The sequence below is a fragment of the Benincasa hispida genome, chromosome 4 (assembly GCF_027475165.1).
Source record: "Benincasa hispida cultivar pf3 chromosome 4, pf3_genome.v1.1, whole genome shotgun sequence".
Classification (NCBI taxonomy): domain Eukaryota; kingdom Viridiplantae; phylum Streptophyta; class Magnoliopsida; order Cucurbitales; family Cucurbitaceae; genus Benincasa; species Benincasa hispida.
In genome coordinates, this window is record NC_143481.1 from 762,072 (window position 1) to 834,160 (window position 72,089).

Sequence of the window (72,089 nt, forward strand, 5' to 3'; positions counted from 1 at the left end):
GCACAATGTTGCTAACCCATTTACGAAGGCTCTCACAGCTACAGTGTTTGAGGATTGATGCTCTAAAGTCTCGTGTCCTATAGATTGTAAACAGTTTGTACGAACGCTTATGATGTATAATATATGATATTTTACTTCACTTCTTAATTTTTCTTAGTTGTTTGTTTTATTTGCTTTATCACAAACCAATAAACTTAAAATCCCTGGTTATCTGTATGTAACTTAAGCATGAATGTAATGACATACAAGTGGATCATGTCTTAAGTGATAACCAAAATCGTCTGTAGTATATAGATATAGAGGGAAACCATATCCTGGTAATGCTACGGATGTGACCTGCTGTGTGAAATGGTCACAAGTGTTGTGACTTTTCACAGATGGTCTGATCCTGATCATTCATATAAGAGACATGCGAGCAGGGGCGTCCTATACAAAGAGTTTGTATAAGACCTGACCATGAAGTGTTAACGTCTCATTATATAACACTATTCATGAAATAGACTTAACTTCACTAGGTTAACCATAGGTAACATGACCTTAATCCTTAGTGAGTTGGGAACTCCTGCTATTGAAGGCGGTCCTTTGATTTGTATGGGTACGAATGGCCAGGTCGCCGACTCAAACCTACCATTTTTGGGATTTGTCTAATTTGGGAGTTGGGAACTCAGATACAAAAGATGGAATTCTCTCCTTCCTCAAAGCAGAGGCAAGTATATAGATAGCTCCCTTAAGGGCTAATTTCAGGGCTTTAACGATGTGGCGCCACATACCTTCTCTTGGCTCGAGAGGTGTCCACACATAGTTGGACTATGTAACTACAGGGGCAAAACAGTAAGTTGACCCAACTATACTTACGAGCATCTGTGAAGGGTCATCGTACTCATGATTGGTTATATTCGATGGACACAGAAATATATATGTGGTAAAAAGAGTTCAACTGTTTGGTCTTTAGTGGAATGCCTGGCAGTTAACGGATGGCGGATGTCTTGGCTAAAGAGTTTAGTCAGCTATTCACGTACCGTTGGAGCTTCGAGCCACAGGTTCATAAGGTCCCCTGGGTTGCTTGGATAAAGTCGAGAATCAATTTTTGGGTCAGTTTGAAATGTTCAAATTGACAAGAGGGAGTTCGATTATATATGATATAATTGAACTGGTTAATTATATATGATATAATTGACTAAATGTATGAGATACATTATTTTGGAGGGAATTAGATATAAATATGATTTATGGAGGAGAAATTACTATAGTAGATATATGATATCAAACTATAGGTTAAAAATATAATATGATTATATTCACTATTTATTTAATTAGTCGATTATATGATAATTGGCTGGAAATTTCTCCTAAATCGTGCGTAAATGAGAAGATCAATTTCGGTTATTGTAACTGAGGAATAAAATGAAAATTGGTTTCATTTTGCAAAGAGTTCAAAAAAATCGCTCATGATGTGGAAACTTCATAATTGCTTAGTTGAAAGCCTATACGATAGCGCCTCATTGCCTAAACGATCACACACCCACGAACTAAACGATTGCACGCGTTCTTTAAACGATTGCTTAGCGCGCCGAGTTTTTCTAAACTATCGCTTACTCTTTACTAAACGATTACTTAATAAAACCTACACGATCGTATACCTTTCTCTAAGCGACAAGCACTTGACTATACGATAGTCACCTACTATTTCCCAATTGCTTATCATTCTAACGATCATTCTTTCATCCTTCCTCTACTAATTCCATCAAAGTCCACTCTTTAGATTCTCACTCCGAGAATACCAAAGGCTTCAAGTGGTGGTATTGTCCCCGGTTGCTGCTTGTTCGTGTATTGTCGTTCGTGTAGACAATCGTGGTGCTGTTAGGCGATTGATTACAGGGTGATAAGAAGCGTAAAGGAGTCACTTTCGCTGGATTGAGTTCGACCGAAGATAGTCTTCAACTGGTACGTTTACTCAATCTATTGTATTTTATTTTTCAAAGCATGCCTATAATTAGTGTTAAAATGCATACCTGTTTGTTAGAATGTGTGTGTGATAATTCTGTCACAATGAAATAGGAAACATCTGAATGCACTCATGGATACTCTTGTTTAAGAGTTCCTTCAATAATTAATTATTGCAATGGTCCACCAAATTGGGCTTGATCCATTTACCTTAATTTAGGTTTGTAGCATATGATACATATATATATGTTTACATGAGAATTGGTGAGCGACAACAAAAAAATTGAGGCTGCAAATCAAAAGAGAGTGCCACAAATGAATTCAGAGAAAGAAAAGGCATATGGAAAATTTGAGAGTAACGACAAAGGTTTTTTTGTCCAGTCCAATCGTGGTGGTGAGTTTATTGAAAAATACAGTGTGTGCTTTTTTTTTCTTGGGTTTTATGTGTTTCTCTTTTATTGTTAATTTCGAGATACTGAAATGTGGTATAGAGAATCAAATAGTACGTGTTGGACAATTTGGGGAGAGCTTTGTAGCATGAATTTTGATATTTTCTACAATCTCCATCATAGTAGAACCTGCAATTGCAGAAGATTGGACGTAGTCCCGAGTTTGGAGCGAACCAATATATTTTTGGTGTCGTTCTCTTTTTCCTTACTCTTTATTCTTCGGTAATTTTTGGTTGTTGATCTTTCTGGCTCTAACCTGTGGAAGTGGAAATTTTAGATATAATTTAGTTTTTGCATTTTATTTATATCTAAGTAAAATTCCCAATAAGTGGTATTGGAGCATTTTGGTTCAGAAGTCATGAGATTATCAAAGTCAAGAGGTTTCGAGTAAATCATGAAATTTAGTGGGAAGGATTTTGGGTATTGGATGATGCAAGTTAAAGATTTCTTGGCTTACAAGAAATTGCATAAGGCATTAAAGGAGAGACAGAAAAGGATTTTAGATGAAGATTGAGAGAACCTGAACGAAGAAGCATTTGCAATCAGCAGGGTGTGTTTGTCAATGAATGTTGCTAGACTTGTAGAGGACAAGACTAATGTTGTGAAGTTGATGGAAGTACTTACAAACAAGTATGAGAAACCATCTGCCGATAGTAAGGTTTATCTTCTTAAGAAGTATTTCAATATGAAAATGGTTGAGGATGCTTCTGTTAATTCATATATTAATGAGGTTACCACTTTAATTAATCAGTTAAAGTGGGTGTACGTTATTCAGTTATTAATGCCTTTACCTGATAGTTGGGAGACCATGAAAACTGTAGTGTCTAATTCAATTGCACTTTAGAATTTTCAGGGATTTGTGATTTAGCTATATCTGAAGAAATTTGTGGGAAGGACCGTGGTAAAGAATCAACTGTAGGTTTAGCTTTAGCGGTGACTAAAGGTAAAGGCAAGGTGGACTCTACAAATGATGGGTCGAGTAGCAGTAATAAAAAGTAGAATAATAGGAATAAGAAGATAGAGTGTTATTACTATCACAAGAAATGTCACTTAAAAAACCAGCCTAGGAAACTAGAAAAGGATTAGAAAAGAAAATAAGAGGTAATTTGGTTTGAAACTGAAGAAGTAACTATAAATCTGGTTGAAACTAATGAAGAATTAATTAGTGATGTCTATGACTATGTTGAGAATAACACAAAAAAAGTAGCCACTTGTCTGAATGGACAAATAATAGTACAACTTCCATACATATAGCTTTAGATATGAGTCTATTAACATCTTTCACATCAGGACATCGTGGTCTCGTGAGGATGGGAAATAGTATAGTTTCCAAGATCGCTGAGATTGAGAACATTAATCTGAAGACAGAGTTTGGAGAAAAGTTAGTACTACGAGATGTTAGGTTTGCGCCTAGGATGAAAACAAATCTCATCTCTATTGGCAAGTTGAATGATGAGGGTTATAAGTGTATGTTTGGCGATCACCATTGTAAACTCATGTTGGGATCCCAGGTAGTGGCAATTGACTACATAAATTCTACACTGCACATATGCCAATTTGTGTTGTTAAAGAATCAAAGAGACAGTGGATGCCAGTTAAAGCTGTAGATGGCATGTGTAGAGGTACAGTTGAGCCAACAATAATGATAGCCAATGTTGATCAGTCAGACCAAGGTCTATCAGTTCAGAAACAATTGGGAAGTCCGAGAGAGAAAGTTGATGGCTATCACAAATCCCCAATTGTTAGACAGTCGAATGAATTGATGAAGTTGCAGAAGTAAATAAGGGCATCAAAGTGGAAGGCCAGAGTAACTGCTAAGGTCAAGGATTCCAGCTAAACAACAGTTTTGAAGGAAGGAATCAAACCATTTGCAGAATGTGTCTTCTTCAAGAACAGGTCTTAAGGATTGAAGAAGATGCTAGTTGGTACTATTTAATTGAAATAGGAGTACATGACTGTCTTTTATATCTGAGGGACAGTTACACATAGCTTGCTCATACCTCGGGACAAAAACAGATGAGCTATAATTATCCTGCTTTGTTACTTTGTTGATTTTACAGTTTTATGTTGAACCTTCGAGTTTGCCAAAAAGATCAAAGATAATAGTTGTAGTGGGAGCTTAGTCTTGGAGTTTGCCATGATGTGATGAGTTTTTGTTGCAGTGGGAGGCTATTGGGATTGATGTCCTAAATCTAATGTATCTCATATTTTGTAATTTTGTTACCACAAATTATTTATCTAATAAAATCAAAGGTATTTTATTTGACATTTAGACAACATTAATTGAATCCAATAAACTAAGATCCAAGGTTATATGATGTCACTTGAACAGTATGTGGTTGACATACAGGTGGTTCATGTTCAAGTAATAACCTAAAATGTCAGCATTAAATGGATAAAGGTTAGGTGCCTTATCCTAGTAACACTACGGATACGACCCACTTTGTAATTGCTACATGAGATGTAAGTGTTGCAAACAATATGAACTATATTGTTCATGTAGAGACATGTGAGTGAGTGTATCTTATATAAAGGAGTTTATACATAGACTGGATCGTGAAATAATTAGTTTCTCTTTATAAACTATTACTTGAAGAAACTAATATTTCACTAGGATGACCATAGAAGACTTGACCTTAATTCTGAGTGAATTGTGAACTCCTGCTTATGATGACAATTCTTTGATCTGTTTGATTAGGGAGTTGGGAACACAGTTACACAAGATGGAATTCACTCCTTCCCACCCCATGGAAAAGTAGATAAATTGCTCCCTTAATAGCTGATTCCAAGTCTTGAACGATGAGGTCTCAACGTCTCACTGGCACGAGAGGTGTTAGTTTATAGTTGGACTATAAAATGTTGTTCATTAGAGGAATCAGTGGTGTTTAAGGAGTTAGATGTAACTATAGGGGTAAAACAGTATTTTGACCCAGTTGTAGTTATGAGTATTTGTGAAGGGTCATCACTCTGTTGATTAGTTATATCTTAGGAAGCACAGATACATCTAATTGTGCAGAGAATAGGTATCAGATACAGATACGTTACGGATACGTCAAGATACGTGGTAGATACGTGTCAAATACGTGATTTGAAGTATCTGATTTTTTTTATTTTTATTTTTAATTTTCAGATACGTGTATTTGCTTCCAGATACATGAACGAGATACGTGGGTCAATTTTTTTTTTTTCAAATTTAAGCCTAACCACTTAAAAAACCAACCCACAACCCATTTATTTTAGTGCATATATAGTAGAGATTTTAAAATCATCAAAATCATTTTTTTTTTCATTTTTAAAATCACTCAAAAACACATTTTTAATTACTCAAAATTAATTTAGTTTTCAATTTTACACTTTTAAATGCAATTTTTATATTATCAAAATTAGTTTTGAAGAATTAAACATGTTTCATAATGATTTTGAAAATGATAAAAATGATTTCAACCACTTTAAAATCACTTCCAAACATAAAAGTCCACTTAAATTGAGTAATCCAAAACAAAATAATTTAAAAATGATAAAAACATAAAAAAATTTAAAAAAAAACCCCAAAACATAATTAAATATTCATTCTTCCATTTTCTTTCACTATTTAAATCATGATTCACACACCTTTCATCCACAACTCCATTCTTTAATCTTCATATTCTACTTCTTTCCTACCGTCTACCATAGTTGCTCAACAATCACTCGACGTTACTAGATTTTTTTTTTTCAAGTTTTCACTCTCTTCTTGAATCTATTTTAATCTAACTCAAAACAATTATTATAACAATTAACTAGATATTATGTTAATTTACTCCATATTAAATATGATTTAATATAGTTATTTAATTGATTAATTAATGGTTAATTAATTGATTAAGAAATTATGGAGGTTGGAGGTTAGTATAAATATATGATATTATGATAATTAATTAAATGTATATATATTAAATAAGATTAATATATGGTCATCTAATTAATGTGTCAATTAATTAAATAAAGGTTGTTTAATTAATTAACACTAAGGGTATAAAAGGATTTTTATTATATAAAATCCTAACTTCCAACCTCCACCATCTCTCTAACTTTTCTCTACAAATTCTCTTCCCTTTTCCTCCTAAAAAGTTCATGGAGACCATTCTTCCAAGTTCTTTTGCAATCCTAGAGAATAGCAAGGTAACTTTGTTGGTAGTGTTCATTGTTTGTTGGAGATCTATTGCAGATAAAAAACTTGGGATTTTCGTGAAGATAAAGGGAATCTATAAAGGTAAGAAATTGTTCTTCCTTCTATTATATTCTCTTCAAAAGCAAGTTGAATTAAATAGGTTTATTCTCTATTTTATTATACTTGCTGCTGTATTTTATTTCATTAAACTGAAAAATCGAAATGCAAGGCGTTCACACACTTCCGCTTGGGATTCGATCTCTTTAGAAGGAAGATCGTCGTTTTGTATCTAAGTGGGAGAATGTTGGATTGTGAAGACAAAACTCCATGGAGAAGTACACATACATTGATGATATATATACACACACACACATTTGATGGGAGTCAAAATTGTAGATGTACAATTAAATTTCTAATTTTGAACAAAGTCAGACTTGAAGGACATAATTAATCGTTGCAATGGTCCACTAAATTGGGCTTGGCCCATTTACCTTAATTTAGGTTTACAGCATATGATATATATATATATATATGTTTACGTGGGAATTGGTGAGCGATGACAAAAAATTGAGGCTGCAAATCGAAAAAGGGTGCCACAAATCAATTCAAATAAAAAAAAAGGCAGACGGAAAATTTGAGAGTGACGACAGTGGTTTTTTCTATCCAGTCCGATCGCGGCAGTGAGTTTATTGAAAATACAATGTGTACTTTTCTTTCTTAGGTTTTGGGTATTTCTCTTTTATTGTTAATTTCGAGATATTGAATTATGGTGTAGGAAATCAAATAGTACGTGTTGGACTATTTAGAGAAAATTTTGTAGTGTGAATTTTGATCTTTTCTATAATCTTCATCATAGAATCTGCAATTGCAAAAGACTAGACATAATCCCGAATTGGGGGGAACCAATATATTTTTGGTGTTGCCCTTTTTCCCTACTCTTCATTATTTGGTAATTTTATGATTGTTAATATTTTTTGCTCTAACCTATGGAAGTGGAAATTTAAGATATAATTTAGTTTCCACATTTTATTTACATTTAAGTATAAATTCCCAACAATTATGAATAGGGAATGCATCATTTATGATTATCCAAACACAGATCTTGGCTCTCAAAATTGCCTTAATATTCCAGAAAGACTTCCAAATAGGGTCTTTCTTGCCCGATGAAAAGGAGGTCCAACTAAGAGAGGAATCAAGCATGAAGTCAAGGTTGTAAACACTCTTGACTGAGGAACGTCCCGACTCCAAATAATCTCATCTTTTGAATAACCAGTCCCCATAGGGTTGCTAAACTTGAAAGAGGACTCGTCAAAATTGATTGTTTGACCTGTCACTTTTTCATAAACTTGAAAGATCTCTTTTTATCTTCTACAATCATGTTGCATAGTCCTAAAGAAGAGGAGGCTATGCAAATAATAATAATAATAAATAAATCAATAATAATAAAAAAAATAGGATAGTGAATATTCTGCTTCGATAAAAGTAATAGACGACTATACTCGAGTGACCACAAAATCTAATTATTAATTAAACAGGCAACTTTTGAAATTTCAACCTCAGACTAAGGTTTAATAATAATAATAATAATAATCCCCCGAGACATATTGGTTCACATGGAGCAGGAAGCAATTCCCGAAATTATCTGCTAATTATTCATGGATTAATAATTAGAGAATTAAAAAATAATAGCAATTATTTAGCGAAGACAAAGGCCAAAGTATTATATTCGAAAACCATTCTTCCTAATTCATAATTATATCAATTTAAATTTTAAATTTTTTTGTAACGGTATCAATTTACATTATTTTCTAAATTCATTCGACCATTATGTGTGACTAATTATTTTGATCGATCAAACTCCTAAATTTTTTTCATAAACTAGTTAATTTAGATCTTTCATTACAATTATCTTTTAAAATCATTTTGGCATTTACTCTCGAACTTATATAAAATTATTCAAATATCGATTTTGCAAAATGAACAATTAGAATATATACAATAATAATTCTCAAAGGAAATTCTAGCTATGAGTCTAAATTGATTCATTTATGGAACTTTAGAGATTTTTGATAGATTATAAATTTCACAAAGGATTTTCCAAACAAAACGTAATGGAAAGTTTAGACATATAATGATATTTTTTTCTTACCAAACTAAATAACGTGGAGGAAAAAAACAAAGAGGTATTTAGGTTAAAATATCATTATATTCCCTATACTTTAAAGTTTGTTTAAATTTAGTTCATATATTTTCAATTGTCCAATTTTAGTTCTGGTACTTTCAATAAATCTTAACTTTAATTCTCAATTCTAGTCTATTATTGATTTTTTTTTAATATCTCTTTTGTAATCTATAATATTTTTATTATAAATTTTGAAAATATATTCACATAATTTATTTATTGGATAAAAATTATTATTATTATTTAATCAATTTTGCTAAAAATTAATTTTGAGACTAATTTAAAATTTTTGAAAGTATGAGAATAAAAATTGGACAATTAAAAATATAAACTCTAAAATCGAACCAATTTTAAAATATGAAAACCAGAATGATATTTTAACCGTGTATTTACAAATTAAGTTGTTAAAGGTGATTAGTTTATTGTAATATGCTCCCTCTCCCATGTTAAAACTTAAAACAGTTGACTCTCGGGCAGTCGAAGCACGTGCTTGAGTTTGACTATTTTGTTCAAAGTTAGTTAATTCCATTCCAATAACCCTAGTTTTTGTTTATTCATTTTTCTAAGTATGCCGTACATGTAAATTTATTTTGGATTAAATTACTTAGTTAATATTCAAATCCTGTATATTTCAATTTGCCTTAAAAAATTGACAGTTCTTTTTTAAAAAAGAAGAAAAATAAAGGTCCGTCTATTTAATATAATTATAATAAAATTTAATTTTGATTAATTATGACTATGAGAGGGACATATGACTTCCATAGGAGGAGGATTATAGTCGATGTAGAATTTACATGAAAAATTGAGTCACGGATAAGTTTTAACTTTTATAATCACCTACTATAAATTTAAAATCACAGAATAATTATTGAAATAAATTATTTTGAATTAAAATGTTTGAATTGAATAGATTGTTCATAACTAATTAATTGGCATAAATTTATATATCAATATCGAAATTTGAAGTTCCATTCCACGCCATAATATTATCAAAATACAAAAGATTAATTCATCAAATTAGGACTTTAGTTTTGAGTAAAAGTTGAACTTTTTTACACATAAATTATCGTCTTTCTAAATTAATAACAGAGTGTATTAGCTCATTAGATTCTCAAATATAATTTGGATTAACAATTAAGGAGTTGTGTTATGAAAAAAAAATAATTCCAATTATAATCATCTATTTAGGCTTAGACCTATATGAATTTGCTTTTGTAGTTACTAAAAAAGTTTCTTATGAATGAAAATATTCCTTACTTTTAACCAACATGGAATGTTGAATGCAACCACACATAAAGAATTGGTTTAGTTAGTTAAAATGGAGCATTGTAACTAGTATTAAACATCTATATGGGGTTTTTTTTTTCTTTAAAGTTATCGTCAATCATCTCCACACCCTAACATCTTATGTTTGTTATAATACAATAATCATAATAAATAATCCCCACTATACCTAGAAGGGAAAGAATTGAAGTAGTTGAGAGATTAAAATTACACATCTAATTGTATATGGATGAATTTTAACTAGTTTGAGGGAGTTTTTGACAAGACCCTTTCTCCCGTCTCTAGTAGAAGATTGAGAAAGAATACGTTGAAGGTTTGTTGAGTTTGGTATGGTTTGTTGAGTTTCTACAAACCATACCAAACTATATATTTTTTATTTCACCAAGTTTTTTGTTCAGTTTGGTTCGATTTTTAGAAACTGTTTGGTTTTTGCGATTTGAATGGTCACCCCTTGTTTTTAAAAGGGAATTTTGTTCTTCTTTGAGGGTTGCCGTATTTGCTTATTGTGAGGAGCATATTTATTCTTGGTGGCCTATTTGTTCATCAAGTTGTTTTGATCTTTGTTTAGTTTTTTCTATTGTGCGCATTCGATATTTGAATCATTCCAGAATGTGAACCTTATTCTGTCTTAAGTGGAGCCTAAGGCATCATTGAAGAGAAGAGATTCTCGGTCTTAGAGGAAGCCTAAGGCTTCTTTCATCGGGAAGGTTTTCTCAAGCCTTAGGGGAAGTCTAAGGTGTTATTCATTGAGAAGGGAGTTCTCAAGACTTAGGGGGACCTAAGTTCAATCAGTGAACCAAGTCCACTGAGTTGCAAGGAAGATAATCAAGCAGAGAGGAGTCTCACACACTGTCGGCAGCTGAAGTGTTCAACACCAATATTATCACTCTTAGGGGGAGCCTAAGGAGTCTCACATCTAGGAGACCGTAGGTGACCTGTTGAGTGGGGCTCTTCGTGAGTCATTGTAGTAGTCGATGTATTACAGACGTAGATGGTTTATTGCCGAACTGGGTTACCCTTCTGTGTGCATTGACTTATTTTCTTGTTATTAATATTTTGTTGTTACAGTGCTTGTCAATGCTTTCTGTTTAACATACGTATTTCAAGCGACGAGTCAACCTAACACTTTTTCAAAATAGAAGACTGAGAGAGAGTAATAGAGCAAGAAAGCGTGATCACAATTATGAGAGTATGATATTTGGCCGATCTAATTATCTTTAAAGGTAAAAAAAAAAAAAAATTGAGATTTAGGCTTTGAAATAGAACTATCGATAAAACTGAACAACCTATATGCACCTTTATGATCAAAATCATTTATATGAAATTTTCAAATAACAAGATTTGAGGCATGCAATCGAAATTTGAGACAAAATGCATATATTCCAAAGAGTAAAAATCTTTGAAGAAATTAGGTCTTTTGAAGTAGAGGTCTTTGTAACGACCCGAATTTTTAACCTATTCTAGGGTTGTTATTCCAATTTTATCCCTTTTTTAAAATCTTAAATTTATTATTTAATAAAGAAATCATATGTATGAAAAACTCATAAAAAATAAAATATTTACTTTTATTGATAAATAGTTTACTATGTCAAAAGGAAGTACTAACTATCCTAATGAAGTTGAAGTCTTTTTTTGAAAACAAAAGTCAACTAACTTAATAAAATTAAAAGAGTAATTTAAAGTTTGAATATTTTCGAACAATCAATGGTTCTCAAGCATTCCTCTCAACATACCCCCGTTCGCATTCTCGTCATCGATACCTAACAATCTGTGTGGAGTACATTGGTGACACTAGTAAGTAGCTCACACCTAATGAGCTAACAAGTAATAATACATGACAAATGTCAAGTATAAATATCCCTACTTTTAAATGCAATGCAAAAATCATAATATCAACTGAAAATTCAAAAGTACTTTCTAAAGCAAATTAAAACAACCACTACAACAAAACACCCCTTTCCCGATGCTTAAAATCCTCGAGAAATGATAAAAAATGTACCGGGAGATCCACTTTCGATCATAAAATAGTTGTTGGGAGTTTGGTCAGGATATATCTGTCAAGAGAACATCTTCCAACGTGGTGTTGGAGATAAATCTGCTCTGTTGATATACGTTGATGGTCATGCGTTAATCTGAAGAATATGCAGTACGCGTTAATCATGTATGCGATGCGTTCCTGTCACAAGTTTTCTTGCTGTCTTGCCAAGTATAACAAGATCACAAGTTTCTCGAGATGATTCGAGGTCGAACACAGGGACTTGCAACTAACAGATGATTGTAAAGTAATACGTTTGAGGCAAAGAATAAAACTAAAAAGACAGAAGCTGATTAACTATGCGCTACTCCTACTCCTAGCTAAACAGACTGAGCATTGTGACTTGCAACTAACATAGGCAAGTTTGACTATGGAGATGCGACAACTGTTAACGCGTAATGAAATCCATGGAGATGTAGAATTGTGAAGGAGATACCATCAAGTCCTTAAGATTGGTCCCAAGGATAATCCCTGCTCGCCACACTAACGCATCGTACACCTCTCGATGGTCAGCCACATGCTTATATCTCTATAACACATGGTACATTAAGCATAAGGTATTCCTATCTCTAGGAACATTGCTTACTTTACTTAGTGAGTTCCACTACTTACCCTCTCGGGCAGTTAGTTATAGCTACTATGCTCATAGACAAGCATTGTGATAGCCATGCACTAAGCAAACAGGATTGACTCACTATATTCGCGCAAAGCACACCTCTCGGTGGTTTGCTACATGTGTCATATCTCTATGTTGCATGATTGAGTATGCGATAACTCTTGCAATCTGCACTTAACTCGTTGCAGTGAAAGTAAAAGATGATAAAGTAGAAGAAGATGAAAGTGATGTTGAAGGAATTAAAGAGATACATTAATTACAAAATGCATTAATATCTTAAGCCAAAATGTAATACAATACAAAGGTAAGAAGGAAGGTAGAGGGCTAGATGTAGGCAATCTCTTGCTTCCATCAGATGTGTGTAAGGGCTGCCAGTGGTGCAATGGATGAGCGGTGGAGTAGTCTCTCTCGAGCTCTATCTCCGACGAATCTTCGATCGTTAATTGAAGGAAATTTTGGAAGTGAAGAACTCTAAAAGAATTTCTACTCATGCTCTCGTCTGTGATCAAAGAATCTACCTAAGGCAGAGTCCCGAATATCTTGAATTTGGGCTCCAAGGCTCTATTTATAACGCTCAAATGCCGACAACTTTGGTAATCCTGCTCTGAATCACTGCCATCATTGATGCGGTAGGTGAAATGTCACCATGATCTTATCTCTCTGATACTCCTAAGGTATGAGTTCATGATTGTTTCTTCTGAAGTATCAACGCATTCCACCCACTTTGTGATCAACCTTTTATCACAGCTATCACTCTGTAGTTGTGGCAGTTCATGCGACGAACTTGTCTTCATTAAGATCAACGCATGCAATCAACTTTACGATGGTTTGGGATCAACGCATGCAATCGATTCCCGCGACAGCTACAAGAATAGACATTTTAACACAAGATAATGCATGATATATGGTTAGCGGGGATTTTCAGTGCTGGTCGATGTAAGCTCATTATTCCACATGAATCCTTAGCAATATAATGCATATTCTGCTCATCAGCCTTCATAATTCTAAATAAAAGGCAAACAAAGAAAATCAACACACTTCCAAAACTACGTATTCTCAACCTGAAACCTCCACAAACACACAAAAATCACAAGTTGAATGCCAAAAGAAAGATAACTAATTTCACACCGTCCCATATAACATTCAAAATTCATAAACTTCTACAAACAAACAAAAAATTCCAAGTTGAACCCCAAGAAATGTATAACTAATTTCAACCCACCCATCACAACATTCATATTTCATAAACATCCACAAATACACAAAAACTCCAAAAAACACATAAAAAACCAGTTGTTTGGCTACCATAACTGTAGGATAGCCAATAATTCATTATCATAAAGCTATTAGTAAAACATAACTACTTTGCTACCATAACTGCAGAATAACAACATATTAGCTGATGCATTATTTTATGCGGTGATATAATGAAAGGAGTTGCGATGATGGAAAATGCGTTGTGCAACAAGCTTTCTCAGCAGAACCCAAGTATAAATCCTGCGGAGTTTCTTGATAAGTCCAAGGTCAAACTCAGGGACTATGGAACACAATATGCAGTAATAATTTTTAAGATCACCTTGCGGTAACAAATAAATTAATGGTTTATTTGTTGTTTGCGGTATAAAAAGTATACGACGGAATTGAGAAAAGATTGATTATCTGACAGGTACACTAAGTATGCAGAGGAACAGGTTGAGAAGGTCTTTAGCTAGCATTTCCCAAGAATGCGTTCAAATTGTGCGATCATGCTACACTCATGTGACAGTAAATCATTTTCCAATGAAAATGCGGTAACTCCTAATTTTAGGATGCATGCAATGAATACGATAATGTCCATAGAGCTTATTCCTAAGTCTCTACTTCTTGCCTATGCGATGATGCAAGATGCACACAAAGACAAGGTGACTGCATACAATCATAACCTATCTCTAGGATGCATGCAATGCGTTAATAGCAAACAATGCTTATTTCTAAGCTCCTATCTCTTGATTATGTGTTTCTAATCTGACTCTCTGGAGCTTAGATTCTAACCTGACTTTTCCAAGCCTAGATTCTATCCTTAGACTACCCTTCCGAGTATCTCTAATGAACAAATGACGCATACATAATACAAGATAATCGCATAGAATGAAGATCCCTAGTTATGCTAGCTAAGTGTTTCTCAACCCATTCGACAGATTTAGCTACTCATGCATAATGTACAGAGAGTGAACCGATATACTGATGTAAATTCCATTTCTATAGATAAGTTCAGAGTACAAAATGACAATGAAAGATAAGGGTAGAGAACCTAGTAGCAATTCCTTGCTTCTCAAGGCTTTTACACTGTTAATTCTATTCTGCTCAAAAGATCTTCTTACTTCCGCAGGAGTTGGCCCTGTCACTGATCTCGACGCTTCCACCACTCTTCCAAGTTCACCAGAACGATCTCTCGGTACAATCTCACTTCCCTCGCTTCTGCCTTCTAAATAAAAGAAAAACTAAGAAAAGAAAAACTAAGAACAAGGCTACTTCTATCTAAGGGAAAATTCTCTAACTAAGCGAACTTCTTCATTGAAGATGTCCTCTGGTATTTATAGAGCTTCGGGGTGAAAGACTTCTTCTCTCTTATGATTGCACTAATGGGATGAGATTAATTCTCTGTCTGATGTACTGAATATTTGTCACCGAAAAGTTAAGTGTACTTACTATAGTAGCTCGTTAACGGCTTGTCAACTTAATTCGGAATCGACCGTCATCAGTTTTCTGTCCCATCGTGATTTATTATGCTTTTCACCCAGACGTGCCCACCAAGTTGCACCAACTCTATGCGGCATCCTTCTTGAGTAGATATTTGCGAGCGCAAATGACTGCATAGCCTTGCGTTAACGCAATCTTTTGATGTGCTCAACCGTTGATTTCTTTGGATCGCATTTTCCGCCTTGCGCCAACGCATATTCTGCACAAAAATACATAAGTTAAATATTTTAATGCGATTGACGCATGCAACCGCAATATTGTGAACTTAATGCTTTTGGACGCAATCTTGTATATTTTTATCAACGCAAACCTGTATTGTTTTATAACTTAGCACTATAATAACGTGCATTTCTGCCCGTTATCAACTAAATAATGAAGTAATTGTTGGGATTGGTGTCCTAATTCTCTCGAAGTCTCATTGTTTTGTAAAGATACACATTGTTTAATGAATAAAATAAATGTTATTTAATTCTGGCATTTACTCATATCCAATAAACAAAGCTCCTTGGTTATCTTATGTGAACTTAAGCAAATATATGTGATATACAAGTGGATCATGCCTTAAGTGATAACCTAAATAGGTCTGTAGTATAAGGAATAAGGTGGGATACCTGATCCTGGTGACACTACCGATACAGCCTGCTTTGTAGAAGCTTGCAAGTGTTGTAAACTACTACATATGGTAAATCCTAGCCACTCATGTAGAGACGTGCGAGTGGGGGTGTCATATACAAAGAGTTTGTATAAGACCTGGACCACGAGATGACTAGACTCTGTATATAATGTCGTTGATAATAGAGACTTACGTCTTACCTAAACGACCATAGGTGACACGACCTCAGTCCTGAGTGTTTGGGGAACTCCTGCCTTTGAGGGCGGTCCTTTGATTAGTATGGGTGAGAGTGACTAGATTGCCAACTCAACGTGCCTACCTTTTTGGAGACTTATCTGATCTGAGAGCTGGGAACTCAATCCACAAGATGGAACTCACTTCTTTCCCGAAGCAGGGATAAGTAGAGAGATTGCTCCTTTAAGGGTTGATTCCATGGCTTGAACATAGTGGCCACAACTTCTCTTTGGAAGAGAAGACTCAGTCATAGTAGGACTATAACTTATGTTCATTAGAGGGATCAGTGGTACTTAAGGAGTTAAATATAACTACAAGGGCATAATGGTTATTGACCCAGCTGTACTTACGAGCGATTTGTGAAGGGTTGTCGCACTTCTGATTGGTTAAGATCGACACATAATATATCTGTGGTAAGAAGAGTTCAGTTGTTGGTCTTTAGTGGAGTGTCTAGCAGTTAACGGATGGTGGATCCCGTGACTAAAGAGTTTAGTCAGCTATTCACGTACCGTTGGAGCTTCGAGTTACAGGTCCATAGAGTTCCCTTGATAGCTCAATGGATTTAGTTGAGGATCAATTCTTGGTATTGATTTGAAATATTCAAATTGACAAGAGGTATTTTGATTATATATGATATAATTGGTATGATGTATGAGATACATCTAGTAGAGGATTGATGTAAATGAGATTTACATTATGTACCATGAAATAGAAAAAGAACTATGGTTTATATGTTTCATGAGATGAAATATTAAAACTATAGGTTATAAATATAGTATGATAAGTTGGTTATCATTTATATTTATAATAATATTCATTATTGGATAATTAAATCTTTTTCTTTAATAACCAATTGAGTGGGAGGTTATTGGTGGTTTATGGTAACCATGAGATAAAAGGAAAATTGTTTTCCTAATTTTAGAAATTTTTTACAAAAGGTTGAAAAATTGTTTTGAGTTTTCTCTCTCGCAAAAAGAAACTCACGGAGCTTGACAAGTAAATATCGATTTACTAAGCGACAGCTTGAGCGAAGTAAACGATCGTGTAGTATTTTGTAGGCAACAGACACTGAGCTAAACGATCACTTAGCTTTTGCTAGACGATCGCTTAGATTTAGCTAAATGATTGGGCATCGACCTATGCGATAGGTTTTTGTCTTCTCCCACTTACCCAATCGTATACACGATTGTTCATTCCTCCTTCGTCGGTCTCATTCCAAGTCCACACAGAGCCCACCCTCTGGATTCTCACACCGAGAATACCAAGGTAACCTTCTTGGTGGTGTCTTACTCAACTTGACACCATCGAGGTTCTATGGAGGACGTTCGTGTTGCTGGGGAGTTCATGACTGAGGTGATTGTGGAGTTCTAGTGTGCGGTGTTTGTGCTGCAGAGCGGTTGTGTTGTTCGAGCGTTCGAGGTTGCTGTGTTCAAGCGTTCGTGAGCAAGGAGTGTGGAGACAAGTCGACAAACGTTCGTAGCATTTTCTTTGTTTATTTGATTGTTCATGCTGTAATTTCTGTATTGATTGCATAACTGTATGTTTTCTTTACGTCTGTAATTGTAATGTTCATACATGATTGTAATTTGGAATGATCTATTTTCCGCTGCTCATGGAAATCTCGAATTCGATTTTCTTCAGTAATCATACCTAATTCAATGACCCTTCTCTCTGTGATCTATCATATCTTCAATCATTTCTTTCATTTATTCCATTTGTCTTGCATGATTTTCTCTTAATTGTTTTTTAACGTCTTCAAGTTCCTTAATCCTCGAATGAGACTGTTCGACATTGGCTTTCAATTTCCTCACCTCCCTACTTTCCATTTCTTAAACGACAAACTCAATGAGTTGCTATCTTTTCTTGACTTAAGTTTAGAGCCCCAACCTAGGCCTTTTACATGATCGAGTAATCTATCCAAAACTATCTCACAAATCTCATCCCATGTTAGTGATTGGGAATCTTCTGGTGTGGGATTGGATTGTAGTTCTAACATTTGTTTCTACACATATTAATTAAGTGTGTAAGTACGAGTGACTGAACTTAAAATGAAAAACATAATGAAAATAAAACAAAATTGATAACATGTGCATCCTCAGCTGCCTGATTCACGAACTTGCCCCTTTAGAGTATGTTTCTTTAAATAGGTCAACACGTCCTACTTCTTGACCTTAGTTTTCCTCTAACTCAGATTGAATTTGCAGGAATGACTTTGATCCATCTATGTGGTCGAATGGTAATTTCTCTCTATTCTTCCTATTCGTCTACAAAATTTCCTACAATCAAACAAAAAAAAATTAAAAAGATATTTCACAATAGTAAATGAAGTAAATGATAGACAACCTCAATTATTATAACCTTAAATTCTTCACTCTGAAAAATGGTCACACAAAAAATGTCAATCTTCTTATTTATTCTTAAGCCAGCTAGGTGGGTTGACATGTGTTTGCTGAGGGTTGCTACATTTTTTGTAATATCTGTGCAAATCTACTCTAAATTCTTTGAATGAGTTTTGCATTTGATGTTTAATAAAATTATTAAGTGTTTGATCGGATAAATCAAGTACAAACTTATAAACTTATGAACAATTGATTCTTAAGCAATTCTACAAATTCGTTTGGAACATCAGTGAAAGTACGACATCATATTGGAAATGCAGATCTGACGATGACACCAATCGCATTACTAAATCGTACAGAATGTTGACAAATCGGCTTCTTTTCCCATTCTTTGATTATGATTGGAATTCTCTCGTATTTTTGGACGTGTTTTTTCAACTCAATGTTCTACGAAGGCTCACGTTTCCTCAAAGTGGATGGAGAGCTACTATCTAAGGAATAAAAATTTAAAATAATTTAGGACATATTTCAGTCAACAGAAGAATTGTATGAATACTAACATAAAATGTCACCTACAAAAGATCTCATGTTACCTAGATATATCTCTTGCTCCCAAAATTCTTCCTCTGACTCATGTTGCCTATTAGGGGTTGACATCGTATCTATACAAATACAAAAAAGACAAATCAATATTAAATATGTGTAAATAGAGAAAGAGAATTGGGTAGATACATGTAGACATCATCGCCATCTAAATCACATTATTCGTCAGCACTTGAACTGTTATTGGGAGATAATTGCTCTTCATCATCATTTTAGCATGTCGAATAATTGGTCGTTTCACAACTATAGGGTCAACGTCGACTCTGCATAAAGTAACCTCCTCAATTAATTCATCCACTCGAACTCCACCGACAATTTCTAGTAAATCCAATTGTTCATTTTCAACATCCTCCACTTCTGGTACATCCCATATTCGCTTATTTTAGACTACTTGAACAACTTTCCAATTGCTACCATATTTTATGTCGTTAAGGTAAAAGACTTGTTATGCTTGGATAGCAAAAATGAAAAGCTCATCAACATACCAAAAACAAGATGCGTTGATTGATTTGTATCTTAAATCTACGTGTGTCCTATTACTTTTGTTGTTATCTGTGTCAAACCATTTTCACTTGAACATAAATACACATCTTCTTTTCGCATATTTAAAATCTAATACTTTTTCTAGACACGTAGAAATTCTTATCAACACTTCCATTCCCACTGATCTCCTCGACCACCAGTACTCTACTATTTTGTGTAGCTCGATGATTATCACGATCTACAATATGAAATCGTACCTCATTAACAATACATCAATTCTAAGAGCACACCTTAGACGAAGGTCCCATTGCAAGTGAAAGAAATCATTGGAGAAATCTTCTCTCTCACGTAGTTATAGAACTTGATAATTCATTATAGTTAAAAATGATTATAAAAAATGAATCACCTCTCAACTTTCAATACCATATTTGTGTTAATGTGTACCTGAGATCTGAACCAATCGAAATTTGTGTTGATGTCTTATATGTAAGTCAGAGGCGCTTTAAGCTTCATGACGAATTAACCTCAAGTGTTGCCTAGAATCAATCATTAGAAAGTTATATCAAAGAACTTATATTAGAAGTTAGAAAATTATAAAGTTTGAAACGTACTTGCGATAATCTATTATTTCTTTACAATTGTTGAGAATTTACCAATGTGCGATATGTTTTTCCTCTATTGATAGTGTCCGTAAAGTTGACGCCCTTGCTGGTTGTATCCTCTACCTAAATAATTTGAATTCACCAAATATCTCATGATCGGGACTGTTATCATCATTTCATTAATCTCTATTGAATCTCATTTCAATTCCACTTAGATATCGCCAAAAAAATTCCATGATTCATTCATTACATATGCTTCCGTTATAGACCCCTCAGGACGTGTTTTGTTCCGTACAAATTGTTTTAATGTTTGTAAACTTCTTTCAATAGGATACATCTAACTGTAACTAACCGGACCAACCACTTTGGTTTCATATGGTAGATGAACAACAAGGTGTACCATTACATCGAAGAAGGCAGACGGGAATATTTTCTCTAACTTACAAAGTATGACTATGATGTTTGCTTGTAGTCAGTTCAAATCACTTACATGTATTGTTTTTGCACATAAATCGCGAAAGAATGCACACAATTCAACAATAGCAGTGGATACATTCTTCTGTAGGTATGCTTGAATACCAATAGGGAGCAGTCTATGAAGCAAAACATAGCAGTCGTGTGTTTTCAGCCCCGATATTTTTCCATCTTTACCATTCACACATGGTGATATATTAGACACGAATCCATTAGGAAATTTCACTTATTTCAAAGACTTACAAAACGCAATCCGTTCACTATTAGTTAATGTGTCACTGCATGTCGCTTTACAAAGTTGTTATTGACCTGTATCAAATATAAGTTCTTTCTTATCTCCAAATCTTGTAGGTCTAACCGAGCACTTGTTGTATCCTTCATTTTTCCTTCAATATTTAACAATGTGCCTACCAAGTTGTCGCATATATTTTTTTCAATATGCATTACATCCAATTTATTTCGTAATAATAGTCTGGCCAATATGGAAGTTGGAAAAAAAAAAAATACTTTTCTTAGTCTAGTTTAGAATTCGTTTTCATTTCTTATCTTGCTTCGATGGATGTTTTCTAAGGACAAGAAAGTTCAACGTATTTATTTGTTGTAAGATCTCTTCTCTATTCATTATGACTGGAGGCGGTATATATTCTTTTCCATCATGTTGCCTACTTCTACGCCAATTATGATTCTTTTAAAGATAACGTCAATGTCTTATGAATGCTATTTTCCCTTTTATCCCAAAAGACGATTTATCTTCTTTGCACATGGGACATGCTTGATAACCATTTGTACTCCTCTCAAATAAGTTACCGTACGTAGGGAAGTCATTAATAGTCTACAATAAGGTCGCATATAGTTGAAAAAACCTATTAGTAACACAATCATATGTTCGCACACAAATAGTCCATAATTCATTCAAATCTTGAATTAATGGTTGCAAGTAAACATTAATTTCCTTTCCAGGAGATTTTAAACCAGGTATGAGCAAAGACATGAAGAAGTTTGTCTCCTTCGTGCATTTTCAATGTGGTAAATTATAAGGGATTAGCACCACATACTACATACTATACGAAGTACTCATATTCTTAAACAAATTAAACTCATTTAAAGTTAATCCTAAATGAACATTTTGGGGAGTTAAAGCGAAATGGGGAAATTCACGATCAACTCACTTATCTGGATGTCGTAACACATCCTCCGTTTCAACTCACTTATCTTTATGTCATCTCATGTTAAAAGCACTTTCTTTTGATGCAAACAATCACTTTAATCTCGGTATGTAAAATGATGTAATACCTTATGTGGGATTTTTTTATCCTTGAAATTATTAACTTTGTACTGAGACTCGCCACAAACTAGGCATTGTTGTAAATCTGCAAATTCTTTCCAATACAATACACAATCATATTTGCACGCATGAATAAACTCATAACATAGGCCTAAATCATGCAATTTTTGCTTAGCTTCATAAAGGAAGTAGGTACAGTGGTGCCGCTAGAAACAATGCTTTTAAACAATTCTAAGAACATGTCAAATGATTTGTTATTCCAACCGTTTTTATGCATCAACTTCACTAAAAAGTTCAAGGATGAAAATTGCAGACAACCAGAGTATAGTTCATTACATATTTCAATCATTAAATCCTCAAATAAGTTTGTGGTATCTCTTTCTTGACCATTAGAGGACATTTGATTTTCGATCCCTTCTTCATTTGTATCTTTGCTTTCAATTGGAACTTGTAGATCGTTTATAAGATTCAATATTTCATTTTCTTCAACAACATTACACTCTATGTTAGTTTCTTCATCATTATATATTGAATAAGTTGTATGTCTTTCAAAATCTCTATATAAGTTGACTGGCTCTCTGTGATATACCCATTCACAATATAAGGGGGATATTTCATATATTAATATATGTTGCTCCACACCCTCTAATGACTCCTACATTGAATTTATATAATTCTTGTATAGGCATCTTGTTCGTCCGAAATCATTAACATGAAAGTTTACCACATCTAAAAATTGGGATACTCCTTCTCTATACTCGACCGAAAATTTATTTTTAAGTTTGATCCATTCTTTATTCATCCTTAAAAATAAATTTTTTTAACCCAACTCGTAATCTAAAACAAATTATAACCTATGTTGTGTATATAATGAATGACAGTTAACCTTTAGAGGCTTGTATATGCTCATAGAAATAAGGATAGAATTATTACAGACTTATGGATTTGTTTTCAACTGCAAATTATAGAAAACAAAACACCAAGAACAAGAAACTAAAGGAAAAAATACAAAGAAATTATGAATAAAAAGGGAGAGAAGTTTCTAAAAAGTCCATTAATCTCTTCAAAAATCCACATGAAAAAATCCAAATATGCTTTTAATTTGGGGTTTTAAAAACCATCTCTTGACGGCTATCGTGAACCGTCAAGAGAGCCGTCAAGAGTTCTTACCAAACTCCCGATGAATTATTTAAATCGTCAGGAGTTCAGTGCTAGCTTCCATTTCCTGAACTCCCGACACCTATTGTCTACCTGTCGGGAGTTTAGACCAATCTCCAGACTATATCTCCCAATGATTTTTTTGGACCAAAGACAATGTGTCCACAAGGTCGCAACCTAGTTGAATCCACAACTATGATAATATCCTCTGTATAGTCATGAGTTCCGCATGGTATACATAGGTGTTAAGAAAATGCTTTAGGATTGAAACAAGTCCACTCTGTTTAAGATGATTGTGTCAAAGGTTGTTCCTATGTTTAGGGATTAGTTACTTTGTTATTCATGTTCTATAATTGTGGAGCAAGTATAGTACTTTTTGTTAGAGGGCTGTTATGTTAAGCTTTAAATATTGTTATGTTCCTCTTTGTAATGCAGATTTTTATTGTCTTTGGCTCAATAAGCTTTATTAAATAATTCATTGCTTCAACTGTGCAATAAACGAATCCTTTGTTTTTCTCATATTAAAACAACAATTGGCATCAGAGCCTCATTCTTGAGGGATCTGTGAGTGAGTGTTTTTTGTATCATAGACATTCAAGCAAGTTCCAATTTTTCTTCAATTTCTCCACCAATGTTTGATGGAGACAACTACCACGTTTGGACAGTTCATATAAAGGCATATATGGAAGCTTTGGATATTTGGGAAGCTGTGGAAGAGGATTATGAAATTCCTGACCTCCCAAACAATCTTACCATGGCACAGATTAAATTGTAGTAGGAGAAAAAGACAAGGAAATCCAAGGCAAAGACTTTGTTTGTTTTCTGTAGTCTAATCTACTATATTCACTCGGATTATGACTCTAAAATCAACATATGAGATATGGAATTATCTCAAGTCAGAGTATGAGGGAGATGCAAGAATCAAAGGAATGCGTGTGCTAAATTTGATTCGAGAATTCAAGTTGGAGAGGATGAAGGGCACAAAATCAAAGAGTATTCTGATAGGTTATTGGGCATAACAAACCGAATCAAATTACTTGGTCTACATTTAAGGACTTAAGAATTGTTGAAAAGATTCTTGTAATAGTGCCTGAAAAATTTGAGGCATCTATTTCAGCCTTGGAAAATACCAAGGATCTAACTCAAATTACTCTTGCAGAAATTCTCAATGCTTTACAAGTATAAGAGTAAAGAATAGCTATGAGGCTAGAAGGTGTTGTTGAAGGAGCCTTGCAAGCCAAACATGAGAATGCAAGGAACAACAAGAAGAATCAAAATCTTAATGGAGAATCTTCAGTCAACAACAAAGTAGGAGTTAAAAAGAGATCCTATCCTTCATGTCAACATTGCAATAGAAAGGGTCATCCTTCTTTCAAATGCTGGAGAAGATCTGACACCAAGTGCACCAAATGTAACCAAATGGGGCATGAAGCTGTAATTTGCAGGTGCAAGAATCAATAGCAAGGTAAAGAGGCTAAGATTGTTGATCAGGAGGAGGAGGAGGATCAATTATTTATGGCTACATGTTTCGTGGGTAGTGAATCAAATGAAAGCTGGCTAATTGACAGTGGTTGTACCAATCATATGACTTATGATAAGGAATTGTTTAGAGATTTGAAGCCAACTAACATCACCAAAGTAAGAATCGGCAATGGGGATTACATCTCTGTCAAAGAAAAAGGTACTGTTGCGATTACAAGTTATACAGGTACAAAGCATATACAAGATGTTTTCTTTGTTCCCGACATTAACCATAATTTGTTGAGCGTGGGTCAACTTATTGAAAAAGGCTTTAAAGTTACTTTTGAAGATAAATATTGTTTGATTAAGGATGCAGCTAATCAGGAAATTTTCAAAGTTAAAATAAAAGGAAAGAGTTTCTCACTCAATCCTTTAGAGAAGAAGCAATCTGTTTTTCTTCTCAAGGAAGATGTCACACAGATTTGGCAAAAAAGAGTTGGACACTATCATCATCAAGGTTTGTTACAACAAGAAAAGGAGCTAGCACTTAATGTTCCCAAGCTTGGTGATGGATTTTTTTCAAGTCCACTCTGTTTTAAGATGATTGTGTCAAAGGTTGTTCCTATTTTTTGGGATTAGTTACTTTGTTATTCATGCTCTATAATTGTGGAGCAAGTATAGGACTTTTTGTTAGAGGGTTGTTATGTTAAGCGTTAAATATTGTTATGTTCCTCTTTGTAATGCAAATTTCTATTGTCTTTGGCTCAACAAATTTTACTAAATAATTCATTGCTTCAACTTTGCAATAACAGAATCCTTTATTTTTCTCATATTAGAACAACAATAAGGTACTTAGTCAATTTGGACTAACATCTCATTCAACCCAATCTAAGTAAAGTTCCACCACTAAGGTGATATCAATCCCCCATCTGCATGCAAGTCCATGCTATATGGATAATCGATTTGCACACAAATAAAACACACATCGATATGTTACAAGTCATCTTATTTTATGGCAAGCATCCACTACACCATAACTCATATCAAATCTAGCATGCTTCAATGTACTAATTTCAAGATCTACCATAAATGCTCCAACATACTATGGTTTAAACATACACATCTCAAAGACCATAAGCATTTAATCCAACAACATCAAGATATTATGAATAAATGTTCAGGATTCTCTTAAGGTAGAATTCTACTTATAGAGCAACGATAAAAACATAAATTGATCGTGCAACAAATATGTTTTCCTTGGAAAACTATTTACAAGTAATGCTAAGATTAAACATACCAACAATCAAGATTCTCTTTAGATGAAGGACTACTTACTTGATTAGTTTAATCTAAAATAACCTCATAATCTTCGAGGAATATTGGCTCGAAAATTTGGAGTTAATCCTTTTAAGCACTCCAAAATAACATACTAATGGTGAAAAGAAGAAGAACTTAATTTAAAATTGTGAAATCTAAGGAGATTTAACTCTTATTTAGGAGGGAATTTTCTCTCTAATTTGCCTCCTTTGAAATGAAGTGAATGGTTTGGAATGAAGTGATTGGTATTATTTATAGAGAGGAGAAATGATCGTTATCCTAAATTATTAGGGATCTCATAATTAAAGTAATAGATAGATTAAATATCTTTTTTGAATATGAAACTTTATCTGGAATTCCACATTTTTAATTAAGTAGAAAATCCATAACTATAATAGAAGATAGATTAGATTTACTTTTTAAATATGGAATTTTATCTGATTAGAAAATCTATATATTAATTAATTAAAAAATTCATCTTTAAAGTAGAAGATAGATTATATTTACCTTTAAAATATAACATTTTATCTAATAAGGAAATCCATATATTCATTAATTAAAAAATCCATATTTAAAATAGGAGATGAGTAATACTTTATCTAATTAGGAAGGCTACATTTTAATTAATTAAAAAACCATAATTTAATTAATTTAAGAATCTATATTCTAATTTCCATAATCTAATTTAGGAATTCCATGATCTAATTAATTTAGAAATTCGTATCATAAGTAAATTAGAAATTTCATATATAATCTAATTAAATTATCTAAATTTCAATTAAATTAGAGATTCCACAATTATATTATATCCATATTCTAATTAAATTAGAAAGTTTGTATTAGAAATTTCATAATCCAATTAATTTTGAAATTTATATTCTTATTAAATTAGAAAATCCAAAATAGACCGAATGTAACGAAGGTCATTACAAACTTCCCTCCTAGACTTTCATTCTCGAAAAATGTAGTAACTAATAACTTTAAAATTCCATAATGAAACCCGATTTATAACCGAGGGCGTTATAGGTCTTAGAAATGATGGTTGAGCCATTTCTACCTCAAGTGATGGCCCGATTCGACTTGATCGTGTCAAAATAGAGTTTTGTAAACATGTGAAGAGAGAGAACGAAAGTGTGACTTTGATCAAAGACGCGAGCCAAAAGAAAGGGTCAATACCATGTTATAAAATATCCGAGACAATGAAGGGATGTTAGGGCACGTGATGGAATGAGTTTGTAATAGAACATAATCCAAAACTCATATTTGAGTTGAGCGTTTTGGGTCCGATTTGTAATATAAAACCTATTCCGTTTCGACTATTTTCCACACAACTCTCTTTTACACCGTTTTCACGCTTCATGATCTTATTTCTATTTGTCCTCAATTCCTCATACATTCCAACACTATTTTGATTACATCTCAACCTCCCAAACAGTCCATAATTAGGAGAGTTCATATTTGTTAAATGATATGTATGCGAAATATAGAAAACTAACACACTGTAAGATAAATAATTGCTTAAGAAACCATTTAATTTTTACTGTAACATATAGAACGGAATTCATATTACGAAATCCAAATTTTCGTTCTTTTTTTTTTGGAAGAAATATAGTTCATATATATTAAATAAATAGATGATATTATAAAGAAAATAGGGTTTTAGGTTTGGGGCATTAAAGAAAAGGGAGGGGCAGAGTGTTGCACATGGTTATAGCAGGAATTAGTCTAAAGATCTACCAATGATGTTGATGGGCAATGGAAAATCAAGCCAATTAGTCATCAGTGGGCTGCTGCTTCCCAAAATAATATTCCATTAATAATTTCAATTTCCTTCCCTTTTCAAGTGCACAAATTTTGGATGCTCTATTCTTCAGAAACCGCGTCCGTTTATTTCATTTGAAAGCGAGATTGGTGTTGAATTTGAAGTCGAAGTCGCAATAATAAAAAGAAAACAACCAATTTGAACCCCAACTTCCAGAAGCTTACAAACGCCTGTGAATCATTGAACTAAATCCCACAATAAATATTTTTCACTTTTTTGTTTCTTCTGCATTGGAGTCTTCATGTGATATTTTGGGTTGGGGAGAGAATCAAGCACTTTCTCCACTTTCATATGTCTTTATCAACCAATTTTCTATTATATATTTGGAACCTCATCGAAAGTCTTATATTAATTAGATAAGAGAATGCTTATAAATACATAAGTTAAGATAACTATTTTCATTGGTATGAGATCATTTGAGAATCTTAGTTCCAACGATAGAATGGTAGTATTTATTACTTCTATTTATAAATAATATATTAATTTATTTTAGGTATGCTCATATATTATATTTTGTTTTTTTTTTAAAAAAAAAAATGGTCTAGACCTGGGTTTAGAGAATATATTCCCTAATCTCAACACCAACTTCGATCCCGTTCTGCCACGATTTTGTACATGAATTATAAATTTATAATATTATATATTAATATTAATATTGTAGATTTTATTAAGATAATTATGGATTTTTTAATTATTTAAATTTAAGACTTTATTATTTTAATTCCTTAGATATAATATCTAAAATAGAATGTTCTAATTCTTGAATTTTATTTATAAAAATTATGAGAATTTAGCATTTTAATTAAATCTTTTTAAATTGAATGTATATTATCTCTTTTGTTACCAAAATGGATAATATTTTATTTAAATGAAAGTTGTATTGAATATGTTTAAGGAATTGTTAAAAATATATATTTAATTGAAATAAAAAATTGTTTGAAAAAATGATGACGGAAAAATTTTCTGCATGAGGAACTCAATCCTTGCCGGCAAAGAAATTCGCAGGGACGGGAAATGGAATAGGGGCGGGGACGGGGTTGGGGATGGGGACGGGAAGGGCTTCCCTGTCCCCACCCTGCTCCGTGGACATCTCTAGTTGAGAACCCTCATATCGAATTTAAAATAGGATTCTCTAACTCAATTGACTTAGACTCATGAGTAATAATGCAATCTTTAATTTAAACTAATACAACCCTAAATTTTGGGAGTATATGTATATATCCTTGCTTTAGTTTATATCTATTAGTATATAAAGTTAACATTAGTAGAAACAAACTTATCAGGATGAATGTATAACTTATTAAACATATTTAAAAAAAAAAAGAAATTAAGTGGCTAATTAATATTGAAACTTGATGAATAATGCATATAATCAAAGTTGTTTAAAACGTAATTTTTTGTCGGGGAAGACAAGAAAAAAAAATCATATTTTCTCTTATGTGTGTGTTTAAAGCATAGAAGCAATTAAATTTCATAAGAGAAAGGACCAAAAATGGTATCATCACCCATGTTGTGTGTTGGGCCCACATTACGCGTTTTGTATAAAATGGGTTAATATGAGATGATAATCATGGTGGGGTCCAAATGATTAGACAAATCTACCCTTTTTTGACATCTTTTAATTCATTAAATCAACCCAATCTCCCATTTTTTAGCTGTAAACCAAACTTAATCCATCTCAAAAATAAGTTCCAAATATTTTCTTCACTAAAATTCACACAAATAAATAATAAGTTGTAATTGACGTCAACTCCTTCATTCAAATTTATAGCATCGAAAACACATAAATTAAAGATCTTAAATTGAACTTTTCTTTAATGTTAGGATGAATTTAATTGAAAATGTTGTACTTAACATTCAATTGATTTGGACAAGATAAAAAAGGGAGAGTAGAGTGCAAGAAATGATAAACAAATTGCTTAAAAGAGGAGAAGTTGTTTGTTTGTTTGTTTTGTATGTATGGTGTCCCTACCGCACATGGCCCAACATTTTTATATATATAATATAACGTAAATTGAGAGTTGAAGCATATGGTGGGTTTTGGATGTATATTATATCTAAGAAAAACAAATCTTTGTCATGGGATCTACCAAGCAAATTATCATCCTCTTACAAACATAAGTCTTGGAAATTTAATTTTTCTTCCCCACATTTGCTCTTTCGTGGGATGATGTTCTCCATAACTCAATTAAATGAATACTATGTGCAAATACATGATTCAAAGTATTCAATACTTGTGAAATTTGAGACATTCACTCATCTTTTTTTAAGGTTTACTAATTGTACAACATGATCTAAATAACTTGAACATAGTTCACCTGATTAAGATATCAAATTGTTGTTGCCAAAATATGAGTAGGGTAAAGTGTATTTGATCTTCAATGACAACAACAATGAATTTATGCAATTCAAGGAAAAATGCGATATGTAAGCGAAAGATTTGCACACCAGTGGTACTTGCCACACATGCTTCATTGCTTAAGTTAGTAGAAAAAACATTCATAGTAAGTAGAGTATTTGAATATTAAAGTTGACTTACTTCCCTAGAGCTTTACCACATATTATGTCCATTGACTTACCTCTTAGGTTTTTGAATTACATTTGGTTCTTCTTCTTCCTTTTGGAGTTGGTCCCTTCATGGACATCTTTCCCTTGTGGATTTTCGAGTCGTCGAGGCTGACCACGATGACATGGGCTTTGGCCCTGGTCATGTTTCTCTTTTGGATTACACACTTTGTCTTGGGCTTTCTCTTTTGGCCAAATTTTATTGTCTTCATCATCTTTTTATCTCTTAATGTCTTTTTTGTCCTTTGATCCAAGATAGTTTATAACATAAATCATGAATGAAAAGGTCAAAAGTTTGAATCTTCACTCTTATACGTACATAATAATTAAAACGATTGATCCGTGTGGCATTGGTATAATAAGAAAAGTAGATGGTTGTAAATGGGGGAGGATAGAAGCACAAATTTGGATTTATGGGCACATGGGGGAACAGGGAGAGAATGGCCAAGGAGAATAATTATAAGGCACAAGCAGTGATTCCCAAATGGGTTATGTTTGCAGTTAGAACAACATGGTGCGAGCTCTAATACAAATTTATTCTTCACATGTGCCACCATATTTTTAGCCCATTCCCTAACCATATATTCTTTCTTTCTATCTTTTTATATCTTCCTCTTTTCTAGTTTACTCTTTTTTTTTTTTTTTTTTTTTTTTTGGAGTTTCATTTGTCCTTTATCAACTACTTTTTACTTCTTTATTTTCTAAAAGTGTAGGTGAGTGTATTACTAATACCAAAATCCGGATAAAATAGATAACATGACTTTTCCTATAATAACAATAATGAATTTATTTGAAGAAAAGATGAACCTAATCTAAAATGAAGACTACACATTGGTGCGATCTAGTGTTATTATCTTCTTAGATGAGACTTAATTTTGGTAAAAAGAAAAAAAGTTAATGGGTGCAAAAATTAACTAAATGGTGATGTATTTTGGTACATTGCACTAATTTCTAAGGTGTGAAGATTGTCACATTACACTAAAATTCTCCCATGTTATTATCCAATATGACTGCCAACGAAATATTTCACTATTAAATGAGAACAACAAAGCTCTAGATGAAATTGGATGTTGGATAGAAGAAATCAAGTCTCTTGTAAATTGCTTTGAATGTCTTACCTTTATTCATGTTCTTAGAAATTGTGATCTTCTTGTTGATTCCATTATTAAGTCTGCTGGAGAAAAGTCATATGTTGGTTTTTGGGTGGATCATTTTCCTTATTTCCTTCGTCTGGTTGAATTAGATGTACCTTCTTGCTTTACCCTTTGAGGCATTAATAAAAATATTTTTTTATTAAAAAAAAAAAGAACTATTGATTGACCTTAAGAATGGGAATCATCACAAAATTCCAAATACAAAGAACAAATAAAAAAAAAAAAAAAGTGATTTTCACACTTTTGTGTGGAATCTCCTACTTAAAAGATCATTCATCTATTCTTAATCAAGTACGAGATTCACAAGTCAAAAACCATTTCATAAATACTAACCATGAAAACAACGGAGAAAGATTCTTTATTCTTCATTCATATCAATATACTTGAATTTGAATTAATCAAACTTTATTCAATTAAATTCATTAATAAGGTAGAGTTGATTTTAAAAATTAAGTTAGATAGACTATAAAAAAAAATAATAATAATAAAATTAACATCAATCTTACTAGCACACACCCTACTTAACAAACACAATAGAAATGTAGATAATATGACATGATAATAGTATATATATTAGACTAGACAAAAATGTCGTTCATCAATAAAGCTCAAACAAGTTACACATATACCTTCAAAATTAAGCAAATAAAAATAAAATAGCATGTATTAAAAGACTGCAAAAAAAGAAAAAAAGAAAAAGAAAAAGAAAAAAAGTGGGCCTTCCCAAATGGAAACTAGAAAATAGTTATGAAGAGAGAGAAAAAGAGATGAACGAATTTTCTAAGTTTGGGTATTTGTTTTGTAGTGAGAGCAAAATCTATTGAAATTTTAAGATCATGTGAATAAAATTTGGTGAGTTTGAATTTAACACTTGACCTATAATATATTATTCAATATTCCTCACATGCATTTGCTATCAGCCAACTGCTAACTACTGGACACACACACACACACACACAAAAATAAGAAACATTATGCTATACTAGTGGGACCCTTCTTCTCTAATGACCAAAATTGCTTGACAGTTCAATATTTGGAAAATGGCTCTCAATTTGTCACCATTTTTGTCTACAAAAACCCCCCTCTTTTCCCACTCTCACTTCAATTTACAATCACAACATTCAACTTCCCTTCTTCACTATGCCCAGACCACAACAGAGATTCCGCGGTGTCCGACAGCGCCATTGGGGCTCTTGGGTCTCCGAAATTCGCCATCCCTTATTGTAAGTCCAGTTCTAAAGATCATAAGTTTCAATTTTCACTTTAACGTGCAAATAAACTGATGTATTCAATGTTCTTGTAAATGTAGGAAAACTAGAATTTGGCTTGGTACTTTCGAGACAGCGGAAGATGCTGCGCGAGCATACGACGAAGCTGCGCGCCTTATGTGTGGACCGAGAGCACGTACCAACTTCCCTTACGATGCTTCTCTCTCTCGCTCCTCGTCTTCTCGCCTTCTCTCAGCTACTTTAACGGCTAAGCTCCACCGTTGCTACATGGCGTCTTTGCAGCTAACTAAGCAATCCTCCTCTGCTGCACGTCGCCCTCAAACTGACTTCTCCATGGCATCCGGCATTGCTCCGATCGAGCGAGTGGAAGCGGACACTACATCGACCGCGAAGAAAATCAAACTGGAGAGCGTGGATTGCGGGGAGCCGTTGATGATTGAGATATTGGATGATGATCATATACAACAAATGATCGAGGAACTGCTTGATTACGGCGGAATTGAGCTTCGTTCTGCTTCTGTTATGCAACCTCAACCCATTTCACATTGACCGTTAAGTCGTCTTCTTCAACTATAAAATTTCAACTCTAATTATATGTACAAAATATCAATTAATTTAGCTAATTTAATTAACCATTAAGGGAGAAAAAAAAAAAAAAAAAAAAAAAACTTTTGATCGTTTGAGGTCATTATTTCCTCTTGGCCAATCCAGATTTGTTTCTCTCTAGTTTGGCCAATTGAGTGGCGGCGCCCCCAATTTATTTCATGTAATATTTTCCAAACTCCTCTGCATCACATTATTATTAATATACAGTCCTTATTAGTAACTTTTTTTGCTTAAGTTTTTACAAACCATATTGGATTATAATTGAGGTAATCTCATTTAACCCATTAATCATTTCTCATTCTGGTCTTAGATACTCACATCAAAGAGAAAAAAAAATAAAAATAAAAAAGTAGTTATATATTATATTATTTATAGCTATAGTTTTTTATCTTTTTCCTGAAAAATCACTTTCAATGTGCAACAAAGTCAAACTCTGCAAATAGGTACAATGTCTATAGACTTTTTAAACATTCATTCAAATTTTGAATTAACGTAAATGTATTACCATAGGTAGGCAACTTGGTAAAAGAGCCCAGTTGTTTGAATTCTCTCTTGTTGGGTTTGTTTTATAAAATTGATAATGATATAAAATACTGTAGGTTTCTTCAAACCACGTGAAGTAAATTAAACCATATAACCTCTCCACTCTTTAGGTGGTTAGTTAAATTGTGCAATCCAATATTTTTTTTCCTATTTAGAAGATTCATATTGACTCTTCCCCTTATAACTTTTCTTTTTTTTTTTTTTTTGGTATTTTCATTGCTCTTTTCATTATGTCTTAATTTAAATGATAAAGTCATTTATCTTTACTGTAATTCAATACCTTTTGAGAAAAAAAAATATATCGCAATAATATTCTCAACTCTTAGGCGTCGTTATGTGTGTGATGATAAGGTAATCCCCTATTAATTTATCAAGACTTCGGACTTTTTCTCTGTTTTTTTCTCCATAAAAGTTAAAATTCTTGCCTACTCTATAAAGGCCTGAATATTTAAAAGGTAACAAATCATTTATCTTTGAACAAAATTATTAATCAATTCTTCACTTCTAAATTTAAGTCATGATTTTACCTTTTTTTTTTTTTTTTTTTTTTTTTTTTACTTTAATCTAAAATATCATATACTAATAGTATTGAAAGTATGACTAAAGTCTCACATGGTAATAAAAAAAAAATTTATTAATAAGAGGTTTTTTTTAGTGAAATTAAGTGCAAACTTTCAAAAGTAATAGACATGTGCTTCTTTTTATTTGAGAATGAAGGTTTAAATCTTCATACATCCATTTGTGGTACTAAGAACTTACATCTTAATTGAAGAATATATCATACTACTATAAAGATATATAAAAGTTTTGAAGTATTGATATATTATAGAGATTAGAGATCAATATCGTCATTTATTATGCTTAGTTTGAAAGTTCTTCGACGCATGATTCGACGGGTTGTTTTTTAATTATCATAAAACTAGTTCAACTCACATTAACATTTTTTTAGTGTAACAAGTGAGATATGAAATTCGGACATTTAACGTCAAGATAAAATAAATACATACCAATTACCATTGAGTTGTATTCAAACTTTGACGTTCACATTAACTATCTACTATATACAAATAAACAAACAAACAAAAAAATCAATTCCTTCTCATCCATTGTTGCATAGTTTTGTCTAAAATATCGTATTATTTAAAATTTTATTATTAATATTATTTTTCGTCGGTTCAACAATATAGGATGAGAATTCAAATATAAGAGAGTAATGTTTTATTCTAGTTTAGTAAGGCTCACATTGACTTATTTAAAATATTGTTTAATGAAAAGAACTCAAGGTTGGATATTTAAAAATACTAATAAATATCATTAGAAGATGAGGGATAATTATATTCACTTTGGTTAACTATTTCTTCTTTATTAACAACCTAAATTGAGATTTAAACTTTTCATCTCAAAGAAAGAGGTAGATATCTTAATCATTAAACTGTACTTATGTTACGTCTAAATGTTAGCGTGCAAATAAAAAAAAAACAAGAATATACATTTCTTCTTCGGTGTGTTTTTACAAAATGTCTACAATTACTTAAAAAAATGACACAAAATTTTATAAGTTAGATCAAAACATAACCAAAATATTTTTGTTGGAAGCTTTGTCAAATTCTTAATTATAACTGATAAAGTTCCAACCTATTAATGTCATATCCTTGTAGTAGTAGGAAGGCTACTGTGTTGAAAATATGGATTCATTTTTGGGCAATGTTGTGAGATATTATTTTGGACCCCACTTTATTTTATTGAATAATTGGAGTAACTTATAGGACAATGAGAAAAATGGGTTGAGATTCAGATGATATTTTTCCTAATTTATGACTATTGTGTTGATATTTTTTTCCCCATTTTTTTCAATCTTAAGGACTGAAAAAAAAAAAAAAAAAATTAGCCGTTATGGATGCAAGCTAGCTCTACCCATCATCATTAGCCATTATCATCACCCCTATTAACTTTATTTTGACAAAATGATTCTTTTACGATTAAACCTTTATTAATTTGTCACATTCAAGAAATAAAGGTTATTCAAAAATAAAATTTTAAAGACCAATTTTTGCATGATATCATGCAGTATTAACATGGTTGATGTCAAGATTCGGACCGAAGAAACATACCTACCTTTCATGTGATGCCAACAATGATTTTGTTTAAAGAGAATTAACATAACTTATAAAGGAAAAAACAAGCATAATATCACTAGGGATGTTTAAATAATCCGACAACCTGAACAATCCGGACTACTCAACCCAAAATGTAAGAGTTGAGTTGAGTTAGTTTTGATCTTGGGTTAGGCTAGGTTAAACTGTTTTTATTTTTGTTAGGTTGGGTTGGATGGTGGGTTAATTTGTGAATTTTTAATATTTTTTTTAAATTGTTATGATATTTATTTTTATTTAAAGTTTACAATAAATATCCTAGATATTTTGTATTTAGCATTTGAATTTTATGAGATTTTAGTTATTAGTTGTATGTTGTATATAAATTTACATAGTTTTAATTAAAAAGAAAAATAAGTTATAACATGACAACCCAACTCAATCCAACCCAACCCGAATTTTAAGGGTTGGGTTGGGTTGGAGACATTATTTGGATCATTTGGGTTTCCAACTCAACCGAATTTTCGAGTTGGTCCTAAAAATACCCTCAACTCAACCCAACTCAATCCATGTATATCCTTACTTTCCACATACACTCTAATATTTAAGTTATAGAATGAAAGAGTGTGGAAGCTAGTGAGTTTGAAAGTAGGATTCAAATTACCTCACTCGAGTTATAATGGTATTTTTATAGTATACTTTTACTTAGGTCTCTTCCTGTCTTCTTCAGAAATCTGACTATTAGATAGTTAAATCAAATATTTCGTGGACTCGTTGAACTGGAGCATGCTAGGTACACCCTATGTCCAGATTGAGTAGTTTTTAAAGATATGTGAAATCAATTTATCATGTAGCTTTAAACAATTTATTAAGCATGATATACAAATATTAACTCCGTCAAATTAGTGTAAATACCTATTAGACATAAAGTTGAAAGTTTAGGAAATTACTATAGAAAAAACCAGCTCTTTTCCCTTAATTTTAGATTTATCCTTTTGGTTAAAAATTACCTATAATAAACATTAAAGGGAAAGAAGACAAAACAAGAAAAAAAGAACAAAAACAAAAACCTAATTTACTCATGATTTCTTATATAACGGATATTTGTTTTTTATATGTGTTTATATAGTGAATTTTGAATTGATTTTTTATCCCACTAGTTCTCATATAAGATATTTAATATATGTTTCCTTATATTTAACTTTTCACTAAGCTTTTATTCCATATTAATCTATTTTTATTTTTCAAAATCACATTAAAATAGTTCTTAAGGGACCGGGCCTCCAATTAGGCTTCAACTATTAAAATCGTTCTTTGTTATAATTAATACTATTTTATAATTCTCAACTAGTTACAGTCAACACTATTTTAATATTAGGATCCAAACAATATAATAACAACCCACTAGGATCTCTTCCAAAACAATCAACCAAATAATCGTTCTCCGATACACCACAAATAAATCACCAAATAATCACCAAACAATCAACCAACAATGGATAGCAATAAACCACAAAATTTTGGAAGACTAAAGACAAAGAGCACGCACAAATTATACGTGGAAAATCCCTTCAATGTGAAGAGTAAAAATCATGGGAACTATGAGAAGTCTGCCCTTGTCAACTTCTCTTATTATGATAAAATTGAGGGAAAAAAATCCAAATCAGTCATACAAAGGTTCACTACCTACCAATACTTTCATACATAAAAGATGAACACTTGAGAGATAAAAATAATGAAAACCACCCAGTTTTATATATTCTATTCGGCAGTAATTATAGACAAACTAGAGCTTTAAACAACGTTGTAACCATTCAAAATGAGACCTTATGTGTTCCGAACAGGCTTACCAAATTTCAGCATAATCCAACAGTTCAAACTCTTGCATTCGACAACTTTGTGGAAGTTGTCATTGAAAAATCGAACTACTGTCTTTCTCTCTGATTTTCTACTTATTTTTCACTCTTTTTTTCTTTAGGTCATCCCCATATCACATAAAAGAAAACCTAGAGCTTTCAAGATGAGCCAATCTAAAAAATTAGCCACAATTAGAATCACAAAACGCAAGTTTAAAATAAAGTCTTGCTTGTGCAACAAGTGGGTTGGACACCCACAACAATCTCCCTCTCCAGCCCAACACGAGGAAGACTCAATCACATCTATGATCACTTGAACCTCATCTTGGTAAGCTTACTATAAAGCTTAATATTTCTTCCCAGAACTACCTTAATTAACATATCTGCATAGTTCTTATCGGTGTGGATTTTCTTCATATTCAACCATTTTCTTCGTAACCAATGGTATCTAATGTCATTGTGTTTAGTACGAACATGATACATTGAATTCTTGCACAAATCCATAGTACTCTAACTATCACAAAATATTACATACTCTCCTTGCTTCAAATCCAACACTTGAAGGAACCTTTTAAGCCATAACATCTTCTTGCTTGCTTCCACTGATATAATATACTATGCCTCAGTTGTGGACACTGCTACATATTTTTATAGCTTCAATCGCCATGAAATGGCTCCTCCTGAAAATGTAAACTCATAACCTGAGGTAAACTTTTTGTTATCAAGATCACCTACCATGTCTGCATCAGTATAACCTTCAAGCATAGGTTTGCCATCTCCATAACACAAACTCAATTGGAGGTGACCTACAAGTATTTGAAGATCCACTCCACTGTTTTTCAGTAAGTCTTACCTAAATTGGATAGAAAACGACTCACTAGACTGACTATTGTGTAATATCAGGTCCAGTACACACCATAGCATACATCAAAGAAGCAACAACAAAAGAATAATTAATGGAGGACATAACTTCTTTCTCTTTCTCTGTAGTAGGGCAAGCTTTTTTACTTAGCTTAAAGTGACTTGTTAACGCTATACTAATAGACTTAACATTCTTCATATTAAATCTTTCCAACACTTGTTCAATATACTTCTTCTGGGATAACCACAATTTTCTAGCTTTTTTGTCACGAGAAATATCCATACCTAAGATTTGCTTTGCAGGATCCAAATCTTTCATGTCAAATGATTTGGACAAGTCTTTCTTCAAATTTTGAATCATATCTATATCTTGTCCAACTATCAATATATCATCTACATATAAAAGAAGAATGATAAAGTTTCCTACAGGAAACATTCTAAAATACAGACGAATCAGCTGTAGTTCGTTTATAATCATTGCTTATCATAAACGAATCAGATTTCTTGTACCTGTTGAATTTTATGTCCTAAAACTCGTAGTTTGTAAATTGATAAACATATTCTGTTTTGTTTTTCAATAAAATTGTTATTGAAATTGTAATCTTGAATCTAATAAACTAAGGTCCTGAGGCTATTTAATGTAGACTTGAACTTTATGTGATGACATAAAACATTGATCAAGTTCGAGTATATAGCCTAAAATGGTCTATAGTATAGGGATAAGGTTGGGCGCCTTGTTCTGAGGACACTATGGATGCGACCTACTTTGTAGTTAGTACAAACGATGTGATCCTAAATCGTTTATATAAAGATAGTGAGTGGGGGCATCCTATGCAATGAGTTTGTATAAGACTGGACTACGACTTAGTCACTTTTGCTTTATAACACCGTTTACTATATAAAACTGACTAATTCAGATTTGATGACCTAGGTAACTCGATCTCAATCCTGAGCTAACTATGAATTCCTGTTTATTCGAGATTATCCTTAGATCTGCATGGGTAAGAGCAGCTCAACAGCGCTGGCTCAATAAGCCTCCCATTTCAGGGTTAAGACCGGGTAAATAACTGGGGACATATGGTGCAAGACGGACTTTACTTCTACCCATTTCTAGTGGTAGTAGATAGGTTGTTCCCTTAAGTGCTGACTTCGGAATTAGAACAAGGGGCCCCACCCTCTTACTAGGCTGAGAGGGGCTCGATTTGTTGGTTGAACCACAAATCAATTGTTCTTTAGAGATTCAGTGGGACTGAAGAAACAAGAAGTGTTCTCAAGGGTAAAACGGTATTTTGACCCAGCCAAGACCACAAACAACCTGTGAAAGATTGACTTACTAGTTATGGTTATATCAGATGGACAGAAATATATCTACAGTGAGAGGAGTGCAACTACGGGACTTCAGTGGAATGACCCGTTAGTTAACAAATGTTGATTAATTAGGTTAAAGAGTTTTACCGGTTAATCTCGGATTGTTGGAGCCCATGATCTGTAGGTCCATTAGGTCCCCCTTGCTAGCTCATATGGATTAAACTTAGAACAGTATGTTGGATTAATTCGAATTGTTCGAATTAGAAAAAGGGATTAAAACCGACAAGTATATGCGATATCGCTATCGGTTTTTTGTATGACACTCTATATTCAAATGTGATTTGAATTTTGAAAATATGAATGCAGATTCATGTTCGAGAGGTCAAAATTAGTCAAGATGGTCAAAACTGTAAAAAGTCAAAGGGTTGACTTTTCGCTAGGGAAAGTCAAAGTTTGACTTTGACCAAATGAAAAAAAACCATTTTGCCCTTGACTAGAATTAGTAGAATTATCCAACATTTTTGTTGGATAATCCCACTAACTTAAGTGGCCTATGTGTAAACATTATAGAATTACACATAGCCCACTTTGGTTTAGTGCTTTGTGAGGTGTTTTTATTCTTGGTGAGCTTTTACATGTATTAGATGCATGTAATTGTTTTATAAACGGAATTTTTTTTTTAAATAAATTTTTTCTTCAGCAAGCTTAATTTTCTATTTTTTTTTTTTTTTGTTTCCAAATTCTCACCAAAACTCCCTTTTTCTCACATTAACCTTGAATCTCTCTTTCTTCTCTTTTCATTCCTTCATTCACCGGGTCCCACAACCCGGTTCTGAGTCCAGAGAATAGAAAGGAAACTCTAGTGGTGGTCCAGTAGAGTTCGGGTCGAGATTCAGCGAGAAAAAGCATTTTTCAGGAGCTACAAAGGTTGTACACTATCCCTTTTAGTTTACTATTTTTTTTTTTTTTTTTTTTTTTACATTTGCATGCTAATTTTCTTTTAATTGAAGGAAATTAAAGTGTAATTAGATCCTTATTCCGCTGCGTATGTCTCGTGTTCTATCAGTACCATTGCCTTGGTTCCTGTCTAAACCCTTAAAGACTCTTCTTCAACCTGCAAACAAGTTTATTTTTCCATTTTTCTTTAAATCCTTCAGGTTGCTCCATGTAGATCTCTTCATGCAAGTCATCATGTAAGAAAGCGTACATCAAGTTGCTCTATCTCAAGATCAAGACTTGCTGTTAATCCCAACACTATTCTGATAGGTGTCATTTTGACCACTGGAGAGAAGATCTCATCAAAGCCAATGCTCTTTTTCTAGTTGCATCCTTTAACCACTATCTGCTTTGTACCTAACTACCTTCTCAACATCCTTCTCTTACTTAAAAACTCATCTGTTTTTCAATACTTTATTGCCCTTTGGAGGCTTCATTAGTTCATAGATTCCATTCTTTTCCAGGGAATCTCCTTCTTCATTGAATCGAGCTACTGGTCTTTTTCATCATGAAACAAGACCTCTTGATAGTTCTCTAACTCTCCATCTTCGCTAACTAGAATGAACTCTGAGCTTGGATACCTTGTTAAGGTTTAAGCACTATTGTGATTTTGAGCCTGAGCATCCTCCACTTGGGGAATAGGTTGCTCCCCCTACTCATGAACTTCTCCATGAATCACTTCCTCATATACATCTTCCTCATGAATTTCTTCATCAGATGAAGACTCAACAAGATCATCATCATTAACGTAATCTGGTTCATTACCATCAGGTTGTATCTCACCAACATCATCATGTACCTCATCAACATTCTCATTTTTCGACTTAACAACAGGAGGAGCATAAGTAGATTCATTAGTAGTATTAAAACACAACTCTAAAATAGAAGTGTACCTTGTACTAAGAGGTCTGCACCCTTCTCATGCTCAAAGAATGTTACATCTTTACTTCTCACTACCTTTTTCTTTTCTGGATCGTAGAGCCTATAACCATACTCTTCATCATCATAACGAACAAAAATATATGGATTGATCTTCGAATCAAGCTTTGACATTTGTTCTTTAAGCACATGCATGTATGCCTTGCTGCCAAAGTTTCTGAGATGCACATAAGTGGGATCATGTCTCTTCCATGCTTTCATAAAATGTCTAGATCAAAAGAAATTGATGGAGATCGATTAACCAAATACACGGCACATTGAACTACTTCATCTCAAAGTTTCTTTGGAAGATCAGATATTTTAAGCGTACACGTCACATTCTCCACAATGGTTTTATTCATCCTCTCGGCAACTCCATTGTATTGTGGTGTGCCAGACTCTATTCTCTCATGTCTAATGCCATGTTGTGAATAATAATACTTGAACTCATTCGAAGTATACTCACCACCATTGTCAGATCGAAGACACTTCAATTTTCTTTCGGTCTCCCTTTCTACCATGACATGAAACTTCCTAAAAATCTCGAACAATTGACTTTTTGTCTTCAACATATACACCCAAGTTTTCGAGTAGCATCATCAATAAAAGTGACAAAATATTTATTGCCACCAATTGACTCCACCTTAATAGGCCTACAAATATCAGAATGTATTAACCTTGCCTTCTGGTGGACTTCCCAGAAAAGGAAGTTCTATATTGCTTACCTACCAAACAATGATCACAAGGGTCAAAAGAAATTGTTTTGTCAACAGGTATAAGAAATTTACATGCCAACAATTTAATCCCCTTATCACTCATATGCCCAAGCTTTTGATGCCATAAATTTGGAGAATTCTTTTCTTATATTGCATTCAACTCAGAAGAACATATGCTCAAGTTTGTTTTATAAAAAGAACAACACATCATCTTGAGCAATTATTATTAAACCCTTAGACAATTTCCACTTACCATCACAAAAGATATGTCGAAATCCTTCGTGATCAAGGATATTTGCAGACAACAAGTTAAGGAGTAAATTAGGAATATGACACACATTCTTTAATGTAAACGTGTACCCAACAGTTGTCTTCACACGAATATCACCTAACCCAACTATGCTAGTTGAGCTATCGTTTTCCATTTTCACGCTACTAGAATCACAAGATTGATAGTTTATGAAATACTCTCTTTTGAGAACACAATGGTATGAAGCACCTGAATCTACCACCCACTCTGTGTTTGAACTCTCTAAATGATAACACTCATTAGTTGCACAAATCAAGATGACAACATTGTCACTCTGAGAAATAATTGCTACAGTATTTTTATCATCTTCCTCTTTTTGTTAATCTTACTTCTTACTTTGTTTTTTCTCCTAACGATAGCAAAACTTTTTTATATGAGTAGGCTTGTTACAATAATAATATGTACTAGTCTCTTTATCTCTAGACTTAGACCTCCTTTTTGAGTTACCACGGTCTTTAAGTCCCTTTCTCTTGCTTCTTCCACGATTCTCAACAACAAAAGCATATTAATCATCAACTCTCATCTCCTTTCTTCTTATCTCTTCATTGAACATGCTTTATTTGATAACATCCAAAGACAAAAACACCTTCCGGGGTAGAGATTATTAATAGTCACAACCAAGGCTTCCCAACTGTCCGACAAAGAACTTAATAAGAACAAAGCCTGAAATTCATCATCAAAATCAATCCTCATAGTAGTCAACTTGTTAATAATATCCTGAAAGTCACTCAAATGCTCAGAAATAGACTTTCTGTCTTTCAATTTCAAACCAACAAGTTGCTTGATTAAAGAAGCTTTGTTATGTGCGGTCTTCCTTTCATAAAGACCTTCCAATTGCTTTCTCCCAACTCATTTGGGTCGGACTCTTTAGACACTTGTTGAAAATGCTAATATCAATTTGTTGCCTAATAGTCTTCAATGTTTTTCTAACTTTTTCTAACTTTTTCTTTCATTTTCTCTGGTTTTGTAGGTTTAGAAATTGTGTCATCTGCTTTTGTGGTTGTTTCAATTGGATCAAATAAATCTTTGCAATATGCAAATCCTCCATCATCGGTCTCCAGATGGAATAATTGGGTGATGACAATCTTATCATTAAACTACCTCCACCATTACTAGTAGACTCCATGATTAAATTAAAACCCACTTTGATACCAATTCTTAGGACCCAAACAATATAACAACAACCCACTAGGATCTCCTCCAAAACAATCGACCAAATAATTGTTCTCTAAAACACCACAAATAAATCACCAAATAATCATCAAGCAATCAACCAACAATAGACAACACAAAATTCTGGAAGACTAAAAGCAAAGAGCACACACGAATTATACGTGGAAAGCCTCTTTGATGTAAAGAATAAAAACCACGGGACTTGTGAGGAGTCTACCCTTGTCAACTTCTCTTTTTATGACAAAATTGAGGGAAAAAGAACTCAAATAAGTCATATAAAGGTTTACTACCCACCAATACTTTCATACAAAAAAAAAAAAGAATACTTGAGAGGTAAAAATAATGAAAATCACCCAGTTTTACAGATTATGTTCGACAGCAATTACAGACAAGCCAGAGCTCTAATCACGGATCCAACCATTCAAAACAAGACCATATGTGTCTCGAATAAGCTGAACAAATTTCAGCACAATCCAATAGTTTAAACTATGGCAATCGACAACTTTGTGAAAGTTGTCGTTGAAAAACCGAGTTGTTGTCTTTCTCTCCGATTTTCTGCTTCTTTTTCACTCTCTTTTTCCTTAAGTCATCCCCATATCACATAAAAGAAAACCTAGGACTTTCAAGATGGGTCAATCTAAAAACTGTAACCTCAATTGGGCTCACAAAACACAAGTTTAAAATAAAGTCTTGCATGTGCAACAAATAGGTTGGACACCTACAACATTTAAAACTCCATTTTACTATAGTTTTTACTATTTTACATTCATCGTTTTTTATATATATTTAGTACAATATTTACTATTTCTTTGTCAAACTAAATAGTTTACACTTCAAACACATGGTATTATAACCCAAACTAAAATAAGTTACTCCAAACACAAATTATTATAGTTTAACTATAATAACTAACTTAGTGTCGTAAAGGTGTCCTAAGAATCTAAAAAGGCAAACTTGGACACCTCATAAACTAATTTGACGTACAAAGATTTGGTAAATTGTTTGACCTAACTCAAATGATTAACGTCCCGAGGACCCTTTTACGTCATTTCATTTTCGGAAACTTTCATATTTTAAATAAAAATAATGATAGTTTAGAAAAAAACGGTGAAGCCGTGAAAGAGTAGTTGAAGTAAATAAGATTTGTGGTTGGAAGTGATCGTGACAGACAAATGAAAAAGAGACACGTCAGTAAAACAACCATAATTAACGGGCTGGTGGGATAACAACCCGCCATGGGCTTCACGGATCGCTACAATGCACGATTAAGAGTAGGTACAAAACTGGGCCCAATTATGGTAGTTTCATATCCTCAGGGCCCATCATCCCCAATGGCGCCACGTGGCATTAATGATCATTTTCAAAATTTCTCATTATTGGGATTTTATTATTTATATATTTTTCAACATGTTCTACCAAATAAGTCACTGTAATTTTCAAATTTTTTGAAGTTGTCTTTGTCTAGTTGATGGGATTCAAAAGTTTATTTTAGTTTTTCTTTTCTTTTGGGTTGATGGAGGTTTTAAACTTCCAAAGTTTGTATATTCAATAAATCGAAAGATTTAAATAGATTTGAAATCAACTTTGTCATGTAGTTTTAAACAATTCATTAAGTATGATATATATTATAGAAAGATTAAAGTCATCGAATTAATATAAGGATCTATTTCACTCGAAATTAAGAATGGTGGTAGATTACTAAAAAAAAATATAAATAAATTATCAGTAAAGATATGATAAGTAAGATAAGGATCTATTTCTTATTGATATTGCCATTTAGATATGATAAGCAAGATTTTTTTTAAAAAAAAATTAAACTACAAGTTCAATGGTTTCTTGGACATAAAGCTACATAGTATCAATATCATTAACTAGTCCATAGAAAAAATCTAACAAAATTTCTAGGTTCACTACTAAACATAAGTAATGATATAGTATTTGAAGTTCAGTTGATAATAATTTAGTCTTTATACATAATTTTGAATTTGTAACAATTTAGTCTCTACATTTTTTAATGTTTGCCTCCTTTGAAATTTGTAATAATTTAATTTCAATCATCAAAATTTTCTTCAAGTTAAGTGTCAACTTTTATAATGTAACGACTTAGTCTTATAGTTTATATTAAAAAAAAATCCCAATCAATTTATTGATCTACATATGTAAGAAATTTCATTAAATCTTAATAATTTTTTCAAGTTCAACTTGTAGATTAATAATTTTGTTAGATTTTGTTAGTTTTTTTTTTCTTACTAATATTGCTATTTAGATTCTCAAATTTTCAATTTTGTGTCCAACCATTAAACTTGAAAATGTGGTTAATATGTTTTTAAATATTTAATTTTGTGTCTGATTAATCTTTGAATTTTAAAAATTTTCTTTTCTCTAATAGGTCAAGTTCAAATATCTATATTAGACATTTTTTAAAAAAAAGTTGAGAGATTTATTAGGCATAAATTTGAAAGTTTTAGAAGCTATTAAATACTTTTAAAAGTTAAAAAAAACTAAAAAGACAAAAAATTAAAAGTTTGAAAACTAAGGTTTCGTTTGGTAACCATTTTCTTTTTTGTTTTTATTTTTTTAAAATTAAGTCTATATCATCTATATTTCTTATCATAGTTTACATCTTTCTTAAGTATAATTATTGAAATTTTAGCCAAATTCCAAAAACAAAAACAACTTTTTGAAAACTATTTTTTTTAAAAAAAAATAGCTTGGTTTTTTAAATTATTGGTGAAAAGTAGATAATAAAAGAAGAAATTTAGAGGTGAAAATAGTGTTTATAAACTTAATTTTAAAAAAATAAAAATAAAATAGTTATTAAATGAGATTTAAAGAAACATGAACTTAAAAAAAAATCGTATACTAAACTTACATTATAACAAAAAATTTTAGTAAGGTTTGGAGTGTTAATTAATGAAATCTATTTGGACATGAGTGTAGAAACTAGAGTATATATGAATAAAAAATTAAGAAAAGCAAGTAGTAAAATAAAAATAAAAATGACAAAAAATGAAAATTGGTATTTGGGTTCCCGAAAGCCGAAGCAAAGCAAAAGCCAAAATTCGCGAATCGGGAGAAAATTTGCCGGATTAGGGAACTCATAGTGTACACCCCAAGGAACTATCTATGCTCTCCCTTTTCAAAACTTTGTCAAATTAATATACAAATCACTAATCTATGCTCCCTTTCAAAAAGTTTGGGAACTAATTATACAAATCAATATTATTTATTTTAGGGTTATTTTCAAACTAATCAAAATATTTCTAAATATAACAAAATATCGGTATTTGTATTCACAATCTATCACACATAGACTATCATATTTTCTTGTTATTTATAAACATTTTCAACAACTTTCTTCTTTAAAATAATTTTCCTTTTAGTTTACTTAATTATTCATGTATCGTTTAATAACGATTTAGTTTTTAATTTAATTTATTGTTAGCTTTTTCAACTTTAACTTAAAATTCTACTTATATACTTAAACAAGATGTAAATTATAATAAGAAATTATGAGTAAACAGATTTTTGGAATAGTTAACAAACAATGTCTTAATTTTTTCATTTTCTATTTAAAAATTACATTTTTTTTTTACAATTTCGTTAAATTTTCATTTTTTTTTTTTTTTGTCTAACCATTTTAATTCTTAACCCAATTCTTGAAAGAAAAAAAAATCATGTTTGTTATTTTAGTTTTAAAAACTTTGCTTGGTTATCAAAATTGGGCTTAGAATAGCACTATTCATTTTTATTATGTATACAATCAATTGTTTTGTTTAATTTTCCACTACTCATTTTCATTATAATTTTGCATCAACAAAAAAACATGTATTAGAAATGGATCCATAAATTGTTAGGAAAAGAAAGAGAAGGATATTTCAAATGCTCTTATCTTCCCAAGCAAAAGAACCAAAGTAATATATTCTCAAAATTTTCATACATATATATTTGTACTTTTAATAGGATTCGTGTCTTTCAATTATTCTTACATGTATCATTTTAAAAGTATCTCAATATAAAAGAGAAAAACTATTATGCCTTCATTTCTACTTCATTCTTGCATGTATTTATAAATCTCATTGAAGCTTACAAAATTTTGTTACTCCATCTAAGAAATTATCATATCAAGTCAAATAAGTTAGGCAACCATTAGTTTCTGAAGGAACCCATTTTTTCTAATGAAAAGAACATAAATTTTTAAAGTCTAGAAAAAGAAAATCATAGAAATTAATATAATACAACCATTGTAATACTTATCTACAATAATTTGACGATAATAAAAACTTATTCTGTCATAAGTTCATCATTGATATGGTTATGTTGGAAGGAGAAAACAAAAAGAAATGATTAATCGCTATTAACAATAACTTTTCTATTTAATCCACTCCCATCATTATTTTTGGATATTCACTTTTAAAAATGGCTAAATTTTGCAAATGTCCACATTAGAGAAAGAATCTCAATGATTGTTCATGTCCTCTCTGTATTTGGTAATTATAAAGAGAAAAAAAAAAAACACAAGGCATGAATGAGCCCACAATTTTTTAACATCAAAAGAAAGTAACAGTGGGATTTTTTCAGCTTACACAAACTAAAGACAAAAGAAAAGAAAAAAAAAAAAGAAAAAGAAAAAGGAGATTTGCTTTTTTATTTTTGACAAATATCAATTTATATCATAGATATCGGTTTAAACCTTATCAATTTACACACTTCTCCACATTTTGTTCAACCAATATCATATGAAATTTATGATTTGAGTTAATTAAATTCTAAAAGTTTCATTAGACCTTTAATTATGATGACCTTTAGAGTTTTTTTTTTTTTTTTTTTTTTTTTTTTTACCAATATTGTCATGAGATTTCAGACAAACATTTAATATTCTTATTTGTTTTACACGATTTCAACTCATCTGACATGGATTTTTAAATACCCTCAATACTTGCGGGATTTTTATAGAAAATGAATAAAGCCTGATTAATTAATATATTAATATCAATTAGTCATTACTATTAATTTCAGTTAATTATTGATATAAATATATTATTTAAACTTATTAAATTTCAGTCATTGATATTTTATATTATCTTAACTATTTAATATAAAATTTTATTATTAGTTATTAATATTTTAATTAATTTATATTTATTTAATTGTTTTTATTAATTAAGAAAATATTTTAAATAATGTTTAATTAAGGATATTCATTTATCGATATTTTAAGTGATTAAAATTAATCATATAACAATATATTAAATAATTAAATTTAATTATAATAACATTACTTATTCTCTTACATTTGATTAAATAATTATTTAGTTTCTATATATATAATTAGTAAATGAAATACATTTATTTAACTTCTAGACATTAATCATCTTGGAAATCCAAATACATAGATTAATTATCTCATACATTTAAATTTCAAACATTTAATATTCATATCCATGATATTATATTTGCTATCCAAACGACCCCTTAAAAGTCATCTATGCATTGATTCTCAAACGTGTAAACTTCTTCAAGTATCGATTTTTACAAAATGGACAATTAAAGTAAATGCATAAATAATTCTCAAAGAAAATGATGAAGAGTTGAAATTGATACATGTACGATAGTTTAAGGGTTTAAATATTTAATTGATGTAATTATAAGTGAATGAAACGTAATAAAGAACACAAATTGATACACTTAAAAAAATTATAATTTAAAGTGATACAATTATTAATTATGATGTAAGATATAAATGGATATTTTGGTATATGTTTATTTTGTACATACCAAAACTTTCCCTCAAAAACCCTAAACACCAACAGAAAAACAACCTTGAAATAGAAAAAATAGACACACACAATAATTATAGGTCATAATTGTAGCCACTTTTGTATAGGTTTCATTGATAATATTTGCCCCCAATTTCCTCCTTATTAAATCTCATACCCTTATATTTCTCTTTCAGGCATTTTTCCAAACACCTTTCGCTCACTTTAACATATTAACTTCGGGACTAGCTATCTATCTATGGCCAGGCCTCAACAGCGTTATCGAGGCGTTCGTCAAAGACATTGGGGTTCTTGGGTTTCCGAAATTCGTCACCCTTTATTGTAAAAATCCCAACATTTTTCAATTTTTGCATCTCTTTCTTTCATACCCACTTTGCTGATTTTTCTCTCTCTCTGTGCTCTGTTTTGCTCTGTTTTCAGGAAAACCAGAATTTGGCTTGGTACTTTCGAAACGGCTGAAGATGCTGCCAGAGCTTACGATGAAGCTGCTCGCTTAATGTGCGGTCCAAGAGCAAGAACCAATTTCCCTTTCAATGGAACTGACTCCAATTCCTCTTCTTCCAAACTTCTCTCTGCTAATTTGACTGCAAAACTCCACCGTTGCTACATGGCGTCTCTTCATTTGCAGAAACCCGCCACCCATCGCTTCAATTCCGGCGCCGACGCGGCCGGGATTAAGCCCCTGACGGCGGAGGTAAAGAACCAAACGGAAACCGCTCATCAGCCGTTTGTGGCTCTGGAAGAGGATCATATTGAACAGATGATTGAGGAATTGATTCATTATGGATCTGTTGAGCTCTGTTCTGTTGTGCCACCGTCTCAGACGTTTTGATATTAATTATAAAAAAAATTAAAATTAAAAGCCCATTTTGTTCGAACTTTGGGGATTACATAAATATTGTTAGTTTTTTTTTTTTTATTTTATTTTTTTATTTTATGTAATTGTACTGGATTATTAACAATTAGGTTATCTGTATAATCCGATTATCTTAATGTACTACTGCTAGTTATATATATATTATAGTTTTATTTATTTATATTTTATTGATTCACCTCAAAGTCTTGATTGATAAGATAGTCTCGATTGTTATTTAAAAATCACCCAAATTCAAAAAAGAAAAAATAAGAGATTTTGTAAACATAATTATAATGTAGTTGACAATTATGCTATGCAAAAGAGAAGGTTAAAAAGGATCTTTTCCATTAAATTATTTGACTATGCACATTCAAGATATGAAAGTATGATAGCTAATGAAGTTTAAAATGTCGATGTGAATAAAAATGTCGAGGTCTCAATTTTATAACAATTGCGATAGAAATATGGATAAAACATCATGTTTCTAAAAAAAAATATTATGGCATGAAAATTAATAATTATCAAAGAATTTATAATTGATTTTTTTTAAAAAAAATAATCAAAACAATATGGTATGAGAATGTTCTTTTTTAAGTATAAGGAATGAGAAGATTCAAACTACAAATCTCTTAATCATTAATATATTCGTATACCAATTTAAATTATGCTCTCTTTAGCCAATATGATATGAGAATTGAAAACATTTTAAGCTGAGAATTTGTACTTGAAAATTTTGTAATAATATATTATGAAATAATAAGTAAAAGTGACATTAATATGAAACAATATCGAATATAATCGTCTTGAAAATATGTCAAAATAGCATAACATGATTGAAATGTAAAATAAAAAATAAAAGTATGAATTTTTACTTCATTAAAAAAAAAGCTATATTGAAGGTTTAAGATTCATGTGTAGCATCTCAAATTAACATCATATTTTTTTAACATATTATCAAAGAAAAAAATTTGGATACTTTTTTTGATGTACATAATGTGTATCTCAAATATTATCCAAGTAAATACTATCATATGAAATTTTTGTTTTTTAAAAATTTTTTTTAATTCTATTTTTATGTGATTAATAAACGAGGAATATAAATAAGCTGGTAGATGACTCTTATAAAAAATAAAAAATAATTTTGTTTGATAGAAATGTAAGAAGTGTGTTTGTATTTGATCTAGTGTAAAACTGAAAGCATGTAAATAAATATCCAATGATGCACTCCTCATTGTGTACTTTCATTTTTTTTTTTTTTTTTTTTTAATTTTATTCCTTTCTAATCACACAATCAAATATTGGACAAATTGGTTTCTATGCCAGTTTCCATCAATCATTCATATCATTCCTACCATTCTTTCCTAATCATATAAAATATATCACCACAAATACAAACCTTCAATTCATCAATTATACACATATATTGAGCAAAGGAGCAAACTATTGGTCAAAGGTATTTCTAAAGCTAGATCAAGATAGAAGTTATGAGTTTGATCTTTGTTCATCCTGATGGAATTCAAATCCAATAATAATAAAAATAAAAAAAGTACAATGTTCATTTCTTCCCTTTTTTGTGAAATTCTATTTTGATTGTTGAAAGCTTCAATACATCTATTTTTTTTTTTCATATTGACGTAAAAAAATGTAAATTAACATGCCACACAGAAATACTCCCTTTCTAATTCTCACTCACTCATTAGTTCAAGTATATGGATAAGCAAAAACAGTATGTGAATGTGGTAAATTATATATATTTTAAAAATGTTTGTTGAATGGGGAGATGGGCATGCAATTGAACAAGGTTGAATTGGGCATAGACAAAAATGAAAATAATAAGGGTTTTATTTTAATTGGAAGGGGGTGAATGATGAAAGAAAAAAGAAATGGTAGGTTAGTAGGGTTTTGGGATCAATCTCCATCAAAGATATAAATTGATGATGGGTGAGTGTATGTTTGGGAATTGATGATTTTGCTCCCCACAAAGAACAAAGACACATTAAAGGGGTTTTGTTTTTTGTTTGAAGGAAAGGGCTTTTCATTATTATTTTGCTTCTCTTTTGGCTCACTTAAAGGTGTAGCTTTATCATGGCATGTTAGTGAGTTCATTCATCATTAGTAGTTTGAAAATAAATGGAAGAGGAAATAAAGACTTATGCCACAATCGGGCTCTCTTCATTAGATTTCATCTTCTCAAAACCCCAACCCCACTTTTTCTCCATTTCACACATTTCCCATCACTCCCTCTCTTCAATGTCAAAACATATTATTTTACAATTCAAATTCAAACAAACCCCATTCTCATTGGGCCCTTTTTCAGGGGGATTATGTTTGAAAATACTTTCTTCTATTTCTTTCCCAAAAAAATTCAAATGAATACAGCCAAAATTTCATATTGATTGAATTAAAGAACAAAGATCTCATGATAAATATATACGTGAAAGATAATTATCTTCATTAATGCAAGATTTTTGAGTGAAACTAAAAGTAAATTTGTGCATTTGTATAGATACATGGAGGACAAGATTGAGTCTACTGTTGATTAACACTTTGGAGAATTATGGAGGCATGTGGGTCGATCAAGACAAGTGCCTATTGTTAGGAAAAACCTCGCACTTCTACCGTAAAAATAAGCAGAAGAATAATACAGAAATTACAAGATAGCAATAAAAACTGTAAACACAAGAATTTACGACGAATACTCCCAACTTGGAGAAAAACCACGACCCACCAGAAAAAAAAATCTAGGGAAGAATTGTTACGATCACACATAATAATTCTCTCCCAATCCTAATTACAAGAACACCCTCTCATTCTCAAACTAGAGAATACATAAAGAGAATTTAACTAGGGTTAGCACACTCAAAATTAAAATGTTTCTAACTGGGATAACTTGAAACCGGAGGCATAAGGCTCCTTTTATAGGCTTGGAGCCTATCCCCATTGTTCAATTTAAACCTATAAATCATAACATTTTGAAGGTAAATTTTGATGGCTTTACTTTGGATCCTTTTAACTGAAAATAATGTATCATACCAGTGAAATCCTAAGGCAAAGTAGTAGAGTTAAGCTCCTCTTGAAGAAATTATCTGTCCATTCCCCGATTATGAGGGGTTGCTGTTCTTGATCCCAAGGTAATAATAAGTTGATTTGAAAGGATTGGTGGATCACACTTGCTTTTATCAAGTCAAGTTGAAGAATACCCAGACATGGATGAGAGAGTATATATCGTTATAGTTTATAGGCATTGGGGAAAAAGGTAAAAACAGAGAGTGCAGCTTTTTAAGCTTTTCATTTTGTTAGGCAAATGGTAATATGAAAGAGATGAAATTAAGATTTGGAGTCAAAGTTTTTGGAGTATAAAAAGAAGAAAGGGCAGTCAAACACAATCATACCGCACACAATCATGGCGTGCCTATAGAATCTCATGCATCGCCACCCCTCCCGATATTCAATCATATTCTTTTACTCTACCTTTAATTTTCTTTTCTTTTCTTTTTTTTTTTTTTATTTCTTTCCAAAATATCATCACACACTCATGAATTCTAAGATTACTTTTAATTATATTCTTAATTCATTCCAATTTTTCATTTTACCTCTCCATTCAATTTTTTAATTGTCTAATCAAGTTTGAAGTGGAATAAAGCTAAAAATCAAGATATAATAAGATAATATTTTTTCTTATTTAGAATTAAAAAATCTCATATCTTAGCCTTAGTAGATTTAGATAAATTCTTTATCAAATTCCTATAAATACACTTTGATGGCTCCATATAAGGTATCTATCTATGAACTTCTGACTTTTTCTCTATTATTTGGTGTTCTTACTAACTTATGCAACATGCCTTTTTTTAGATAACAAATTCAAAGTTAAACATCAACACTCATTTGTTAGTTAAAATAGTGAATTGAGTATAAATATCTAAATCAATTCAGTTATGTTCAAGTTGATGTATCGTTATATATATATATATATATATATATATATATATATATATATTTCAGCTATAAAATATTTCACCTGTCTTTCATGTTTATTTGTAATAAAAAAAAAATGGGGGAAATGGGGGAGTTGAATTGGTTTATCATTTTGTGTAGATGCCTTTGGATCGAGTGATTGAGTGTAGCACAAAATCCAAAACCCTAACCGCTTTGTATTGAACCCATAACAATAATAAAACAAACATTGGTGGCCTACCTTCCCCAAAAAGCTTATTTACTTTCAAATCCATCCATTTATATAAATAATATTCCACAAATATATATATATATATATTTCCCCACCAACTATACAAAACCTTCTTCCATTCTTATTAATTTGCATGTGATTCCTTTTATTTTTTATTTTTTATTTTGATGGGTTTTTTTTTCCATAATGCCTAGAGACATCACCATAGGTAATGGATATAGGAGTTAGTTTAATTGTATACTTTTTTTTGTTTTGTTTTGTTTTTTTCAGAATATATATATAGTCCAATGCCTTTTTTCCCTTTTTTTGTAATCGGTGTTTATTCAGATAATATTACAATTTTATAATAATGTGATTTTTTTAAAACATCTCAATGATTTTTTTTTTAAAAAAGAAAAAACAATAGATCCGTTTTGAATATGCCTAGCTAGCACAATACTTTTCTAATAGTTACTATTCAATTTATGAAAAAGTTTTTTTTTTTTTTTTAAAAAAAAGTTGAACACTTGACTTCGAAGTTAATAATATAAGTTTTATGTTAGTTGAACTATTCTCATATTTAATCTATTAAAAAATGAAAGTTTTCGCAATAAAGATGGAACTTTGTGGGTGTGTCCTCCCAATCAAGGTATGCATTTCAAATTTTCTAAAAACATATTTTTAAAATTTAATTCTGTAAATAAATAATATATTTCATATACCACATAATATTTTGAAATTAGAAATGAGGAAGGAAAAAAATAATTTAATATTTATAGTCTTATCCATTATGTTCCATCTCTACTCTATACTAGTTGAACTATATCTTTAAATTTAATGATGAAATCCAAATGATAAAGAAATAAGAAGAGATATGTTTGTTAAGGAAATTATGAAGAAAATAAAGGAAAGTTGATACATTGAATGACATATAGTGATCTAAATGCTTTCACATACAAGTTGATATATTCACATGGTTGCAAAAAGATATATAAAAAAAATAAAATAATTTATTATTTGGAATTAATTGAAAAAGGTATGAACAAAAAGAATAGAGAAAGTGACAAAAAGAGAGAGAAGAGATTGTTCACTTTGTACTAACAACTTGTTTGTGTGTTTTTTAATGATTTATTTCACTCCTAGTCATGTTGGGGCTTAATGAAAGGGGTACCCTACCCTACCCCACTCTACTCCCTATATAGTCTCTTTAATTAATTTAATTATCTACCTATGCTATACCTAAATTAGCCTCACACCCACAACTTAATCATTAACTTTAATGATGTGTTCTAAAAACTTAAGAGAGAGATGGTAATCTTGTCTCTTTTTAATAGTTTTAAACCATTTTTCTTTACAACAATTGAACAAACCAAGATGGACACATTCTATCAGAATTTCCATTTTTTTTTCTTAAACCAAGACTTTGTTTACAGAATCTTTTAATTGATTCACATTCTTTTGTGCATGTACATATATTATATTTGAGAGTATGTATCGAATAATTGATTATAAGTTAAATTCTTGGATTTATTTTACGGAGTTTGATTAGGAAAAAAAAAATTCAAAATTGTTAGATATAATTGATAAATATTTAAATTAGATTTTTTTTTAATTAAAACATAATGAATTAAACCAATTTCGAGTAATTTCTCGCGGTTCTCTAGTCTTTACCATTTGTTTTTTTAAAGAAAAAAGTCTCATCTCCAAAAAAAGTTGATAAAATCTCATTCTTCGGGAGATATTTTTATCCTTGGATAATAATGGTTTAAATTTTAAAAATTAAATATGAGTTTCTATATCATTCCCAAAAATTCTCTCTATCATGGATAGTTTTGGATCAAATGCCATAAACGATCTCAAACAAGTTCTATTAATTCAAGAAAGTGACAAAATCTGGGCCAAAAACCACATTCTATTACCCAATTAGGCTTGAAGAATAGGAAAGGACTAAGGCCGAGATCGAAGATCCTATTCTAGTTAATGGGACATGCATGCTAAACGCACGTCTCGATTCAGTGTTGGCTAAAAAATCAGACGAATCCAACTCGAAAATCTTGATCTAAATGTCTTTAATGAGACTTTCTATAAATATATCATTATGATTATTTCATGAAAAGTTCTAGAGAGACTAGACAAGAAAAGACATTGAGTAATTAACATCTATAAATGGAGGTGGACCACAAATAAAGAAAGAAACTAGAGTGTACTAACAAAAAGACATTTATTTAAAAGAAATTTCGTCAAATATAATTGGAGGGAAAAAAAGATGTTTCTCTATATTATAATTTTATTTTTATTTGAACAATTATCTTTAAAGGGGTGTTTGGTTCGCCAACACGAGTTAAGTTGAGTTAGTATAATATACCAACTCAATGTTTGGCTCACAAACTTTAAATATTGGTGAAGTGGAGTTGCTATATTTTACCATCTCACTCCAACTCTTCCTTCTTCCAATGTTTTCAATGATTCCACCCTTCAACCATTATCAGTGGCTATTGCTACCTCCACGAACCAACTCTAAGCTTCAACAACCACCTCTAATGAAAACTTCGTTGACCAACTTCAATGATCAAATTCGGGCTCCGACAACCACCTCCGATGACAACTTCGATGACTCAACTCCAATGACTACCTTCGCGCGACCAACTCTGGCGACTAATTTCGGGCTCCAACAACCATCTCCAACAATAAACTTCAATGACCAACTCCGACAAACTACCTTTGTAGGCTCCTACTGAAGGATTGTGAAATCCATGCGGAAGAGTAGGTCCCAAATTCGATTTTAACAAAATATAAAAAATACAGAGAAGAATCACAACATGCTTTGTAAGAAAAGTGGAATTTAGGGTTAAAAGAAACGTACCGTTGAAGACACAAAAGTTCTTAACGAAAATTCCTCTTCAAAGATCTACAAACTCACGAACACTTTGATCACCCGAATGGCTAAATGGTTGGACACCACCATCGTAAAACTTTTGTATTCTCTTTTGAGATGAGAATCCACTAGAGTTGTGGCCTCTGTGTTAATTTTGGGAGAGGGAGAAAAAAGCTTTGAGGAGAGATTATAGAAAAAAAACGTATTGTGAAGTGCACTCTATAAAAACTCCTCTGCATTAAAAGGGAAGGAAGAAAATGGATTTTTTTTTTTTTTCCTAACCTCCTACATTCACGATTATGAGAGAAAAAAGGGACAGAAGTTACTTTCATAACTCCCTCCCTTTAATTCAAAAATTAAATAATATTAAATTAAAACAAAAATTAATTTAATAATTATATAATAGCTATATGTTATATCTAATATAATATATAATCTAATATAACCTATAGTTTATATTATATCAAATATAATATAAATTATAGTTTGAAATTCTCTTATTTAATATAAATCAAATTCATATTAAATTTTATCTATAGTTTTTTATGAATCAAATTCATATAATTAATATTTGAATCATATTCAAATATTTATTTCCTCTCAAAATAAACTTTATATTATAATGCATCAAATACATTATATCAATCATATCACATATAACTAATTTATATTAATTATATCATATATAATTAATTCCCTCAATTAATTTAAACAATTCAAATTAATCCAAAATTAATTTGATTCTCAATAATCCCAGTTGAGCTATCGAAAGGACCTTATGGACCTATAAATTGAAGGTACATTGGTAATTGGATAATTAATTAAACTCTTTAATTAAATTACCCAACTTCTATTAATTGTCAGTCACTCCATTAAAGACCAACAACTGTACTCTTCACACTATAGATATATTTCTGTGTCCATTTGATATAACCAATCAACGATGCGTTGACCCTTCATAAATAGCTCGTAAATACAACTGGAAAAATTACTATTTTGCCCCTATAGTTATAACTAACTCCTTAAGTACCACTAATCCCTCTAATGAACAATAATTCATAGTCCAACTATAACCAAACCCCTCTCGGGCCAAGAGATGGTGTGTCGTCACATTGTTCAAGCCCTAGAATCAGCCCTTAAAGGAGCAATTTCCCAACTTTCTCTACATAACCCCTAGACTCTATTTAACTATGTAAGTATGTTTAAGTTGATATATTGATGTGTGGTTAATTCCATTATATGTATGTTATTTGTAGAAAATGGGGCTTAGAAGTTTTCGAAGGAAATTATAGAGCTTGAAGATGGTCTGACCATGCTATGCATCCAAGGTTACAAAGAGGAAAAATGGCTAAGTGTGAGACTTGTGTTGAGGGCCATGAAGAACTTAGTGAAGGCTAAGGCATGTGGGATGCGTGCAACCAAACTTGTCTAAGAGAATGTAAGAGGGGTGCCAAGGCAAGGGCTAGGCGGGCCACAAGGCACAAGGTATGCACTGACTGAGTGGCAAAGAGTTTAGATTGATGGGTGATCAAAGGCCTAGATGCGGGCTTGTGAGGCGATGGTCGAGAGAGAGAGGTCTATGTAGAGAATACCAACTTGTGCGTTGCTAGGCCTATGTGATAAGTACCAACCTATGCGCTAACAGACAACCGATGCGTTAAAATTAGGTAAAAGTGCTCAAATTAATTACCAAGACTAGTGAGCCAAGTGGCGTGTTTAGGGCCTTAACTTAGTGGCCTAGTTGTCACCCTAATAAGCTATCTGGACATGCTTGCTCTAGTATAAAGGGGAAGTCAAGTGGAGAGATTGATTTGGCATTTTCACTCGTGCTAAGAAAGGAAAGTTGCTGCCGAATTGAGGTTTGATCGATGCTAAAGATGAGTTGGGGCTGCAAGAAGAATTTCCCATGAATTCAAGTTGAGGCTTGAAGATTTTCCTAAGTGTTACAAGCTTCCAGATTTTCCAAGAAAATGAAGAAGATTGAGAAATTTTGAGCTTGATGGGAGGAATAAGAGGCTCAAATTTTCAAGTAAGAAAGTTAAGATGTTTATGAACAAGTTCTTAGAAGGAAATTATGTGAGATATGTCTAGAATTTAAGTTATTAAGGCTAGAAATTGAATCTAGAAATTTGATGTTTGAACAAGTAGACAACTGCATTTGAGGGATAAGCACGCAACTGACGGGTAGGGTTGTGCCCAATTGAACACAAACGTTGGTTGTGATGTGTGAGCGTGAGGTGAGCATAAGGTTACGAAGGAAAGGAGGACATCGGCTGGGCGCACTAAGGGGAGCATTAGCAAGTGCTTAACACATAGGTATCGTCGGTATGTGCTAGAGCCTAAGTGAATGTTGTGAGCACATCATCACTTACAAGCTGAACGAAAGGTAAATCGTCGAAATGTCGTGTTGCAATGAAGTATGCGAAGAAGTATAATATGCGGTGAAAATTATGAGAGTTGTCTAAGGGTGATGTTAAACTTAAATGCGTAAGCTAAGCTCAAGAGAGAGCTAGTAGTTTTAACCAAAAGTATTTGATGATGTTATAGTACAAACGCAAATAGGAGAAGCCTATCATCCTTTGAGGAAGTATCCTAAGATAGTGAGTGACAAAGTTTATGAATGTTTTCTCTTTTGTGTTTTCAATGCATGATTTACTATTGAGCTAGTTTTCAAGATGTTTTCCTAATAATGTACCATGCATGAACTTTCAGCTTTGCGATGAGTTTTCTAAGTAAAATATGATTTTCTTAAGCACTACTCTGATACATGCTTTAGTATGAAGGTTGATGTCTGGACGCATAGTCCAATCTTTTCTAAGTATTGAGATTTATGAAGCATGCGTTAACTAGCATTCCTTAACTTATGTTAGTCTTTCATGATAAATGCGTTTAAGACTTGTTTTATTGGAATGCTTGACGTTTCAAAGGTTTAGTTTTCTCATCCAAAATAATAGCTATGATGGGATAATGAGGAAACCTAATACTGAAGGTATGAAGGTATTTGAATCCTCTGATATCTAAGCTATGACAGTATTCAAGACATTACCATATGCATGTAGGTATTATACTATTGATGCTGATTGTATAGAGATTACTCTACATCAACTAAGGGTCGACGTTGAGGGATCAAGCAAAGGGCTCTCTCTTAACTAAGAATGAATGATTAGGGTTTTCCAATGTTGATGTTTGAGTTCTCAGAGTTTGAATGTTTTACGTGTTTTAATATATATAAGTTGTTTACTGTTTGTATGTATGAGCTTAACATCTATTTAAACCGACTTAAATGTTTTAGTTTTAAGAGATAAAAGTTGATAACTGCTTGTCAGGTGCTTAATATTTTTGTTGAACAGGTTGAGAGTTAAGGATGGACAGTCGATGCCATAAGAGGGTTGAAATCAGTTATCTTTATATCTTCTCCTAGGATAGAAAGGGATTCTCGAAGGGGGTGTGACACTCTAACTATAGAGAAGGAGTGAATTCCTTCTTGTGTAGTTGTGTTCTCAGCTTCCCGATCAGACGAATCTCCAAAATGATAGGCATATTAAGTCCGCGAACTGACAGCTCTCACCCATACAAATCAAAGGATTGCCTTCATAGTTAGGAGATCATAACTCCTTCAGGATTTAGGTCAAGTCACCTATGGTCATCCTGGTGAAATGTAAGTCTCTTCTATCAACAATGTTATATAGTGAGACTATTCATTTTATGGTTCGATCTTATATAAACTTTTTGTATTGAACACCATGCTCACATGTCTCCACATGAATGATTAAGGTCAGATCATTTGTAGAACTTTACAACAATTGTAACAACTACAAAGTGATCCTAAGATATCTAGTCTTATCCATCTACTACCGACCGTTTAGGTTAACGCTTGAACATGATCTACTTGTATGTCTTCATGTACATTCTTAAGTTATACAACACAATCTTGGATCTTAGTTTATTGGTTTTATGGGTTAATGCTACTAAATGTCAAATAAAATGCCTCAGATTTATTAAATAAATAAATTGTTTGTACATTATAATTACAAATTGCATGACCCACTGATATTTAGGGCATGAATTCCGAAAATCTGTCACTTGTCCTAAAGCTAGTAGGATGTACATCATAACAAGTCAAACTAATATAAAAGTATACAAAAACAAGAAACTAGGACATATACTACACACCCAATAAAAAATCTCCCACGTGCTCTAGAAAAAATGTGGCATGTTCCGTAGCCTATACTCTATAGGTGACCCTTAAACATCTTAGTCGTGAGGGTCTTCGTAAATAAATCAGCAACGTTGTGTGCCAAAGCTATCTGCGTGACGATCATGTCCCCTTGATGCACAATATCTCGTATCAAATGATACTTTCGCTCGATATGCTTCCCATGTTTGTGGCTTCTAGGCTCTTCATTTGTGACTCCTACTCTGCCTCCATTGTGGTGTTAACATTGCACCCTTGCTTAATGCTTGTTTAGACTATAGCCCCTTAATTAAAAGTCAACACTGATCTTGAAGTGGATTTTCTAGAATCCTAAACAGTCTAAAAATCAGAGTCTGTGTTGTTGGTTATATATCCAAAAACTCGCAGTTTGTAAGATTAAACAGATTCTATTTGAAATAAAGATGTTTTTTAGGTTTTATTTGATAAAATTGTTATTGAATATGAAAATTGCACTAAATTCAATAAATTAAGATCCACGGTTGTTACATGAGTACTTGAACTTTTTGTGGAGACTTAAGAATGGATCCAGTTCGAGTAAATAGCCAAAATGGTCTATAGTATACGGATAATGCTAGGTACCTAATTCTGGTAACACTATTGGATGCGACTCAATTTGTATTTAGTGCATAAGATGGATCTTGAATCATTCATGTGGAGACATGCGAGTGGAGGCATCCTATGCAAAGAGTTTGTATAAGATCGAACCAAGAAATCAGTCACTCTTACTTTATAACGTTGTTTACTATTAAGACTTACTATTTCAAAGCGGTGACCTAGGTAACTTGACCTTAATCATGAGCTAACTATGAACTCCTATTTATTTGGGATTATCCTTAGATTTGCATGGGTGGGTGTTGGCTCAACAGCGCCAGCTCAATAAGCCTCTCATTTCAAGGGTAAGACCGGGTAGATAGCTGGAGACATAGGGCGTAAGATGAAATTCACTCCTACCTGCTTTCAGGGATAGTAGAGAGCATGTTCCCTTAAGTGCTGACTCTAGGTCTTGAACAAAGGGCTCCACCCTCTCATTGGCCCAAGAGGGACTCGGTTTGGTGATTGGATCACAAACCAATTGTTCATTGGAGGATCAGTGAGACTTAAGAAATAAGATGTAATCTCGAGTGTAAAACAGCTTTTGACCCAGCCGTTATTACGAACAATCTGTGAAAGGTTGACTTACTGATTATGGTTATACCGAGTGGACATAAATATATCTACAGTGAGAGGAATGCAACTACTGGGTTTTAGTGGAGTGACTCAGTAGTTAACGAATGTTGATTAATTCAGTTTAAAGAGTTTAGCCAATTAATCTCGAATCGTTGGAGCCCATAATATGTAGGTGTATTAGGCCCCTCTACTAGCTCACAAAACGGATTAAACCTTAGAATAACGTGATGAGTAAATTTGAAACGTTCAAATATGAATTAAGGGGATCAAATTATATACGATATAATTACACGTTTAATTATCGAATTAAACGGAATTAAAGAATTGGATAGTGTTTAAATTTCATTTTAATATTAATTACATGAATAGGGATTCATGATTGTGGAATTAATATTTTAATAATTTAATATTGGATATTAAATTATTTTAGTTAATTAAATAAATTTTATTTAAAATTAATATTTGAATTATTTTATTTAAAAATTGAAATTTTGAATTTTTTGGAAATTCAAATATCAAATTCAATTTTTATTTTAATTTAATTTTTGAAAATGTAAATTAAAAATTTGAGAAAATTGAATTTTAATTTAAAAAATGGAAAAATGTGTTTAGTGAGGTTTTCCCACTTTGGACACACATTTTCCACCCAAATCCACAAGTTGTGGTGTCATTCTTAAGAGAATTAGAGTGGCATGCTGGTTTTATATAAAATTATAATTCAAATTAGCTAAGGAAGGGTTGTTGCATGGTTGTTTTTGTTCATACCTTTTGTTGAAAAGCTCTTCAATACTTAGGCTTAAAAACCAGAGAACTTCTCCAAAAATTTTTTGAATTCAACTTCATTTTGGGTTCCACCATCCAATCTAAGGTCCTAAAGAATAGTAGGAAAGATCAGGTGGTGGTCCACAAGGAGCTGCTGAGGAATTTTAAGCTGGAATACAGTAATTGAAAAGTTCAACAAAGGGAATCTCAAAAATCTTATTTTTCTTATTCATGAGCATGCTTGCTTAATATATAAAATTGATGGAATTAGAGTGCTTAATATCCTAATTGCTTCTGCTAGTTGCACGTTAACTCTAATAATTAGTATCAGATAATCATTTAAGCACTCAATTCGTGCCAATTTTAGCTTGGTGGGTGATTTTCATAGGTTGTATGAAAATGAGAGTTGAGATAATTTCAGTTTTGGCATTTAAATTCTCTTCAATTCAGTAATAATTATTGTAATTGACTCTTTGTTTATGTGCCTTAATATGTGATTAAGTGTTTATAAATTTGTTAGAGCCAATAGAGTTACAATTAGGTTGTATATGAAAGTAAGGAAAGACAGTAGCAGATACTTAAAACTGAAGCTTCTGCCTTGCAGCATTGCAATGCTGCCTACAGATTGTTGCAACGTCGTTCTTCAGACAGCCTGTGGCATTGTAACGTTGGGATGAAGCATTGAAACGTTGCTCATCCCAACCCAAAAGATGCGCATGACCCGACCGATGGTTCAAGTGAACCGATTCGGGTCTTAGAGGTATGGTTCAGCCCAATTTTGTGTTGGATTTTATGTTCTAAAACTCGCAGTTTTTAAAAAGATAAACATATTCTATAGCCAATAAACTTATTATTGATTTTATAAATTGCATACATAAAAGTCTAAATCCAATAAACTAAGATCCATGACTATTATATGAATACTTGAACTTTATGTAGAGACATAAAGATTGATCAAGTTCGAGTAAATAGCAAAAACGATCTATAGTACATGATTAAGGTTGGGTATCTTCTTCTAGTAACATTATTGGATGTGGCCTACTTTCTAGCTGTTACAAGTTGTTGTAAAGTTACTACAAATGAAGTGATCCAGATTCGTTCATGTATTTGACATGAGGAGTGGGAGCGTCCTATGCAATGAGTTTACATAAGATCGGACCAAGAAATAAGTCACTCTTACTTTATAATGTTGTTTACTTTATAAGACTGACTATTTCACTTAGATGACCTAGGTAACTCGATCTTAATCCTGAGCTAACTATGAGCTCCTGTTTATACAGGATTATCCTTATATTTGCATAGGTGAGGGTTGGCTCAACAGAGCCGGCTCAATAAGCCTCCCATTTCAGGGATAAGACTGAATAGATAGCTGAGGACATAGGGTGCAAGACGAAATTCACGCTTACCCGATTTAGGGATAGAAGAAAGGTTGTTCTTTCAAGTATTAAATCTAGGTCTTGAATAAGAGGCCCTACCCTCTCACTGGGTTGAGAGAGATTTGGTTTAGTGACTGGATCACAAACCAGTTGTTCATTAGAGGATCAGTAGGAACTTAAGAAACAAGACGTAATCTCAGGGGTAAAACAAACATTTTACCCAACCGTTATTATGAACAACATGTGAAGGGTCGACTTATTAATTATGGTTAAATCATGTGGACATAGTATATCTTCAGTGAGAGGAGTGCAACTATAAGCTTTAGTAGAGTGACCCATTAGTTAATGAATGTAGGTTAATTTGGTGTAATAAGTTTGTCAATTAATCTTGGATCGTTGAAGCCCATGATCTGTAGGTCCGCGAGGTCCCCTAATAGCTCGTTAATGGATTAGCTTTAGAGCAGCGTGATTAGTTAATTTGAAACGTTCAAATTAGAATTAAAGGAATTAGTAATTATATGAGATATAATTACACGTTTAATTTTAAGAATTAAACAGAATAGGAGAATTAATAGTTAAATATGATTTAAATATATGAAGGTGGATTTGTGTAAAATTAATTTAATATTTGATATTAAATTAATTAGAAAAAATTAAATTATTTACATAATTATGTATTAATTTTATTAGAAAATTAATTTTGAAATTAATTTTGAAAAATTAATAATATTTTTAATTTTTGAAATCATTTGGTAAAAAATTGAAAAGATTGAAAAACAACACAAAATGGAATTATAGATTTTTTCCATTAACACCTTCAACTAGCTCACACCAAACCCAATTATATTTGGCTTCAATAACTCCAAGCATGAGCTGCATATCATACAACCATCTTCTTTGCTTGAAAGGCCTGTAATAAATAGAGAAGATTGGAGTATGGGGCATGCATCTATAGAGTTTTTGCTGAAAATTTGTGTTGAAGAAGTTGTTCTTCAAGTGGGTTGTTGCAGTGAGTTCTTCTCCAAGTTCCATTCATTCAAGTTTATTTTGAGTCCCACAATTCAATCTAAAGCTCCAAAAGTATAGTGGGAAAGATCTTGAGGTGGTTCACAGCAAGATTCAGAGAAGTTTACAGCTAAGAATCAAGATTTCAAGAAGTTCTAAAAACGACTTGAAACCCTCTTGTTGTGGTATGAGCATGCTTTAGTTACTGCCAAAATCGATGAATTAGAGTGCTTATTGATCCTTGTTGCTTTTGCTGCTTGCTGATATACTCCAACATTTGGTATCAGAGCATCATTACAGCATTCAATTTGGTTTAATTTTGGCGCGATGGGTGTTTTTCATGAGTTATATGAAAATTGTGTACTGATATGGTTTTCTGAGTTTTGACATTTGGTTTCTCTTTGATTTCTTGATTAAATTTGTAATTAGCTCTTGATTGATGAGCTCATTTGTGTTCTCAAGAGTCTATAATTTATTTGGGGTCATTAAAGTTGAAATTAAGATGTAATTGAAGAAACAAGTGAAAAAGGTCGAGCTGCAGATTCTAGTTCTTCAGCCTCTTCTCAAATCTCGTCGTTGAAGTATTATGCGTTAGACGATCGTGTACTTACAGGTGCTGAGCATTGAAGTGTTGTGTGCTAAACGATCGTGTAGCCGTGCTGGGCGTTGAAGTGTTGTGCGCTAGACGATCATGTAGCTACGGACTGAACAATATGAAGAGGCGCTAGACGATAACACTACACGATCGGTATAAATGCTAGGCGATCATGTAGCTTTGTGCGGGCGTTGAACAATATGAAGAGGCACTAGACGATAGCACATAACGATCGGTATAAACGCTAGGAAAATGTATAGCTTTGTGTGGCACTGAACGATGTGAGATCGCGCTAGACGATGGCGCTACACGATAGTTGGAAGACACAAGGCGATGGCGCTTGTTGCATTGGGAAGAGGGGATGAAAATAAATATGCAACTTATGCTATGCGTTGATCTCCATGCGTCGATGGTTATGCGTTAGACTAGAAAAATATACAATATGCGTTTAAGCATGTATGCGATGACCATAGGTTCCTGTCACAAGTTTTCTTGCTTTCTGCCAAGTATAACGAGAACGCAAGTTTCTCGAGGTGATCCGAGGTCGAACTCAGGGACTTGTAACTAAAGTGTTTGTGAAGTAATGCGTTTGAGGCGATGAATAAAAGTAAACAGGCAGAAGTTAATGGATTATACGCTACTCCTACTCCTAACTAAACAGATTGAGCAATGGAAGTTTAACTATGAGAATTGATAGAGATGCAACAATTGTTAACGCATACTAATGTTCCTTATGTTAGGCCGCTCCAGTAATCCCAGCTCACCACACTAATGCATAGCACACCTCTCGATGGCTAACCATATGCTTATCTCTCTATAATGTATGGTTGCGTTGAGCATAAGATCATGCCTATCTCTAGGAACAATGCATATTTTTCCTTGGTGTGTTCCATCACTCACCCTCTCAGGCGGTTAGTTGCGGCTAATCAGCTCATAGACAAGCATTGCGATAGCTCATAGACGAGCATTGCTACAGCCTCACACCTAAGCAAAGAAGATTATCTCACTATACTCACACAATGCAACCTCTCGGTGGGTTTCTACATGCGTCCTATCTCTAGGCTACACGATTGAATATGTGACCGCCTTTGATAACTAAATGATGAAGGTAAACGATGACAAAGATGAAGAAGATAGCGTTGAACAAATTAAGATATGCATTAATTACAAAATGTATTAATGTCTTCAGCCAAAATGTAATACAATATAGAGACAAGAGGAGAAACGGAAGGCTAGATGAAAACAATCTCTTGCTTTTCTTCCGAAATGTGTCAAGGCTGCTGGTGGTGCCATGGATGGATGATGGAGAAGTCTCTCTCGAGCTCTATCTCCAGTGAAAACTCCGTTCGTCACTCGGAATGGATTGTGGAGGTGAAAAATCCTAAAAAAATCTCGCTCATGCTCTCATCTATGATCGCAAACATCTGCCTTAAGGTAGAAACTTGGATGCTTTGGAGTGAAGGTCCAAGGTGCTATTTATAGAGCTTAAACGCCAAGAGCCTTCATGATTGTGTTCTGCCTCACTGCTATCTTTGTCGCAGTATGGGCAATGTCAACATTATATTATCTTGTTGATACTCCCAAGGTATGCATTCATGCTTGTTTTCTCCTAAGGTGCCAACGCATTCCATCTACCTTACGAGCAGACTTCTATCACGAATATCACTCTGTGGACGCAACATCCCATGCGGCGAACTAATCAACTCATACGGTCAACCTTGTGGTGGTCTGGGACCAATGCATGCAATCAATTCATGTAATATCTGCAAAAATAGCCTGAAATAACGCATGGTATAGGGTTAGTAAGGATTTTTGGTGCTGCTTGATGCAAGCTCACTTTTCACATGAATTCAAAATACCGTTTTGCCTCTGTAGTTACATCTAAATCTTTGAGTTCCACCAATCCCTCTAATGTACAATTAATTATAGTCCAACTATAAACTAGACCCCTCTCTACTCAATGAAAGCATGAGGCACTTCATTGTTCAAGACCAGGAATTAGCCTTTAAAGGAGCAATTTATCTCCTTACCCTAACAACAGGAATGAGTGAACTTTATCTTATGTAGTTATGTTCCCAGTTTCCCACTCGAAAGAATCCCCAAAATGGTAGGCACATTGAGTCAGCGAATCTGGTCACTCTCACCCATACAGATCAAATACCACTCTTATAGATAGGAGTTTACAACTCACTCAGCATTAAGGTCAATGTTGGGTTTTATGTCTTAAAACTCGCAGTTTGTAAAATAATTAACATTTTCTATAATCAATAAACTTAATATTGATTTTATGAATTGTACATATGAAAGTCTAAATCCAATAAACTAAACTGAACTTTATGTGGAGACATAAGAGTGTATCAAGTTCGAGTAAATAGTCAAAATGATCTATAGTACATGAATAAGATTGGGTACCTTGTTCTAGTAACACCATTGGATGTGGCCTACTCTGTAGTTGTTACAAAGAGTTGTAAAGTGCTACATATGATGTGATCCTAATTCGTACATGTTATGACATGAGGAGCGGGGGCGTCCTATGCAATGAGTTTGCATAAGATCGGACCAAGAAATTAGTCACTCTTACTTTCTAACACTTAGATGACCTAGGTAACTCGATTTTAATTCTGAACTAACTATGATCTCCTGTTTATTCGGGATTATCATTAGATTTGCATAGGTGAGGGTTGTCTCAACAGCGCCGGCTTAATAAGCCTCCCATTTCAAGGGTAGGACCTAATATATAGCTGGAGACATATGGTACAAGACGGAGATCACGCCTACCCAATTTAGGGATAGGAGAAAGGTTGTTCTCTCAAGTACTGAATCTAAGTCTTGAACAAGGAGCCTCATCCTCTTATTGGGCTGAGAGAGTATGGTTTAGTGATTGGATTACAAACCAGTTGTTCATTAGAGGATCAGTAGGAACTTGAGGAATAAGACGTAATCTCGGGGGTAAAACAAATATTTGACCCAACCGTTATTACGAACAACCTGTGAAAGGTCGAATTGGTGATTATGGTTAAATCATGTGGACATAATATATCTACAGTGAAGGGAGTGCAACTATGGGCTTTAGTGGAGTGACCCATTAGTTAATGAATGGGGGTTAATTTAGTCTAATGAGTTTAGCCAATTAATCTTGGATCGTTGGAGCCCATGATCTGTAGGTTCGCGAGGTTTTCTTACTAGTTCGTAATTGGACTAGCTCTAAAATAGCGTGATAAGTTATTTGAAATGTTCAAACTAGAATTAAGGGAATTAGTAATTATATGAGATATAATTACGTGTTTAATTTGAGAATTAAACGGAATAGAAGAATTTATATTTAAATATGATTTAGATATATAAAGATGGATATGTGTAAAAATTAATTTAATATTTGATATTAAATTAATTAGTATTATTTAAAAATTAATTTATGAAATTAATTTTTATAAAGTTAATACAAAAAAATTTAGTTTTAAAATCAAAATGGATTTTAAATATCAAGTTTTGATTTTGAGATAAATCTGGAAAATTGGAAAATACCATGCACAAATGGAATATAGAGATATCCTGTTATCCATCTTCTTTATGCTTACACAATACACATTTTCTCTTCTTTATTAACTCCAAGCATGAGGTGCAACTCATGCAACTCTCTTCCTTGCATGATGGTCTGCAATATATTGAAGAAATTCTAGTGAATTTGAGGCATGCAATCAAGAGAATTTTAGAGAAAATTCATGGTGAAGAAAGTGTTCTTCAACAAGATTGTTGTTGTGAGCAATTCTCCATAGTCCCTTGATTCAAGCTTGTTTTGAGTCCCACAACTCAATCTAGAACACCAAGAGAATAGTGGGGAAGATCTTGAGGTGGTTTACAACGAGATTCGGAGAAGATTGCAGTCAGAGATTGAGTTTTGAAGAGATTCTACAAAAGTATGTCATGATACTCACTTGTTTTCTGCAAACGCATGCTTTATATCTTGCCAAAATTAATGAATTAGAGTGCTTAAATTATCCTCGTTGCTTCCGCTATTACTGATACATTCCTACAATCAAGCCACCTATAGTCATCCTAGTGAAATGTAAGTCTCTTCAAATGATGGTTTTATAAAGAGAGACTAATCATTTCGTGGTCCGATATTATACAAACGTTTTGTACATGATACCCCACTCACATGTGAAGAACGATTAGGATTAGATCATTTATAACATCTTACTACAATTGTAACAATTACAAAGTGGATTGTATCCATAGTGTCACCAAGATAAGATATCCAGCCTTATCCATCAACTACAGACCATTCAGGTTATTACTTAAATATGATCCACTTATATATCACTACATACATATTTAAGCCACATTAAATAATTTTGGATCTTAATTTATTAGTTTTTGGTTAATACAGACTAAATGTCAAATAAAGTAACACTTTGTTTTATTAAATAAATAATTTGTTGTACAATAATTTACAAATTATAAAACCACGAGATTTTAGGAATCAACCCCAATACTTCAAACTCCAACAACCACATCCGACTACAAATTATAGCAAAAATCATCTTCAATAATCAACTTCGACAACCACTTTCGACTAGTATAAGACCGATGACAGTTAAAATATATTGTAGGATTGTTGATTATATAAATAATAGTATTGGGTCAACAATAAATGCAATATTTATACGTAAAAATTTATAAAATATATTTTTATTTAATTTAATTTACATATCAAATGAGTGTTAATAATATTTTAAAAGTATATATGTAGCTAAATAGTATGTGACATATAATAAAAAAAACCATAAAATGAATTTTTTTTTTCCTAGAACATTTTTTGGAAAGAAATAGCAAAAAATGGAGATTTTCTCTCTGATGATCTCTAAATTTGGAGGAATTGAAAGTGAAATTGTTGAAGAAATGGGGTGGCATTCCATTGGCTGCTAAGATGTCGGTGAAGATTCAATTTTTTTTTTTTAAAAAAAAAGTAATGGTAGAGTAAAAATACAGAGCAACAACAGGAAAAAGAAGAAAAAGAAGATGATGATGAAATTCATGGAGAAAAATTAAGAGTTAAAAGTTTTTATTTCTCTTTGGTTTCCTATTTTTTTTTAGCTATATTCCTATCAGAAATGTAGTGGGTTAATTGTTGTCCATTACTTAAAAAAAAAAAAAAAAAAAAAAAAAAAAAA

At 32.3% G+C, this 72,089-nt stretch overlaps 2 protein-coding genes across 2 annotated transcripts; both read left to right on the forward strand.

Moving 5' to 3' along the window:
* Positions 1-32,556: 32,556 nt before the first annotated feature.
* Positions 32,557-33,564, forward strand: LOC120076419 (ethylene-responsive transcription factor ERF003-like). Its single transcript, XM_039030240.2, has 2 exons — positions 32,557-32,732; positions 32,819-33,564. The coding sequence occupies exons 1-2, from the start codon at positions 32,650-32,652 to the stop codon at positions 33,285-33,287; spliced, it is 552 nt and encodes a 183-aa protein (XP_038886168.1). The 5' UTR covers positions 32,557-32,649; the 3' UTR covers positions 33,288-33,564.
* Positions 33,565-50,001: 16,437 nt separating this feature from the next.
* On the forward strand, positions 50,002-50,935 carry LOC120076432 (ethylene-responsive transcription factor ERF003-like). The gene is made up of 2 exons (XM_039030253.2): positions 50,002-50,219; positions 50,319-50,935. Exons 1-2 carry the CDS (start codon positions 50,137-50,139, stop codon positions 50,728-50,730), a joined length of 495 nt encoding a protein of 164 aa, XP_038886181.1. The 5' UTR covers positions 50,002-50,136; the 3' UTR covers positions 50,731-50,935.
* Positions 50,936-72,089: the final 21,154 nt, after the last annotated feature.

Excerpts from the sequence above, each read along its gene's own strand:
- LOC120076419 (XM_039030240.2), top strand. The coding sequence starts at position 32,650 with ATGCCCAGACCACAACAGAGATTCCGCGGTGTCCGACAGCGCCATTGG. Across the intron at positions 32,733-32,818 it reads GAAATTCGCCATCCCTTATT|GAAAACTAGAATTTGGCTTG; the intron begins GTAAGTCCAGTT and ends TTGTAAATGTAG.
- LOC120076432 (XM_039030253.2), top strand. The coding sequence starts at position 50,137 with ATGGCCAGGCCTCAACAGCGTTATCGAGGCGTTCGTCAAAGACATTGG. Across the intron at positions 50,220-50,318 it reads GAAATTCGTCACCCTTTATT|GAAAACCAGAATTTGGCTTG; the intron begins GTAAAAATCCCA and ends CTCTGTTTTCAG.